The 69,460-nt window shown below is 48.7% G+C and overlaps 3 protein-coding genes and 1 long non-coding RNA gene across 7 annotated transcripts; 2 read left to right on the top strand and 2 right to left on the bottom strand.

The window, feature by feature from the left end:
- Window positions 1-14,224: 14,224 nt before the first annotated feature.
- On the top strand, window positions 14,225-49,606 carry RASSF4 (Ras association domain family member 4). Of its 2 annotated transcripts, none has more exons than XM_050804331.1 (11): window positions 14,225-14,380; window positions 25,011-25,096; window positions 26,607-26,682; window positions 37,391-37,533; window positions 38,892-38,983; window positions 39,675-39,832; window positions 44,163-44,264; window positions 44,551-44,602; window positions 45,825-45,946; window positions 46,786-46,883; window positions 48,154-49,606. In XM_050804331.1, the coding sequence occupies exons 2-11, from the start codon at window positions 25,035-25,037 to the stop codon at window positions 48,212-48,214; spliced, it is 966 nt and encodes a 321-aa protein (XP_050660288.1). In that variant the 5' UTR covers window positions 14,225-14,380; window positions 25,011-25,034; the 3' UTR covers window positions 48,215-49,606. The 2 variants fall into 2 exon arrangements, with proteins under 2 accessions (XP_050660288.1, XP_050660287.1); XM_050804330.1 differs by having other exon boundaries at window positions 25,001-25,096.
- DEPP1 (DEPP autophagy regulator 1) lies at window positions 32,281-36,203 on the bottom strand. Of its 2 annotated transcripts, none has more exons than XM_050804333.1 (2): window positions 35,959-36,203; window positions 32,281-32,975 (listed from the first exon to the last, which is right to left on the bottom strand). In XM_050804333.1, the coding sequence occupies exons 1-2, from the start codon at window positions 36,018-36,020 to the stop codon at window positions 32,312-32,314; spliced, it is 726 nt and encodes a 241-aa protein (XP_050660290.1). In that variant the 5' UTR covers window positions 36,021-36,203; the 3' UTR covers window positions 32,281-32,311. The 2 variants fall into 2 exon arrangements, with proteins under 2 accessions (XP_050660290.1, XP_050660289.1); XM_050804332.1 differs by lacking the exon at window positions 35,959-36,203 and adding an exon at window positions 33,531-33,820.
- A 2,928-nt stretch (window positions 49,607-52,534) lies between the features above and the next one.
- LOC126962817 (uncharacterized) lies at window positions 52,535-55,465 on the bottom strand. Its single transcript, XR_007728813.1, has 2 exons — window positions 55,371-55,465; window positions 52,535-55,257 (listed from the first exon to the last, which is right to left on the bottom strand). It is a non-coding gene; the product is annotated as an uncharacterized LOC126962817 (long non-coding RNA).
- Window positions 55,466-55,750: 285 nt separating this feature from the next.
- On the top strand, window positions 55,751-60,158 carry ZNF22 (zinc finger protein 22). 2 transcript variants are annotated; one of them, XM_050804341.1, is made up of 2 exons: window positions 55,751-55,829; window positions 58,140-60,158. In XM_050804341.1, the coding sequence occupies exon 2, from the start codon at window positions 58,229-58,231 to the stop codon at window positions 58,901-58,903; it is 675 nt and encodes a 224-aa protein (XP_050660298.1). In that variant the 5' UTR covers window positions 55,751-55,829; window positions 58,140-58,228; the 3' UTR covers window positions 58,904-60,158. The 2 variants fall into 2 exon arrangements, with proteins under 2 accessions (XP_050660298.1, XP_050660299.1); XM_050804342.1 differs by having other exon boundaries at window positions 55,809-55,881.
- Window positions 60,159-69,460: the final 9,302 nt, after the last annotated feature.

Below are 69,460 nucleotides of genomic sequence, written 5' to 3'. Positions count from 1 at the left end.
TCTTCAAGTTGCCCCACATTCTGCTCTGATTGCTTCTGAGTGGGTACAGCCTAGTATTTGCCCAGCCTTCCCAATTCCCATAATTGACTGTGATGCCAAGAGGGCTCTTGGGATCTTGGCTGTCTCTTTTCCCAGTTATTTGTTAAATTTCTGGTTGTCCTGCTCTTTTGTTTTTTGCTACCAGTTTCACGGAGTTATGAGCACTCTTCTAATTGCTCTCCCCAAGATATTCATTGTTTTCAATAACAGTATGATGCACAGAATTATCCACATCCTGTTCTGAACAAAATCCTTCCTCTCAGGCAGAGCTATAAGCTCTTCATTCTTACTGTCTGCTTTCTCCCCGGGTAGAATGTCTGCAGCACTGCACAGGAGCTGGGAGTGGGAATAACTACCTGCTTCCCTGGAGTGACATCTCTACTCTACAGGTAGGTACTAGAGGAAGTGACACCTCTGCTCTACAAGTAGGTAATAGGGAAGTGGCCCCTGGTATTCTCAGCTTGACCCTTTCATTATGGAATCTCTGCCCTAGGAGTGAGTTGGGGTGGAGTAATTGAGGCTCCAGTATTCTCAACCTGTTGCTCTTGCAATAGAGCTTCTGCTAAATGACTCGGTGCTCAGAAGAGAAAGTAAACCTTAAACCTCAGTCATCTTGGCCGTGCCTCCCTAGAATAAAGCTTCTGCAACACAGGGCCAAGCGGGATGAGAAACACCAGCCTCGGATCACGAGGTCAGGAGATCGAGACTATCCTGGCTAACATGGTGAAACCCCGTCTCTACTAAAAATACAAAAAAAAAAACTAGCCGGGCATGGTGGCGGGCGCCTGTAGTCTCAGCTACTTGGGAGGCTGAGGCGGGAGAATGGCGTGAACCTGGGAGGTGGAGCTTGCAGTGAGCCCAGATCACGCCACTGCACTCCAGCCTGGGAGACACAGCGAGACTCCGTCTCAAAAAAAAAAAAAAAAAAAAAAAAAGAGAAACACCAGCCTCTTTCCCCTCCCAGAGTGAAATTATAGCCTAGACTGAGAGCTAAAGGGATAGGAAGCCCCTGTGTTCTTGCCCACACCTGCCCAGAGTAGAGCCCTTAGAGCAGAGTTTCCATAAGGCACAGCTGAGAGAGGGTAGGGGAGTGGGTTACGGTTCAAATGCTATGGACTCTCCCTCACTGTTTTTACCAAAATTTAGTAGATTTTCTTAAATGAATGTTTCTCCATTTGCTGTGTGCCCTTAGGACATATTCCAGAGATTTAAATGAATTAATATTTATCATTTTCGCCAGTAAAATAGTTGTTTTGCTAGAAAATGGGGCATCTGAGCTACTGAGTCCTAAAGTACCACTTCTAATTTTTACTTTTTTACCATGACCATGAGGAAATGGAAGGCACTGATGAGAACTTTGACCATCAAGTACACAAGACCTAGGCTTGAGCCCTATATCTACCCTTCACCAGCTGTGTGGCCAGCTGGCGGAACTCCTCTGAGCCTTTGTTTCTCCATTTATAAAGAAGCAATAATAATAGTACTGACCTCCACAAATGGCTGAGAATTAAATATGATGACATAAGTGAAGTATTGGCAGGATCCTCCCAGCCCCGGAATGCTTCTTTCATGAGACATTGGCGCCTACAGCTGCTCTGGGGCCATTTGCTCCCTTCTTGCTGGGATGCAGCTCTCTCTGCAGGCTGGAAGTCACGCTCACCAAGCCCTATTTGCTGCTTTCAGCTCAGCCTAAAGCTCATACCTTGCTGATGGCATGTTTGCCTGAGAAACAAACTTCATCTCCTTTTCCTGGAATTCAACCCCATCTCACTCCTCGCCAATCTCTCAAAGAGAACTTACTCTTTGGTATGTCCAAATGGGAAAATTTCTTGCTCCATTCCGTGTGTGCCCAAGATTTCAAGCTTTCTCTGCAAGCTGGTCACCCATCCAGCTGTATTCTGTCCCTCAAAGCCCCAGGCTCAGCTGCTAGCCTGCTGGTGAACAGTCAGCTGTTTGACTACCTGAAAAGGGGAGCAAAAGGGTAGTATTCTCGGGAGATAAAGAGGAACTGTCTCTGTTGGCCAAAATGGGGATTTCCCATGGGACTTGCTTGACTGGCTGAATGTCTTGTCATTGTCCAGAGAACAAGGAAGAACTGAGTCACGATCTTTGCACAAAAGAGAAGAGGTATTTCGAGAAGCCAAGTTGCAGTTAAGTGGAATGTTACTCCCTGAGTTTCCCATTATGACAAGGGTGAGACAGCTGCCAAGAAAGAATAGCAGCATCCAGGAAGTCAAGAGTTCAGGAGTATGGTCCCACTTGACTCTACTGGGATTTGGAGCCTTGGGTCATTCCTCACATGCAACCCAAGGGATGAGGCCATCCCAAAAGGTCCTGCCAGCTCCAAGCCTCAGGGATGCCCAGCTGTGCACATTACCAGGGAGTATTTGCCCAAACTTAAGAGCAAGCCCAAGGAAAATCCAGCACTGAGTCTAAACAAATGCCGTGCAATTCTTTTTACAGTATGAGCTTCTGGAAAGCTTGCATAGTCTCAGGACAGGGATCTGGAGGAAGTGGGGAGCATCAGAACCAGAGAAGGTTGTACTGGGAATAACTGGGGCAAGAGCAAGAGCCCATCTAAGGAGATGTTTACCACTTCACTGATATGCAAGCCTCTGTGAGTTTCAAAATCAAATTTCCCTTTAAAGAGCAGATAAAGAGTAAAGCCAGTGGGCCATGCCTTTGATTATTCATTTGTCCCTAAATAGGTGCCTCTACCTGAGGCTGCACATGCTCCACCAGGGGTGAGGGTGCCACCAGCCCACTATAGCTTCAGTTTCCAGCTTCCAGGAAACTGGGAGGTATTTCAGGCCCTGAGTCTTGAGTTCCTCTTTCCACATTGAAACATGTTCCTTTCTTTTAAACCAGCAGCACCAGCATAAACTTAGGAATAGGTTGCTAAGGGCAAAAGTCAGTTTAACTCAGCAAACGTTTATTAAGCACCTACTGTGTGGACCAGGCATCACACAAGGTGCTGGGCTGAAGGGGTGAGTCTGGCATGCTGTGTGCTCTCTAGACAAGCCAAATGTGTGACTGACATGAGGCAGATATGGCACTACAGTCAAATCACAAACAGTGTGCTATGTGAGAGGAAGTCAGGCAGAGCGAAGTCTGGGAAGGTAGATTTGAGCTGAGTTTCAGAAGCAGAGCTAGAATCTTATCATGCACATCATTGTCTATCTTGGGACAAAGGAAGCATGGCCAAGTCCATCAGAGTCTGAAGCAGGTGGATTTATTTTCCATACATAACAAAGGTGGTGTTTGTGTAGTACAAAGAATATAAGACAAGCAGGCGTACCAACAATGATGATAACCAGAGAGCACTGAGACCTCAGTGGATTCAGTGCTTACTTGCTCCATCTCCTCCAATCCCCAGAGCCTGTGAGGCCAGGTCTCTTACAGCTCCATTCCATAGATGGGAAACCATAGTGCATGGTAATTTGCACACAGCTGGAAACAGGTAGAGCCTGTATTCATTCCAGGCTCAGAGCAGAGATTCTTAATGCCATCAGGAAACCAAAGTCTGAGGCTGGCCACAGACCTCACCTGCCCTATGGCCTGGGCCTCTCTCCTCTCATCATCTGAACAAAGGGGATTTTGACCAGGTGACCCGAAAGGTTCTGTTTCACTCAGTTCGGGCTGCCATAACAAATACCATACACTAGGTAGCTCAAACAACAGACATTTCTTCCTCACAGTTCTGGAGGGGGAGGCTAGAAGTCCAAGATCAGGGTGCCAGCATGGTCAGGTTCTAGGGAGTGCTGGCTTCCTGGGTCATGGACAGCTGCCCGTTTGTTATAGTCTCACTTGGGGGAAAGCAGACATCTCTTGTGTCTCTGCTTCCAGAAGCACTAATCCTATGCAGGAGGGTTCCATGCAAATGATCCGATCACCCTGCAAAGGCCCTACCTCCTGACACCAACACACTGGGGATTAGAGCTTCTACATATGAATTTAGGGGAACACAATTCAGTCCATAGCAGGTTCCCTCCAGGTAAGTCACCTGGGATGCTAAGTGTTCAGGGTGGGGTGTGGCAGTGCAGAGGAAGAGGAGGAAAAAGTGGCTGATTGATGCGGGGGATAAAGGAAGCACAAGAAAGGGGAGCACTAGCTCAGGTGGAGAAGGCAAACAGAGTCACTCTTCACTTTGGTTGTGACTGCTGCTGACTTCATTCTCGCCTTTGTGCAACTCTTACTCAGAGGCCATTTCCAATCTGAGCACTAAGCAACCCGCACCCAGACATACAGTGCCAGGAGGAGTGGGCTCTACCTGCCCTTGGCGTGGCCCACACTGTGCTGCTCACACTGCTGGAGGCCTAGTGCCCTTTGGGTTTTCCCTGAGTGGCTGATAGTTCCTGAGTGGAGCTAGGCCCCAGCAGAGCCTGGGAGCTGTGCCAAGCTCTCCCACCGGGCCCCAGCCCTGCCACCTCCAAGACCAGAAAAAGAATCCTAGCCTCAGCGGGGTCTCCCCAACAGCATGCAGGTAAGAAGTGGCCAAGAAAATGTCACCTTAATATTCAGGAACGCAGCATGGACATCCAGGCTGCTCCTCAGTTTCCTTCTAAGGGCCCAGGTCTCCTGTTATTCTTGCTTGCTATGCTCCAATGCCTGGGACTTACAGGGAAGGCTGGCAAACACAGTCTGCCAGCACTCAGCCTCCAAAAGCCTCTTGTGCCCTAAGCCCATTGCTTACTGCCACCTCCCCAAACCTCCAGCAGCCCGTGGGGGCTTTTCTGGCCTCAGGCCCAGCTGCTGCTCTCCCCTTCACCAGAGCATTTTCAGTTCCCATTTCTCTAGCCTGAGTGGCCCCCTGTGCTCCTGGCCATACTCCCTCTATCTCTCCCCATCTCTGGGTCCTCTCCCAGCTGCCCCAAACCTCACTCCTCATGCACAGTGGTCTCCAGAGGAGCTGCTCTCCAGGACTTTCATCTCTCCAGCCTGTTCCCTCTCTCCCTCTTGAGACCTAGCTCACACTTTGCAGGCCATGATCTTGCCGCTGGAATAGACCCCCTCAGCTGCTGGGACACTGCAGAGTTGTGGCAGGCATTGCAGGGCTTCTTCCACGGGACGCTATTGACCCCCTGCTTTCTGATGGAGCTTGAATTGTCCTGGCTCATGTACCTTCCTCCTCTTGGCCAGCCATGTCCTGCACTGGGTCAGTCACAGTGGTCTACACTCCCCAAGGTGCCTGCACCCTAGCCCTGGCCAATGGGAAGAAAGAGAAGGTGACGGGGAAGCTTCTGGGAAAGGTTTCCTTTCCCTCAGTACTAAAAGGTGGGGCACCGTGGCTCACACCTGTAAACCCAGCACTTTGGGAGGTCAAGTCAGGAGGATTGCTTGAGCCCAGGAGTTTGAAACCAGCCTGGACAACAAAGTGAGACCCCATTTCTACAAAAAATTAGCCAGGTGTGGTGGTGTGTACCTGTGATCCCAGCTACTTAGGAGGCTGAGGTGGGAGGATCACCTGATCCTGGGAGGTCAAGGCTGCAGTGAGTTGTGATCATGCCACTCACTCCAGTCTGGGCAACAGAGCGAGACCATGTCTCAAAAAATAAAAAAAAAAAAAGGAGCCTCATTGGAACACACTCTTCTTCTTCTTCCCCTGAATGTGGGCGTGTCTGAGGGAAAGCACAGAAATCATTTGCAAATATCAAGGAGAATTAAACCAATATGCTGAAGATGGCAATGAGCAAAGATGGAAAGAACTTGGGTCCTTCGAGATGACTTTGAGACATTGAATAAACTAAATCTAGAGCTACCCATTGCTGGGGATTTTTATTATGTGAGGTCATAAAATCCCCATTGTTTGGGTTTTTTATTCTTCACAACTAAAAGTATCCCAGTCCGTGGTGTCACTTATCCATCCCCTTCACTATGTTTGGCAGGGAGAAAAGATCCCTGCCAAAGGGAGATGTCATACAAACTCTTCTTCACCTGTGGCCCAAATGGGGCCCTCTGCTTATTTTTGTAAATAAAGTTTTATTGGAACACAGCCACACTCATTCACTTACATATTTCCTATGGTTATATGAGCAGTTGCAAGAGAGATAGTGCGACCTACAAATAAGAAAATATTCATTATCTGGCCCTTTACCGAAGATGTTTGCCAATCCCTAAGTTTGATTCATTAGACCAATGGAGTAGCAAAAATTTCTCAAACATTGCCACAGGTTGCACAGGTAGATGAAATCCCAGGAAAAAGAGGCACCATTACATGCTAAGGAGCCTCGGAATGCCCTGGCATCAGGCCATGCTCTGCCACAGAGTCTATCCTGATAAAACATGAGTATGAGCTGTGGGTCAAACTCTCCACGCTTACTGGTTGTGATGGTTAATTCTAGGTGTCCACTTGGTTAGCCTATTGTGTGTTTGATCAAACACCAGTCTCGATGTCACTGTGAAGGTATTTTTTTCAGAAGACATATACATATAAATCAGCAGACTTTGAGTAATGAAGACTTCCCTTCATAATGTGGGTGGGCTTCATCCAATCAACTAAAGGCGTTAAGAGCAAAGATTGAAGTGCCTGAAAAAGAGGCGACTGTGCCTCAAGACTGCAACATGGAAACCCTGATTCAGTTTCCACCTTGCTGGCCTGCAGATTTCAGACTCAACACTGCAACATCAACTAACCTAAATCTCCAGCCTGCTGGGATCAGCCCAGCAGATTCTGAATTTGGCAGCCCCACAATTACATGAGCCAAATATTCCTTATAATCTATCTATCTAGCTATATAGTGAGCTACCTAGCTAGCTACACCCATCTCTTTCTTGAACTCAATGGGAGATATATATAAACACATATACTGTTTCTCTGGAATAACCCTGATTAATCCACTAATCATTCTAATTCTGTCTCAGCTGTAAGGTCGACAGCTTATTCATTGTTTTGAGAGCATTAGTTTTCAAGGTGAAAAGCCAGAGATGATCTCCAAATGAGACAAAACTTAAGACAACTTGCAATTACATGGCTCTATCCATTCTTAAACACAAGTCCTTAGTTCACAGTTAGGAAGACTGGGAAGGCAGCTTGGGCATGGGCAGCCCCCATCAAATGGGAGGCTTAACAGAGGTGGCTTTGATGGCAGGCTGGGAGGTGAGGTCAACTCAACTGAATATAGGGTTAACAGGTCAAGTCTAGCTAGCTGTGGGCCAGCTTGGCCCTTCCCCTTTGGGGAATGTTTTACATTCCTTGGAAGCTGCATACTTGAAAGAGAGAGAGGACAGAGCTTCCCTCCAGGACATGGGAGCAGTCACACTGGCTGGCTGGTGGATTTTCCCAGAATGCCCTGAGGATGGTGTGTTTTAAAACGTGCAGTCCCGGAGCTGGACAGATCGCCCTTGTTTGTGCATCTGTGCTGTGCCCTCTCAAGGTTCCTTTCCTTTTCCATCTGGGAGGTCTCCACTTCCTCTGGCTGTTTCACATCCTGGCTTGAGGGAAGGTCCTGATCACTTACTAGTTCACAGCCTTGCATCTCAGTCATATCTCACTATTCATAGGAATTCTGGAGCCCAAGCTGCAACACCAGGCTCTTTGTGGAGGAAAATCCATTTTTAAGACATTCTCCTTTGAGAAGCGCTGTCCTTCTGTAAACCCTCCTACACTGAACTGTTTTGTGCCTACTTCCCTTTCACAGTGCTGCTGTTTGTTAAATGATCAAAATATTGAACAACATAAAGTCGCTTTCTGATGTTGTTAAAATTAGAGTTATATTGAAAATTCAGTTTGTTCAGGAGTCTTGCCATAATATTTTTGTCTTTTTTTAAGATGATTTTAAAATCACCGTAATTATTTTTGTCTTTTTTTAAGATGTTATCAACTCACAGCAGTTACAACGTCCATTAATAACAATCAGCTTGCCAGCAGCCCCACACTGTCTGGGCCCCACAGGAGAACAGCCCAAGGCAATATTGGAGGGTGGTGAAGTGTGGATGGGTGGGGAGGTGACAGTCCTGGGGAGGCAGGGGCAGCCTAGGAAGGTGGAGAGATGTCCTTCTCCAGCCTTCCAGCTTGTTCTGTTGGATAAATCTATATCTATATCTAGATAGATAGATAGACAGACAGATAGATAGATAATAGATAGATAGATATTTCCAGTAGCTTGAAGATAGGGAGGTGAGGATAAAGGGAAAAAGCTATTGGCTCATCAAAAAACCAGGCCTAGTTATGTTCTCTGCATGTGGGCTTTCAGACCATCCTTGTCCTCATAAATGGATTTGGAGTAGACATGTGTCAGACAGCTCACCCTTTTCTCAGAGACCAAGTAGAGAAAGTGATTGAGCCAAGCACTTATTTTTTCCCCAAAAGGAAGTTTCAGCAGCAGTTTTTAAAAGAAACCCTGTGCTCACACACTTATTAGTTCTGCAGGGTAGGATGCAAAGGGTTTTCTAAAGCATAATTGTAATGGAAAAATAATACATAAAATCTTGCATTGGTGTGTGTGTGTTTAACAAGAAGGCACTTATGCAGCATATATCATTAAACTTTATGTACACTTGGAGAATAAATTGTCATTTCTAGTCTGCCTCTGGTATGGGTTGAAGAGTAAAATATATTTACCTAAAGTTATTATTTATATGCTAACAAATGGAGTTAATCAAAACTATTTCATGTAGAAAGAAAAGATAAGTGGTATGCAGATTTTTTGAGAATTCACTGAAAATTGATGGTAAATACAAAATCTTCTGTATATTAAGATCATGCAACGGGATGACCTCATTGCTCAACGATTTCACCAAAGCAAACAGAGCAAGAAACGTTCTGTATGTGGTCTCTTCCTGCCAAGCACACACAATCATCAACTGTTTTCTAAAGAATACACATTTGGAATCACACAGACTTTTTGAAAAATTGATTGAAAAGGTCATTTGTGGTAGGGCATCGTGGCTTATGCCTGAATTCCCAGCACTTTGGGAGGCTGAGGCAGAAGGATCATTTGAGTCCAGGAGTTAGAGACCAGCTGGGCAACATAGAGAGACCCTATCTCTATAAAAAAAACTTAAAAATTAGCTGGGTGTAGTGACACATGGCTATAGTCCCAGCTACTCAGGAGGCTAAGGTGGGAGGATTGCTGGAGCATAGGAGGTCGAGGTTGCAGTGAGCTGTGACTGTCACTGCACTCCAGCCTAGGGGACAGAGCAAGCAAGACCTGCCAAAAAAGAAGAGAGAGAGAGAGAGAAAGGAAAGGAAAGGAAAGGAAAGGAAAGGAAAGGAAAGGAAAGGAAAGGAAAGGAAAGGAAAGGAAAGGAAAGGAAAGGAAAGGAAAGGAAAGGAAAGGAAAGGAAAAGAAAGGAAAGGAAAGGAAAGGAAAGGAAAGGAGAAAAGAAAGAAGGAAGGAAGGAGGGAAAGAGAGAGAGAGAAAGAGAATGAAAGAAAGAAAGAAAGAGAAAGAAAGAAGAAGGAAAGAAAGAGGAAGGAAGGAAAGAAGGAAGGAAGGAGGGAGGGAGGCAGGGAAGGAAGGAAGCAAGGAAAGAAAGAAAGAAAGAAAGAAAGAAAGAAAGAAAGAAAGAAAGAAAGAAAGAAAGGAAGAAAGGAAGAAAAAGAAAGAAAGAAGGAAAGAAAGAGGAAGGAAGGAAAGAAGGAAGGAAGGAGGGAGGGAGGCAGGGAAGGAAGGAAGGAAGGAAAGAAAGAAAGAAAGAAAGAAAGAAAGAAAGAAAGAAAGAAAGAAAGAAAGAAAGAAAGAAAGAAAGAAAGGAAAGAGAGAGAAAGGAAGGAAGGAAGAAAAGAAAGAAAGGTAGAAGTCATTTGTTTTTAATGTAATGTTGGATACAATGAAGGGGAAAAAATCACATAAAGTCATCCATAAAAGACCTTAAGGAATCAATCAGATCAATTAGAAATTAATTCAAAATCCCATTTACTGTCTTAAGAGAATGGTTTGAAAATGGTTCTCATTATTAATATCATTTACATCAAGATATATAAACCTATTTTTCAGGCCTCAAAAATCTAAATTACATCTCAACAACACATGATTGTACCCAGCCTTTTCACCCTGGGAGCACCAAAGGGAAGAAGGTAATTTTTCGGTCTTTTGGAAGCTGAGCCCTGGTGCCAAGATGCCTCAAGCCAAAACCACACAGAACAGCCTGCCTGACAGACGGGCCGGGTAGGCTTTATCAGGCTTTTAGGTTCTTATGAGCTTCCCTACTTGCAAATCAAACATAAATTTGTCCTTTGTGGCTCTTTCATAAAAACATTGGCTCGTGAGTGTTTCCATTTGTCTTTTTATGGATCTTACAAGCCAGTCCGAACTGTTTGCAGAATAACAGCATTTCCTAAGTCTTTCTGAGGTAGGAAGGCCAAAAAGAATGCAATTGCCCACGATGAACAGGACGCCCTGCTCACTTAATGGACTCCCAAAGGCCTCCTTTACTGGGGTGGCGCCCTGGAGCAAGAAGTCTTGCAGGAACTTCTGTGTGGCCTTGGCTCCCCTGAGACCCAGTGTGTTCCATTAGAGGTAGATGTTGTTTTCCTTCACTCCCGGGTGGTACAGACACCACCACTTGGGGCCACCAGGCACAAACCTGGACTCTACTGCTATCTGTACGTGTCATTTGGAGGGGGATCTCGGCCTCCCTGAGTCTGTTTTCTTACCTGAATCTGGCAAAAAGAAAAAAAAAATCAATCATATATCAAATATTGATTAAACACTGTAACAATTCAGACAGAATCAGTGTTTAAGGAAGCATAGTGTCCCTTCCTCTAGGAGCTCATGATAAAGAGCTGGAATATACAGCACGCCAGAGTGGTACGCGTGGGTCAGGGAGGGGCATTTTACAGAGGGCCCAGGGAAGGCCTTAAAAAGGAGGTGATTTGTGATTAAAGACCTGAAGGAGGGGAAGAAGGGGAAGGAGGGAGCGCTGCGGACATCTGGGGAAAGAGCCCTCCATGGGAAGGCATGACCCTGACAGGAACAGGCTGGGTGTGTGGGAGAAACAGTGTGATCAGAGCAGGAAGAAGGAGAGGCAGTAGGAGGAGATGAGGTCAGAGAGACAATTAGGGGACAAGATCATCTAGGAAAGGGGTTGGCACACCATATATAGCCCTGCCATCCATTTTTTAGAATAGTTTTATGAGAACCACAACCATGTCCTTTCGTTTACATATTGTCTATGGCTACTTTCAAACTACCCCAATAGTGGTGAGTAGTTGTGACACAGACCATTTAGCCCACAAAGCCTAAAATATTTACTATCCAGCACTGTACAGAAAAGGTTTACCAACCTCTGCCTTGAAGAAATAGGAGCTAATTTTTCTCCATGGTAGGGAGTCTGGAGTAGGCAGTGCAGGGATGGTGCAGAAGCTCCATGATGTTAAGAACGATCCAGACACCTTTGATCTTTATGCTCTGCCAGCCTCAGCATGTGGACATGTTGCATTATGATCTCAACGTGGCTGCCAATGCTCCAGATATTACACATCATGTACTCATTTGAGACAGGCAAGCAGGAGAGACATCTGTTCTTTCTACCAGGAAAGCAAAAGTTATCTGCACCATCCCTCAGATCTCTCCTCCCCCAGTACACTTTCCCCTGTCTCTGTGTCCAGAAGTAGGTCTCACGGTCACCTCTAGCTTCACTGAAAAAAGCTATGAAAAGGATTGTCAAGACTTAGACAGCTGTTTTTTTTTTTTAAACTGTAACCCACAGTAAGAATGCAAACAAAAAGTTCCACAAAACACAACTTATATTTACTGTTTGTGCTGTACACTGATATTTTCCCTTGCATTTGTTTAAGTACTAGTCACATCATCAACTAAGTTAATTTCATGACCCACTGTTGGGTTGTAAGTAGAGTATGAAAAATACAAGTGGGCATGAGCCATAACTAGGGGCTAGCATGTTGCTGCTACAGACAAGTTGGTTTTTCTCTCTCCTTTCCCTCCCTCTTTCTCTCCCTCCCTCCCTCCTTCTCTCTTTCCTCTCTTCCCCTTTCCCTCTTTCCTCCCACCCTCCTTCCTTCCTTCCTCCCTCTCTCCCTCCTCGCTCTTTCCCTCCCTCCCTCCCTCCCTCCCTCCCTTCTTTCCTTCCTTCCTTCCTTCCTTCCTTCCTTCCTTCCTTCCTTCCTTCCTTCCTTCTTGTCCTTTTCCTTCTTTCCTATCTCTCTTTCTTTTTTGCAAAGAAGGAAGTGGATATTGGCTGGCAACCGACACGATCGGCAGCCTCCACCATAAGTGAGCTGGAGAACTAACCCAGTTCTATTGAACCCTGAAAGAAAAGGTGAACCCTCCTTCTGAGGGAACTGAGGATGCTGACAATGGACACTTGTGTCCGATGTAAAATTCTAGCACTCGCAGCCATGAAAGAAAATAACAATGTGTCCTTTGCTGCAGCATGGATGCAGCTGGACACCATTATCCTAAGTGAACTAATGCAGAAATAGAAAATCAAACACCACATGTTCTCACTTACAAGCAAGAGCTAAATATCGGGTTCACCGAGACATAAAGAAAAAAACAATAGACACTGGGGACTCCAAAAGTGGAAGTGAGACAGCGCAGCAAGGGGTGAAAAACTTCCTACTGGGTACTACGCTCACTATCTGGGTGACAGGATCAATAGAAGCCCAAACCTCAGTACCACACAATATACAATTGTAACAAACCTGCACATGTATCTCCTAAATCTAAAATAAAAATGGAAATTTAAAGAAATGCAAGGAGTAACACCAACTGCCCAGGAGTGCTGAGGGAATTGCATGGGATCCCCAATGTAAAGCACTAGCATAGTGTCTGAGCCGCAATAGGGGCACAGGACACATGGGCTTGCTGTCCCAAACCCAGTCCTCACTCAGAGCCACTCATGGCCCTGTGAACAGCATTAACTAGGTCAGAGAGAATGATTCACACTCGAGTTCCGGAGAGCCCAGGGAAACTGTTATATCACCCTGTGCTATGTTTACTTCTCCTATCAGGAGTGATTAAATTCTTAGGATCTCATGCTCAGAGGTTGACAGCTATATTGAATTTTACCCACTGTTTTAAAAAACCTTTGGAAGCACCCAATTATTTGTCTCAGCTTTGATGAGGGCTGTGGAACAGCAAATGTGTCATGACAAGTCATCAACCACAGGGACCCTCAGAGCTGTCAAAGCATGGGCCATTCTCCAAAAATTCAAGTAAACGCAGAAATGGGAGGGCCCCTGAACCGGGTATCTTCAGTCCTGTCACTTTTTGCAGGTGGAGGTTGCAACATAAGTCATACAGCAGCCACGTAAGCATTAGCAAAGGCCCTCTAAGTCGGGGTTCAGGGACCCATGAGACTCAAATTCCAGGCTGATTTTGGTGCATGTGGCCACCTGCGTTTTCTAGAAGATACATATCAGATTCTAAAATGGCCATGAAACCCTAAAAATATTAGGAAACGCATGTTGAATGAAACTGAAATGATTTATGTTAGGGGTGGGAGAGAACAGGTCCAGGGGTCAGAGCTGGGAATGGTGAGATAAAGCAGAAATTACAAATGTTTTCCATCAACCCCATGCCCTGCCTTGCCACCCCCACGCCCCAGAAACACTGAACTGTTTCCAGTTCCCCAAATGGCCTGTGGTTTTCTGTCCTCTTTGCCTCTGTGCTGGCAAACCTTCGTCCAGGAGGCAGTGACTGGGAGAGAAAGACTAACTTCTTCTTATTCACCAGATCGGATTTCTTAAACGATAAGAAGTTCTAAGTGGCCATGCCAAGCAAACAGCCAGACTGTACAAAGGTGCCCCTAGAGCAATAAATAGCAAATGCTCGGGGCTTTACTGATAAGCCTCCCCAGACTCCAAGCCCCACCAGGCATGCAGACAAGTGACTGCAGTGATTGCAGCGCCTGCGCAGCGGCCTTTGTTGGAAGTCCAGGAGTCCGCGTTAACCCGCAAAGTCCCTGGCCGCCGCCCGCACACCGAACCCCTCGGGGCTGAGTCGGACTGCTTTCTCCGCGCGTCCCGGGGCGCCCTCGGGAACTCTGGAACGCGCCGCGCGCTGAGCAATGGCCTGGGGACACCCGGCAGGTCACAGGCCCCTAACCTTCCCCGCAGCCCCTCCGGCACCGCCCGGCTCCCAGACCCTACCGGTGTTCCCGGGGCGGGGCGAGGCGGGGCGTACGGGGCGGTGCCATTGGCCGGTGAGGAGTGAGGGGCGTGTCCGGGGCGGGACGGAGAAGCCGGGGCGGCACCATTGGCCGTGCAGGGCAAGAGGCGGGGAGTGGGGCGGGGCGAGGGTCGAGGGGCGGGGCGCTGGGCGGGCCTAGTCCCCAGGAGCTGAAGCCGGGGGTCGGCAGGCGCTGCGGGGGCAGCTCCGGTGCAAGCGAGGGCACGACACATGCAGTGGCTTCTGGACTGCGCGATGACTGAACGGTGAGTGACGAACGAACAGGAGAGTGCTTGGGCGTCCATGGACCATCCCCTCCGACCCAGGACTGCCACCAGGCAGGGACGCTGAAGCCTGGGCACTTGTGCCCTTCGGCCGCAGCACACAGGGTCCCTCCCCCTGCCAGCCTGGCGCATTGCGGGCCTCGGGCTCATTACTGAGAGTGGGCACTGCGCCTGGCACCTCTGTTAAGCACTTTAGGGGCTACAACCTGAGCACGACAGGTGAGCGCGGCCACTGTCTACACCTTTTTTGTTCACCTTGTCCTTAGCCAGTTTCCTAGAAGTACTGATCCTAGAGTTGGGGAGGGAGCCTAGAGGCCTCTGGCACAACTCCGATTTCACTGATGGAAATCGAATGCCTAGATAATAGCAGCAGGGGTCTGTCTCACAATCGCTGTCTGTAGAGGGCTTGCCTTGCTCTGGGCCAAGTGCTTTAACACAGTATGCCTGTTACTCCTCACAGCAAGTGAGAGTCCTACTTTCGTTATCCTGTTGTCAGATGAGAAAACTGAGGCTTAAAGAGTTACAAAATTGTCCACCTTTACCGGATGAGTTGGTGATGTAGTCATGATTTGAACCCCGGGCTTGCTGTGCCGCTGGGTCTCTTATTCTTCACCCCTAGTCTCCCGAGCTCATCCTGCCTGCTGCCCTGCTCTTCTGGGCTCCTGACTCCAGACCCGTCCTGCACTTCCCACTTCCAAAAGATGCCTCAGTGTTTTCATTAACCTGGCACAGCGGAGGGAGGGAGGCCTCCTCTCACACCAGAGTCAGTGCCCAGGCCAGGGCCAGCACTTTCTTAAAACACAGTAAGGAGAGCTTCAGGAGCCCCATTTCACAGAGGAATTAAATAAGGTCGCACAGCAAATAAGGGCTGGGCTTCTGGAATTGGAACCCAAGCAGGTTAGTCTACAAAGCTATGCTGTGCACTCACGGAAGAGCCCCTCGCTGGCTTTGCTGTAGTTTAACTGCCTACAGTACTAAGGTGTCAATCAGGATTTGTTGCCAAAATCCATTTTTTTAAAAAAAAAGTTAGAAATGAATTGGTGAAGTAACAGGTAAATGTAGACCTTGCTGCCTTCTGTTCCTCTGTGTGGTTCCTTAGCTACTGCTGCCAGGACAGCAGGTTAGGGGAGAAGACAGGAGGGAGAGGGTCAGAGGAGAAAGAGGAAAGGAGAGAAGAGAAGAGATGAAACTCATTAAACTTAGGTTTAAAAAAATGGTCCCAGAAATTGTCATGGGCTGTTTCAGCACTTTGTCAGTGTATGTGAAGGCTGTTGTCGTTAGTTCTAGCCATAATTCTTTCTATGTGTAGCGCTGGTGATTTGACAATAAAAATGTTGATGCCACAGATTAAAGTGTCTATCTGAAACTCAGGAGATGGGGCTGTATTTCCACCATGAAGCTCCAGTGGGTGGCCTGGAGGTCGAGAACAGAATCAATGTCCAGGGTCCCCCTGGGTCAGGACCAAGTGGACCATGACAGATAACAAAGAACATGAACGAAACTTGGGTGTGTGTCAGAGTTCAGATTCTGGAAGTGCAAGGCCTCAAAGGGGAGACCCTAACTAGGAGGACTGCCAGAAAGCCTCTGCCCTGGGCCCCTGGGGTCTGGGGCCTGGTTTCAGTGGTCAGCTCAGACTCTCTCCTCACTCATGGCCACTCCTACAGGGAGGCCTCACATTCCCATGTCTGGGGCCCCATGGTCTCTCCAGAGTCCCTGACTCCCAGTGTCAGTACGAATAGTAATGGGAGCCTCTTTTCATTACGGGTGAGCCCCACACAAGGCCCATCTTACATGTCTCCTCATTCGTCTTCACAGAAGTCATCGAGAATTTTAGTTATTTAATTGATGAGGTGCCCAAGATTCAGAGAGGGAACTGGACTTGCCTAAGGTCACAAAGCCAGGCAGTCACAGAGCAGAGCTTTGAACCCAGAGCCTTGCAAAGGCCAGGTGGTTATTCTCTCTCAGAGGACCTTTGGGGAAACTGTTTTAAAATAAAGAAAATCAAATAGAAAGTGGCTGCACTTCCTAAAGCTTCTACAGTTTTTTTATTTTTGTTAAAGAGAAACTTGTTCCCAGGGTCTCCTTTTCTGGCTGTCCCACCTTCCTCCCTAGGAGATACTGTGGAGGAAGAGGCCCAGAACCCGCTCCCTTTGCCCTGCCTGGCCTTGGGAAGCAGGGGTGGGATGTCATTGAGCCCCATAGCTGCAGAGCTGGGAAGAGCCCTGAAGACTATATCAGCTGCCACAACAGCTCTGGCTAAACTGAGGCCCAAGAGATGGCCCAACACGCTAGGATCACAGGCCAAGTTAATGCCACAGCAAAATTCACATGCAAGGCTCTACGATGCCCCTTTGCCTCCTCTTTCTTGCTGTGACAGGTTTCAGCAGAGACTCTAAACCTGGGATCTGGGGATCTGGGAGCACGTGGACAAGAACTGTCTCATCCCCCTGCAGTAGTATGCAAATTGTGTGTGTGTGTGCACGTGCATGCAGATTGCAGCAACATGCACATACATGCATTTTCTGGGGAGAGTGCACTAAGCTTTCAAGAGACTCCAAAGGACTCTATGACCCGAAAGATTCTGAGACCCTTGTGTCTCACAGGGCCCTTGTGTCTCCAGCAGTGGCATGTGGCACATAGGCCTGGGGTAGTGGACAGCATAGGTGAGGGCAGCTGTAGAGAACCTCCAGAGCAGCCCTGTAGCAGCAGGCACCCAGAGGGGTCTGCCCCTCTGCATTGCACTCCCAGCCCCAGGCAATTGGGATATTGGCCAGTGCCCATTTTGGGCACCTGTTTGGCCCGAAAACCATAGCTAAGAATATCTTTGTTCCTGTGGATCTTCTCTCTCTCTCTCTCTCTTTTTTTTTTTTTTTTTCCCCCACTCTTGTTGCCCAGGTTGGAGTGCAATGGCACGATCTCGGCTCACTGCAACCTCTGCCTCCCAGGTTCAAGCGATTCTCCTGCCTCAGGCTCCATAGTAGCTGGGATTACAGGCATGTGCCACTATGCCGGGCTAATTTTTTGTATTTTTAGTAGAGACGAGGTTTCTCCATGTTGGTCAGGCTGGTCTCGAACTCCCAACCTCAGGTGATCCACCCGCCTCGGCCTCCCAGAGTGCTGGGATTACAGGCATGAGTCACTGCACCCGGCCAGATCTTCTCTTCCATAGGGAGGAGGTGAGTCTGGTTGGTGGGGAAGTTGAGGAGTGGTTCAGGGGGTTCCAGGGCCAGGGATTGTATGTGTAAGGTGTAAGGGGGAGCAGGAGGACTGGAAATGGTTTCCTTGTCCCAAATTGCTTTGCCTTGAAACAAGGGCGGAAGCCAGAAGTCTTGCCCACTGGGAAGGCTGGTCTGTGATCTACATGGGTGCTCAGGGCCAGGCTCTCAGAGGAAGGGGAACTGTATCAGGGAGGCCTGGATGCTGGACTGGACTCAGAGAGACCTGTCAGTGAGAGCCCAGGACCACAGCGGGGAGTAAAGATGAGCCAGGCCTGTGTGGTCAGCCCAGGGCAAGTCGGGAGCGGAGGTGGAGGGGAGCTCTGTGCCCGCCTCTTCTGGGCTCCCCTGGTCTCCACTGTCTCTACCCGGACAGTGCAGAATCTTCCGGGACAGGGAGGAGTGAATTGAGCCAGAGGGATGGTGGTGGGAGTGGAGAGGAGGGGTCTGGTGATTGGAACTAGGCAGCAGGGGGAATAGCAGTGTGGAAGGAGGTGGGAGCAGCAGCTGCTGAGGCGCTGCCTGCCATCTACAACCAGACAGCCGGCTCTCGCCACAGAAATGCTTGGCTGAGGGTACCCCCTCAGAGGCACCTGGTGCTGGCAGACACTGCAGCTTCTTCCTCGGCCAGGCTCCTGTCATTTGCTGGCTAACAGGTGCTGGGAGGGGCCTTTTAAAGGTTCATTGTCCTCTGTGCCCTGTTGCCGTTGTGGCTGGCATTTGAATGTGGTAGCCATGGACTGCAGCCCGGAACTTAGTCCCCCTGGAATGCCGGCAGCGTGGCCTGCACCTGCTCTGTGGCCTGCACTTGCTGTCCTCCTCCAGCAGGAGCAGCTCAGGCCCCCAGCTGTGCCCCACACCCTTTTCCTCCTTTCTTTTGCTTTCCAGGTCAGTTTCTATATAACCTATTTGATTTCAATCATGCTGAAATAAGAAAATAAAAATCACAATTCCAGGAAATGTTAAAACAGAGGTAACCAAGCTCTCAGCCTTCACAGACATGCTTAGAACATTTTAATTTGGATGCCCGTACGTTTTCCCTTTTGCCAAGCAAGGACACCACATCTATGCTGGCCATGTTTTATGTAAGAAGGGTCATTGTCAGACGGAAAAGCAGGCAGCACAGTCTTAAAATAAAAGGCTTTCAAGTGGACTCAATTTCGTGTCACGAAAGCCTCACTTCACTCAGCATCTTCTGTTCCTTTTGCCACTGACCTGTAGGAATTGGGCCCCGGGAGTGACTGGAAGAATCACAGTCATCTTCTTCTGTAATTACTGTCCTCACAAACACAAAAAAAGGAAAGACGGCCCATGCCTAGCAGCTCTAAAGCCCTCAGCGGCCTTTGTCCCTCAGTAGCGACAGCAGGCTGTCTGTCTGCACGGCTGGCAGAACAGCTGCTGAAGTGGAAAGAGAGAACAACTCACTGCTTGTTCACTGGGACAGGTAGCCATGGCTGGCATGCCGCCCAGGGGGCCTCCTCTGGGTTACAGAGGGCCCTGGCTGCAGTTGATCACTCTGGTTGGGGACAGAGTGTCCTCCAGCCTGGGAAACAGGCGTGGAGGCCTGAGCTCTGTCCTGGGACCTGGGGGAGGGGAGCAGGCCCAGACAAAGAAGGCTGAACTTTCCCAGCAGAATGGCACGGCTGGGGGGAGGGGAGGGCCTGCTGGCCGACTTGGCCTGTCCAACTGCATCTGTCACTCTGTGGTTTTGAGCCTGAGCCTGGGTGGCAGGCCAGCCCCAGCCCGTCCTCTCCTGACTCCTGCTGCCACCCATGCAGCCTCGCTTTAATCCATTTGTGTATTAGGCTTCTACCTAGGATCTAGTTTCAAGATAAGGTTGTGTTGTTTATAAAAGACTGGAAAATACGCTGGCAGAGATTCTCAAAGGCCCCAACTAGTGCACTTGGAGATTCAATGCAAAAGGCTGCTCCAGGAAAATGCTCCAAATAGAGACATGGCTCCCTTTCCTCTCCTGTTGGGTGTGTGTGTTCCCCCTTGTAGCTCCCTCCTGCCACAGCTGTCTTTTAGACACCCCTTATGTACTCATGCAGCTTCCTATAAGACTCGCCCAGTGATGTCAAAATGAATGAAATTCATCAAAATGAATGCAAGTCTGGTTAAGGGGATAGGGCGCAAGCTCAGTGTTGCGTTCTGCAGTGGAATTCTGTGAGTGATCCTGGAGCTCAGGGAAAACAGGTCTTCTTGCGGTGTTGGGTGTGAGAACCAGAGAGACCAAGTGACTTTTGTGGGAGCCATAGGCTCTTGGCCCCTGAAAGTTTCACTAAAAATCAGACATGAAGTGGATTGATTAACAGGAGAAAAGGCATACACATTTACTTAAGGTGCATGCATGGGAGCCTTCAGAATGATGGTCCAGTTTCCCAGTGAGTTATATACCATATACAGAGACTTATATACCATTTTGAGGTTACAGAAAGAATAGGGGCTTAGATTCTGGTGAAACAGGCTATGGGAGGAGGAGAGGCTTGACTAGTGAAAGTGACCTTGTTATGTAGATGAAGCCTCCCTCAGAGAGACTTTTAAAGGTATGGATTCTCAATCTCTCCTGGATGTGGGGAAAGACCTGGAAAGGGGAGGGGGCCTGGTTGCATTAATGGAGATTCTCTACAGATGCAAATTTTCCCACTGAAGACACTCTGCCAGCCACTTTTTTCAGGATGGGCAAGTGGCAGCCATTTAAGAACATGTCAAAGAAATGTATGCTGGGAATAAAATATTTTCATCTCCTTCCCTTGCTTAGGGCCATGAAGCTAATGAGTGCTGGAGGACACAGAAATGTGTGCCTCTCTCAGAGGAGAGACTGTCTTTGTGTGGAGCCGAGGTTCCTACCCTGTAAGACTCAGGACCCAGCCCAGCAAGCTGGAAGAGCCTCCCTTTGCTGCAGTGGGCCCTGAGCCACCTCCCTCAGCCTTGTTTGCTGACCCCCCTGCCCTCCTCTGAGATGCCATGCCCCATTCTCTGCCCCAGCTGTTCACCCCACAAGCCCATCTTCTCCTTTACCCCTTCACTTTGCCATCTGCAGTCTAGGACTCTTCTTTACTTTCCTCCTGGTTTGTCTCCTCTGAGCAGCCGCCCCCAGCTGATGCCATTCAATCATGGCTGGAGACACTCAACCATAGTTGTGTCCTGTAAATAAGCAGGCATGCAGGGGAAAAGCACTCATGAAGGCCAGCGAGGGAGAACCATGCTTTTCAAGTAGTATTACCCAGAGTCCTAGGAGATGAGGCTCTCTGCCACCATCTCACTGTTAACCACGGCAATCCCCTTTAATCTGTTTTGCATATATTTTCTATTTGAGCAAAGAGTTCCACAGTTAAGAAAATTTCAAACCCATTGGAGGTCAATATTCTTGTTGTACAGATGGGAAAATTAAGGCCCAGAGAGGAGAAGGCATGCAGCTAAGCACCCCAGAGCTCTTTAGGAAGCATCTTCTATGAATAAATAACCACTGCCTGACTTACGGGAAATTCCACTTCTAAGTATTCCTACTACGTATGGCAAAATGAACTTCTTCCCCACACACTATAGGAGACTGGAAGTAAATGTAAATCATGCCATGTCGTGAATCAGAAGTCACAAACTGGAGCCTCACTGTCTAGTGGACTAGGAGGGGTCCCCAAACACTGGTGGGACTTTGACCCCAGCTGATGTCCAGGCTCTTGACTCCTTGAATTCCTTCTCATACAAGTCAGAAAATAGTGAAAGTACACACTCAAGAAGGGAGAGTGTGCAAGGGAGTTGGGAGCTGCTGCCTTGATGGGTTTCTTTAACCAAGGGGTGGAATATCCAAGAAGATTCCTGGAAAAATGTGGAACTTTCTTGAAACTGTGGTGCCACCCATTTTTACGTCACATATTGGTGTTCTGGAACTGTCACGGTGCTGTGGGTGTGTGACTTAGCATCCCAGAGAGTTGCCTGGTTAATGAGTGAGGAGAAACCTAGGTCGAATCCAGCACCATGTTGGGTTCAGTTGGTCTTAGCCAGTTTGGGCACGCTCTGATTTTTTAGAGTCTTATGACGCCTAGCTTCTTATAACTCCTATTTCAACAGTTTCCTTTTGATGGTCATGTGAAACGGCTGCCTGGAATTTTCTATTCTCCTGCAACCATCTGTATTCTTCCTGTGTCACCACTAGGTGTGTCTGTCTTACAAAGGTGTTTGGTTTATTTACAAATATATTTAAATATAAAATATTACATTAAATATATGTTGTTTTAATTGGATTATGTATTTCATGAGACTTGGTCTGGGTTATGCTGCAGTAACAAATCCCTGATACACCAGTGGCTTGTCACGGCAGAGGTTTATTTCTCTTTCTCAGTCTATATCCAGTGTGGGTTGGCAGATGGTTCTGGTCCACAGTGACTCAGAGACCCAGGCTGACCATCGAGTAGCTGCACAGTTGAAACACGTGGCTTTCTGGGCCATCATGGCGGAGACAGGAGAACTGCAGGGTTGTGCACTGGCTCATAAAGCTGCTGGCCTGGAAGGGACCCACACACTTGTTCGCAGCTCAGTGGTCAGAATGAGGCCCATGGCCCCAGCCAGCTGCAGAGGGCCAGGGTGGTGAGCGACCACATGGGCATTCCAGGGACAGTGCATGCCTCTGCCAGCCAGCCACCTTTCAGTAGTGAAATATAGCCCGGAAAAATCCAGATTCCTGGCTTCTTATGAAACGCCAAAAGAGTTGCCACGTCGCAGAAGGAACGTGCCCCCCATTCCCCATGGACCCCGTGAAGAGTATCCCTCAGCGGAGTCACCTCCGTGGTCATTGGAGATTTTTATATTATTTATTCCTGCTGTATGTGCACAGCGCTGGAAGAATAGACTTGGATGGAGTCTAGAAGCTTCTTGTATTTATTCAGCAATTTAACAACCATGTATGGACTTCCTGCGATGTGCCAGGCTTATACTTGGGGCTGGAAACTAGTGGTAAAGCACCCCGCCCCCGTGCTCCTGTTCTCTTGGGAGGGAAGTCTAAACAAGAGCTGGGTTCTGCAGGGCCCAGTGGGGAAATGGGAAGAGGTGATGGGGCAGAGAGGGGCTGCCCCGACATGGACTGGGGCTTTTCTGGCAAGGCTTTCCAGGAGGAGCTAACATCAGAGGAAGGAGTAGTTCTGGGTTCTGAACAGAGAACAGCACTACAAAAGCCCCAAGGGAAGAAAAAGCATAGAGCCCCTTAGGGGAGCCGTGAACTGTTCAGTGAGCCCGGGGCTTAGAGCAGGAAGTTGGGGTGGAAGCTGGATACAGAGGAAGGCAAGAGAAAAAAACACCGCCTGTTATGTGGGGGTAAATCCAGCCCTTCCTGTAATGAGTTTGCTGAAAGCAAGATTTCGTTATGCTGAAGACCCACAGAAGCAGTGTGGGCTGAGAAACCCAGTCCCATGGCTCACCCCGGGCTGCACTAGGCTTCTGCCTTGCAAACATATGAGGAACTACCCAGAGAGGGGGGCAGATCACTTTTTCCACAGGCAAGCGGAGGTGCTGAGGAACTGAAACTTTATTTTGAAATGCCTGTTGCCTGGCCAAGAAAAATGCAGCGAGAAGTCGCGGCTCCAGGCCTTGCTGCTGGGGGCCTGACATCCTTCCAGGCCCTGAGGTGCCTCACTCTGGAGCACGGCAGAGGGGAGGAGGTATGGATAGGATGATCCTGAGGTGATCAGGAAGCCCACTCCCTCAAATCCTTCCCCTTCTCCAGGCCAACTGTATTTCCCTGCCTCTGGCATCACAGGCTCACGCAGGGCTGATGTTAGCACAGAGGGCAGGCTCATCACATTTGTGGGTGTCAAGCAAGGAGGGAGAGAGCAAATTGGACCTGTCCAAGTGAGTGCCCGAGGGGATGGGCATTCTGCAGGGACGGGCTCTGAGGACATTAATAAATACGACAGCAGGTGGAACTGAGCTTGAGCTCCCCGCTCCCCGTGGCATTAGAACACGCTCAGGTCAGGAAGACATGATGGCTTTGTGTGAACAGATGTGGGGGAGTTGTGAATGAGTGGAACTGTGCTGTGGGAAGGATGTGGTGTGGCCCCAGGCTGTGCCCCCTCCCAATGTGTCCTAACACCCGCAGCCCTGTGCTGCAACTTGGGAGATGGAAGGTGGAGGCAAGGACAGCACTGCAGTGTGTGTGTGTGTGTGTGTGCATGAGATTGTGTGTGTTTGTGTGTATGTGCGTGTGTTGTGTTTGTGCGTGTGTGTGAGCATGTGTGTATGTGTTGAGTGTGACTGTGTGTTTGTGTGCACGTGAGAGTGTGTGAGTGTATGTGTGTGTGCATGTGATTGTGTACGTGTGTTTTTGTGTGTGTGTGTATGGGAGTGTATGTGTGAGAGAGTGTGTGTGTGTGTGTGTGAAGCTTTACCTCCCTGCCCAGCATGTAGGAGGCCTTGATAAGAGTCCTTGGCCACATTGACATGGGGGAGTGAGAGGAACAGGAAGTCGTGCAGATGCCAACAGGATCGAGAAAGCTCTGGTGGATTTACCGTCCGTGAAAGAAACCTGGGGAGGGCAGGAGCAGCTCCTCAAACCGGTCAAGGCTGTGTGTGGAAAGAGGGAACAGTATGTGTGTGGAACAGTGTGTGTGAACAGTGTGTGTGTGGATCCACTAGTGATCCTGTGGGCTTGAGATTACTTTGTTGCACAGACGAGAAAAGGAAGGTTTGGGGGTTTAAGTCACTGCCTGTGTTCGATATAGAGAAGGTGCTAAGAGACCAGAATCAGGGGTCCGAATGCTGGAACAGTGGCTTTGCTGCTTACTTGCTGGTAATCTTGGGCAAAGTGCTTAAACTCCTGTCCCTGTCTTCTCATCTGTAAAATGGGAATATGGTGATACTCACCTCACAGTATTGTTGTAGGGACTGGATGAGATAACTCAGAGAAGATGCCAACCGTCTACAGCACATAGGGAACACAGGCCGACTAACCCACTGCCAGGAGAGCCAGTGATGGGCCACTGCCTGGCTCAGTGGGAAGGCAGGAGAGGCCCAGGGTAGCTCTGGAGGATTGCTGGAGCAACCAAGGCAGAAGCCATCAGTCAGGCTGTCCCAGCCAAGGGAAGGGAGCATGTGGTCTAAAATGCTTAGGAGACAGATCTGGATTCCTGGGGATTATGGAGAGTCTTCCGAGGTGGGCGGCTGAAAGGACCAGTGTCACTGGCTCAGCATGACTTTGCCCAACCAAGGGCAGCTTGGCTGACATGTGGCCATGTGGGTCTGGGCCAGACCCTTTCAGCTGCAGCCACCTTGTGCCCAGGCAGTGTGATGCCAAGGCCGACGGTGTCTGTGCCAGGGCTGCAGGTGTTGGGTGCTGCGCTGGCCAGCATTCCTCTGGCTCACCTGTTCGTCCACCCTTCCTTGTCTTCCCAACAAGTAACTTCTAGGTCTGCAGACAAGAGGAAGAGAAGATGAAGGAAGACTGTCTGCCGAGTTCTCACGTGCCCATCAGTGACAGCAAGTCCATTCAGAAGTAAGCCTTGGTGTGCAGGTTGGGTGGGGGAGTCTTCACATTTGCCATTCCCCTCATCCTGGGCAGCCTTTAGGTGGAGGGGTTCTGAGCACTTGTTCAGATATCTGATGGGGTGCCCTGGGAGACAGTGATGGGGTGCTTCTTTTTGAGCCTGTCCAATAGGGGATCCCCAGGCCACACATGTCCATGGCTGGGAGGCATGGGCAATAGAAAAGAGGCTCCAGATGGCAGGCCCTTTATACTAAATAAGTGTGTACGAGGCCTCATTATAACTTTTACATTGATTGCATGTTGACAAATAGTAATTTAGATATATTGGGTTCAATAAAATGTGTTATTAATGCTAATTTCACCTGTTTCATTTTCCCTTCTGTATTAGGCCATTCTTGTGTTGCTATAAAGAAATACCTGAAGCTGGGTAATTTATAAAGAAAAGAGGTTTAGTTGGCTCACGGTTCTGGAGGCTTCATAGGAAGTGTGGTGCTGGCATCTGCTCGGCTTCCAGGGAGGCCTCAGGGAGCCTCCAGCCATGGTGGAAGGCGAATGGGGAGCAGGCACTTCACATGGCGAAAGCAGGAGCAAGAGAGAGGGAATGGAGGGTGGTGCCACACACTTTTAAATGACCAGATCTCGTGTGAACTCAGAGTGAGAGCTCACTCATCATCACGGGGATGGCCCAAGCCACTCATGAGGGATCTGCTCCCATGATCCAAACACCTCCCACCTGGCCCCGCCTCCAACTCTGGGAATTACAGTTCCACATGAGATTTGGGTGGGGACACAGATCCAAACCATATCACCTCCTAACATGTACTAGAAGATTGAAATTACCAGTGTGGCTCACATCCCACGTCTGTTGGCCCCACTGCCCCACAGAGCCCAGCTTGGGTTCAGGCAGCTGTCTAGGCCTCCCCTCCCTCCAACATTAGCCAAGGCTGTGGCTTTCCCTTCTGGAAGGGAGACAGCATTGAGGGAAAGCGACTTACTGCAGACTTCAGGGCCTTACTCAAAGGACCATCGCCTTCTGCTGCGCCTTCGGAAAGTCAGGGTGGGGAAGAGGCAGGCACCCCTCAAGGTGGCCCACAGCAGCAACAGCAGGCCTTGTAGGAAGTGATATGGGGAAAAGCAATAGGCTGTACAATGCCACAAGCAAGTCCAGGGCATTTACTGTGAGGAAGCGACGCAGGTGGAGGACAGGGAGGCTGCCAGGGCCTTACCTGTGATAGTGAAAATGTCGGCACCCTGGACATCCTGGACCAGACGCAGGCCTGTCCTGTGAGTCTCGCCTCCTCCTCAGCCCCACCCCCATGCCTCCCACCAGGGCCATGTGCAAAACCATCCGGGTGCATCGTGATGGCACAGTCTGGTCTCCTCTGGTTATGCCTGGCCTGTGAGAAGGGTGCTGTCACACTCCTGTTACAAATGAGGAAAAAGAGGCCAGGGAAGCCAAAGACCAGAAGCTGAGGCCCTGCCACAACCCAGGAGTACATGTATGTCTTTCCCTTTCTAGGTCGGAGCTCTTAGGCCTGCTGAAAACCTACAACTGCTACCATGAGGGCAAGAGCTTCCAGCTGAGACACCGCGAGGTGAGCCTGTTGCTCTTGTTCATAGAGGTCACCATGTACCCTGCGAGGCCCTGCCTGACACGTGTTGTTTCAGGGTAATGATGAAGACCGTTCCCTTCACGCTCAGCAGTGACCCAGTTTGGACAATAAATTATATGGTCACTCTCATCACTCACCTCTGACCCTGAGCCAGGGATCAGGTTATCAGCAGCCAGGTCATCTCCTTGCAGAGGGTCAGCACATCCCTTCCAGAGTTCCTAGTGGCAGAAATCACCTTGGGGGTCTTCCTCCTTCCCCATTCCCCTGAGACTTTTGTCCAGGTGAACTGCTGCTGAGAGCAGGTCCTTCCTCCACCCATCACACCACTCAGCGGACGAGAGGAGTTGGTCCCTCTCTGTTCCTGCCGCCCCGCCACGTATCTGCATGGTCTCACCTGTGGCCCCTGGTCCCCAGTGCTTTCATTTGTAAAATGGGGTGTGGGGCTACACAGGGGCTTACAGGCTCAGGGGCTCACAGCAGGCAGCACAGGTGTGGGGAGTGGGTCCCCACTCAAGGAGTCAGCCGCCCATCAGATCAAACCATCCCTGCTATGCAGGACCGTAGGCCTAGTGCAGCCAGACCCTTTCTGATTTTTCAAAAGAGGATAGATTATCTGGAATTTCATGAGGAATTTCCCAAATCTTGAAACATCATGTGGGCTAAATACATGCCTGATGCCAAACACAGCCCTCAGGCACTGGCTGGACTCTGCAGGGCCTAGGCTTGGGGGACCACCCACTGAGCAGGGCAAGTGGAGCCGTAGTCTTGTGGTCATTCACATCCTCCGATGTTTCACGCAGGAATCTTGGTTGGGCTTTGTGGCCCTATCTTGGTCTAATTGAACATATTTGTACTGCCTAATGGCAAGTCTATCGTGGTAAGGCTGTTTTTGGTGGGGGCGTTCCGCAGTTGAGATTGGGTTGGCTCCTGGACTTTCTCCCATCCATCAGCATCTGACCAGGGCCGATGGATTCCAAGTGCCCCTCTGTTGTTGAACACAGGAATGGGCAGGGCAGCCCCAGGAAACCCAAGACCTCCTCACTAGTCCTGGCTCACTAGTCCTAGTCCCCCCTCTTCAGTAATTTAGACACCCTTCTACAGCTCCCAGGCCAGAGCTAGCCCAGGCATCCAGGCAGCTCTGGACAGCCGGGGGTTGCCAGTCAGTGGCAGGTCAGAGGGCCAGCCAGAATCTGCTGCCAGACGGCCTCAGCCAGCCCCTGAGGTGTCCCCTTGGCCAGCCAGGCCAGACGTCACACCCTTCGGGAGCTTCTGGCTCCTGGTCCAGGCTATGCTGGGCTGCCTGTGACCACCAAGCATGGTACAAATCTCACACTCCACCTCCTTGACCTGCCCAGGCCACAGGGCCCGAGAGCTTGCTCCCCTCCCTCTCCTGCCATCTCACCTCCTCACGCTTGCTTCTGTGACACCTGTCTCACCCTGCCTGCCCCCATCCTGCCCTCCCTAGGCCAGGCACCCTGTGGGTCCCTGTGCAGAGTTGGTGGGTGACTTAAGCAGCAGGTGTAGGCCTGGAGAGAGCTGGGGTGAGTTCTCAGTCCTGAGCTCCAGTGTGCTGGGCAGAGGGAGGCATTGGGGAGAGGGTGTTGGGGCCACAGGGATTTCCACCTGTGCTGTTAACACATGCCACTTCATATCTGGTGGAGGCCTGGGGTGCGGTCGCTGCTGTTGAACTGGTTAGATATGCAAATTCCTACCACACCCCTCCCCCGGCCTGCTGAACCGAAAACACTTAGTCCTCCTGTCCATGTTTTAACGAGACCTCCAGGGCATTCCGGTGGAAGGTCAAGTTTGAAAACCACTAGTAAGAGCTTAGTTTTGGCACTCGGGATTCCCCAAGATAATCCCCTCTGTAGGAACGGTTGTCGGGGGCAGGGGCGGTGGGGCAGGAAGCCCCAAGAGCCTCCACCCTGCGTTTGTGGTTTGTGTATGCTGCGGGACAGCCCAGAGAAGTAGGGGACTCTAAGGCTAGGAAGAGGTGTTCTTGACAGCCCTTAATGATAGAAAGTCAACCCACCAAGGGGATCTTCCTGTCCCTAACTCTGAAGAAAGTGTGAGGTTTGACCTGGTCTCCATGGAGCCAGAAAGTACCTTTCACGAAACTTCTGTAGCCTTAACAGCCCAGGGGGTAACGGCCTGAAGAAGTGTGCATTTTTGCTGGGTCACAATCACCACATAAGACGAGGCTTCAGGCTGTGACGCTGATAGGCCTCCAGATCTCACTGCAGCCCTGTGACGCACCCGGCACGACGACCTCCTGGACCTCTGGGCACTTGCTACAGGGGCAGGGCCATCCCAGGCCAGTCTCTCCTCAGGCACCACAGGCCCCAAGGGCTGGGCAGACAAGAGGAACGGACACTTCCCCGGGGAACCTCCAATGCACCAGGCGCTTTGCCTCTCCTTTATTTAGTGTAAGGTGATACAGGAATGATTATTTTCCAGGCAAAGAGATCGAGGCTCCCAGAGTTTAAGTCTCTAGACAAGGCCACACTGCAGTAAATGAAAGGTGATGGCCATGGCCCCAAGATCACAGCCACTCAAAACGGCAATACCATTTCCAGCATTAGGCTTTGGAGGTCTCCACCCAGTATCAGTGAACAGGTCTCAGGGACACAGGGAGCTGTTTGTTGCCCTTGAGCCCCAAGCCAAGGGGCTCTCAGGATGGCGAAGGGCTCACCACCCGGGGTGCGCTCCCAGAGCCGCCTGAAAGAGACCCCCCCGCCCCGTGTTCTCACTGCCCCTTCCCGCTGCAGCACCGGCAGCCTGAGCAGTACGGTTTGGGGTGCCTTCTCCTCCACTGTCTCATCCCACTTCTCCGAAGGTGGGCAGGGCCACGCCCTCGGGCCAGCGTCTCCTTGTGAGCTTTCTCCTCGCTTCCGAGGGGCCAGAGGAGGGACGCCTTCTCTGGAGGCTGAGGCGCCGACTTCCTCTATCATGAACCTCACCTTTGGGATAATTTTGCTTGTATTACAACAAAAAGCCTGAACAACGGGGAACAGCCTGTGCCTTTTGAACATGGCAAAGGGCTTTAACCAGGCTGGCTGGTATCTCAAAAGAAAAAAGGACTGCCGGGAAATGTCCTTGTGTAAACCCACCGCTCTCGGCTCTCGGGAAGCAAGTGAGCCCCAGGCGGCGGAACCCTCTCCGGGGACTGCGTGCCGGCCCCGCCCGCCTGGGGCGCGGCGCCGAGGCTCGGGGGCGCCCCCTGGTGACCGCGGACGCGCTCCACACCCAGTCCCGCTCCTAGGCCCTGGGACCCCCTCAGCAATGCGAGAAACGGTCCGGGGGCTCTCTCTCTCTCTCCCAGGGGTGCGGAAAACCAACATCCCGCCTTGAGAGAGTTGCCCCGTCCCCTCTCCGAAGGCCTGGCAGACCACTGGCCCCCGAAGTGACTGACCAGCTCCAAGAACATCTGTTTTCTGGGAGCCGCAAAGCGCTTCCCAGCCTGCCCGCTCTGGGCAGGGCCTTGTGTCCCAATCACTCCCTTCTTCACCTCCCACCAACACCTTCCACCTCCCACCCCCACCCCCCTCTCCACCTCCCACCCCCACCCCCACTCTCCTCTCCACCCCCAGCCCCACTCTCCTCTCCACTCCCACCCCCACCCCCACCTTCCGCCCTCACTCCTTTCTCCACCTCCCATCCCTGCCCCCACTTCCCTCTCCATTCCCTCTCCACCCCCAGCCCCACTCCCCTCTCCACTCCCACCCCCACTCCCACCTCCCACCCCCGCCCCCACTTCCCTCTCCATTCCCTCTCTACCCCCAGCCCCCACTCCCCTCTCCACTCCCACCCCCACCTCCACTCCCCTCTCCACTCCCCTCTCTACTCCCCTTTCCACTCTCCCCACCCCCACTCCAGTGGCAAGTAGGAAGGAGAATGCAACTGCTCTACAAGGGCCCACCAGGAGGCTTAGCTTGAAGGGAAAGGAATTCCCCTGGGCCTCTCTGCAGGAGCTTGGGACATTGCCAGAAGCCCCCACCACAAACCTGTATTCGACGGGGAGGGAGCGCCTTCCAAAGGTGCCACTGACCTCTTTCACAAAGCTGGGTATTAGTGGGGAAGCCCGGGGATGGTGGGTCTCCTCAAACTGCCTGACCTCCCCAGATGCAGTGAGGCAGCTTCTGAGCATGGAGGAGTCTGCTGACCTCATCCTAGTTGCTGGACTCTCCCCTCTGACCCAATTTCATGATGCTTTGAAGAAGGGGCTGTAGTGAGGCTGGACCCAGCAAGCCTGTACCTCGGCCCCTCTGCTTTGGTCCGGGGCCCTCCGGATCTCTCCTGAGGGTGATGGTTGGCTAAAGGCTGCCCTGGCCAAAACCTGCCCCACACGTTTGCCCAAAGACAGGAACCTGCAGGTTTGAGACCACCACAGAGACACAGTGGGCTGTGACAGATACAAACATTTGTCTACAGTGCTCACAATTGCAGCTCCAAGTTCGTATGAGCAGGTTCCCAGCCCTTGCAGGGTGTGAAGGACACTGTTGATGTCCCCATTTTATAGATAAGGAAACTGGGTAATTGCTTGTCTGAACGTAACAGAAGACAAACATTTAACAAATCCAAAGCAATTAAAAATAGCCACAAAAAAAGAGAATGACCTAGGTTGACAACTCGCAGAGCAAGGAGGTGGCAGAGACCCGCCCAGGTGAGCTTGGTTGCTGCCCCCAGCTCAATCTTCCTCCTCTCCTCTCTCTGTCCCTTTGCCGCTGACCAGAGGCAGCCTGATTCCCATTCCCTGATGCTTCACCTTCTTGCTGCCAGATGCCTCTAGGAATTGGGGTCCTTCAGACTCCAGATGCCCTGGCCTGGGCCTTAGAACATCTGGACTTCCCCGGTGAAGGACAGCTGGACAGTGCCCTGCTTCTCACCCACAACTGGGACCCTGACCATGCCATGAGCCCCCTGGGTGGAGGTGAGATGGGGGTGGGGATGGTAGGACTGAGTGGTACAGATTCTGTCTTGGCCCTCGTCATGGGGGAACTCTCCCAGTGCCACGACAGGATGTATGAGTTGTAGCCAGCAGAGTGCCCCAGTGGTGCCAGGTGACAGTCCCCCTGGAATACATCAGTGCATTTGCTAAGACTCCATGTGTTCTCTTGGGCCTCACATAACATGGACTTTGAGAGTGGAGGCCAAGAGGCGGACTTGGGAGTGCCTGAGGCCTTGTTCTGAAACACCTGGGGGGCTGGCACCCCACTACCCTCATACCCTTACCACCAGTTTCCCCACCAGCGATGACGATAGCTACTCAGCGAATGGGCTCCTACATGCCTTTACGCGTCAGAATGGCCTGGGAGGCAGGTGCCGGTAATTAGTCCCATATTACCCACGAGAAACTGAGAACACAGATGTTAAGTAACTTGCTCAAGGTGATCAGCCAGCAAGGATCAGAGCAAACGGGATCGGTAACATCTCATGTGAGACAGGCTGTTATATTCAGAGGGGGTTGGTCTCACTGTGAACTGCCCCAGCAGGGGCCTCTGCAGAAAAGCATTTCTGTTCCAGAGACCTGCCAGGGACAGTGACCACCATGGGGGAAGACGGGAGATGTAGACCCACCGAGCTCTTTACAGAAGCCTTTATTGGGCAGGGGTCAGAGTTCATGGATCACCGGGAGGTGCGAGTAGAGAGTTCTGAGGACACTGCTGGGGCGGGGGCTGCGGGGGGAGGCCATGGCTTGGGCAGGCTGCCCCAAAGTCCAGCTTCTTAGGTCAGAGCTCTGCTGCCCATCCCGCAATGGTCTTGCTAGGGAGTGCCCAGGCATCCTGGCTTCACAGAGCCTCCCTCTGGGGGCCCCCCTGGCCTTGCTGCTGTCCATCTGTCTGTGCGGACCCCAGAGGCCAGCAGAGGGGCCAGTCCTCCTCGGCAGGTCCCTCTGGCTTGGCTGCTTTTCCTGGGACTCCCCAAAAAGCCAGTCCAGGGGGTCCACAGCATCAGCCGTGGGCAGTGTGGGCTGCTGGCCACTGAAACGTGCGGTGATGTCCCGCAGGGACACAGCAGGGCGGCCCTTCCGGCAGGCCTGGGCTGGCCTGTGGGGTGGCCTGGGTTGGCCCTGGGCCGTGGCCTTGTTCAGCACAGAGGTGGGTTGTGCCAGTCGAGATATGGATCTCACGTAGTCATCCAGGCTAGGAGAGGGTGGGGGCTCCTGCCCAGGACCCCCAAGCAGCATCTCCTCCGTGGTCTCCCGAATTGTGGGCAGATGGGCCACGGAGAGCAGAAGCCGGGACCTCATCACCCTGGCGAGAGGAGGCGGCAACCTGTTGGGAAACAGAGGCCAGGTGGTGAGGGCCTGCCATGTATCCCACTGCCCCTCAGTGTCCCCAGACTCCTCTGGGGCTGCCTGTAGGAATCTGGTGCCCTGAGAGCAGTTCGAAGTCTACAGAGCCCAGACCAGAGCTCGGACTCCTGGGCTCTTTCTTCCTGTTTAAGTTGAAAACCCAAAGGCTTAAGATTTTATCCTTATTGTTTCAGAATGTGCACAGTAAGAGAAACCAACCTAACAAACACTGGTCAGAGGAAAGCTGGGTTTAAAACCAGGATCGGCCACACACCTTGGGACCTTTGGCAAGGCCACCTCTCCAGGCCTCCACTTACCCATCCGTAAAACAGGGTTATAAATACTCCTGGCAGGGATGTTGTAGGAAACACATGAAATAACCCCTGAATCCCTTTGTAAATGCAAAGCCCTCTACAGACAGCCCTCTTCTTTAACCCATAGGGAGGCTGTGCAAGTTCAGGCTGGGAATTGCCCTCAAACATAAACAAAGTCCTTGTGTTTTGTCTCAAACCCAAGAGCAGCTGCTCCTTCTTACCTGGAGCTGAGAAGGTCTGGGGGTGGCAGGAGAATGGATGAGCAGGGACAGTCCAGACAAAAGGAAGCCCCTGGGAAGCTTGGAGGCCAAAGGGTGGAGGGTCCGGCAGGGGGTCCAGGGTGGGGTCGCTGGGAGGAGGACGGTGCACTGAGTCTCAGAGAAAACCGTGCCAGACTCTTCCCTGAGCTGTCTGAAGATCTTCGGCAGGCAGCTGCTTTTATACCTTCCCACCAGCTATCCATCACTGTCACGAGGACCAAAAATAGCCTGCTCAGGAAGGCTCTCTTAGGAAAACAGCTTGGAGGGCGGGGCCTGGCCCAGTTGCCCGCTTGGAGGTGTTTTTCTGCCAGTAGGAGGCTGGGGAATGTTTACGCTGCAGGGCAGGAAAGGGGTGGGTGCACTGCTGGTCACCTAGGGGCACCGGGAGAGGGAGGGGTTCCACTGGGCCCTCACAGGTAGCCCCAGGGCCACCCCTGCCCCAAAGCTTGTTTCCCACTCTGTATTACCCCAGCCCATCATGACTCCTGTGAAGTTGGGCCAGGTCTTCGGCAACTTTGATGAAAAATCAGCAGCACAGGACCCCAGCCTGGAGGCAGCTGAGGCTGGGTCCCTAGGCCTACTCTTAGGAGAGACACACCCTGCTCCCAAGGGACCAAGAGCAGTCGGCGGGGTCTGACCCTGGTCTTCTTACACCCCAGATGGGGTGCTTTCTGAGGATTTGTTTACTTGTTCACCAGATGTGAGGTGCTACTGTGTGCTGTGACTGCACACACAGGTGTGGCCCCCTGGAGCTCATATTCTAGTAATGGAGGAGATAGAGCCAGAGATGAGTGGGTGCTGTGATTCAGGCAACAGCAAGAGCTGCCTGAAGGAAAAGCACAGCAGCACAGGGGGACGCTGTGGTAGGCTGCCGCCACGGGAACAGTGGGCAGGGGGGTCTTCCCTCAGAGCAGATATTGGAGCAGAAACCTGAAAAAAATGGGAAAATGCACATTCCAGGTGGCGGGGGCAGCACGTGCAAAGTCCCTGTGGTGAGGTGCTCCAGACGGACATGCTCAGGGCACAGCAAGGTGCCTGCAGACTGGCCCATGTAGGAGGGGGGTCAGTGAACCTTGGCGTGGATGCTGTGTTTCCCTCCAAGAGGGAGGCAAAGACACTGCAGGGTTTGAACAAGGGCACTGCAGTCTGGCTTCTGCTTCAAAGGATCGCTCCGGTTGCTGGGCCTGGGCTGGGGCCGGGGGGCTGCCAAGGAGCACCTGGGCAGCATTAGAAAGCCACCGCCTCTGTCCAGGAGTGACCATGCCAGCAAAGGAGGCTGCCAAGGACGAGGGAGGCAGTCCCTGGGAAGCTCCTGCACTCCCCCGACAGGCCACAGATCCTCTGCCCCAGCCACAGTCCCACCTGGAACACGCCTGCCTGTGCTGCAGGTGGGGGAGAAAGAGGAGTCCCCCAGAGGTAGCCCAAGCCTGAGCTGTCAGTACTGGGCAGACCCCAGACTCCCTAGGCAAGCAAGAGGAACTGGCAGTCCCAAGTTCTTGAATTCTAGGTGGGAACTCCATATGCACAAAGGCATCGGAGCAGGGAGTGCCTGAGACAGTGAACAGGATTTCAGTGGCACATGGCACTTCTCACCTTGCCCAAACTCTCATATCTTTTGTAGACCCTTTGTCTAGTTCGCTGGCTCTTCTTTGAATTTATTAGCAATGAGCAGATTAGTCAAGAGACTAAAAGGAGGGAGACGGAGAATTTGCTGCTGGCTGATAGGACTTTCCCTCCATTCAGATGCGGCCAAGCTGGGGGAGGGTGAACCGTGGTGGGTGGCAATGTTGGGGGCACACACGTCACCTGTGCAGGGGTGGCTGGCCTGAGTCATGGCTAGCCAGCCTGCCCCAGTACAACCAAGCCCCCGACCTTGTCCAGGCAGGTCCTGCTCAGTTTTCCTCCCTGTCCTCCCTCACTGGTCTTCCAGAGTGCAGTGCACAAGCACCCTCTCCAGGAAGCTGCATTGCATCTCCTTCTGCGTCCTGAGCCCCTCATGGCTGGGGCTGTGTCTCCTCCATCTCCCTCTGCCTGGAGTCCAGGGTGGGGCTGGAGGGCAGTGGGTCTCCATGAGTGAGCCATCCCCACAAGCTGTCTTCACTGAGAGGCACCCGAGACCAAGAGGCAAGAACAGAACCCGCCGTAGACCTTTGAACTCCATAGATCCGTGCTGGCCTCTCCTTCATAGGGAGCTCAGTGACACATCTGTGCTTGTAGAGCACCAGCGAGTATCAAAAACAGCTCTGGTTTCTGCTTGTTTGTTTTCCTTTTTAGCGGATAATGCAAGGTCATATCTGGAAGCTGTGTGTGTTTTTGATAACCTTTGGATACACTGTTTTCTCTGTGGATGGCAGGATGTCTGAACCCAGAAACCCCATTGCTAACTTACCATGAAATCCACATTGTGCAGGGTCTTCCTGAGTGCCGCCAGGGATACGAAGAAGTTTCCATGGCATCCCTGTTCTCACGGGGCTTTTAGTGCCAACGAGGAGAGAGAAATGGGATTTGTGAATCTAAAATATGGGTCAGAAATACTGCATGATTCCTTTATATAAGGAATCTAAAATAGGCTCATAGAGGCAGAGAGTAAAAATGGTGGTTGCAGGGCCTGGGGCAGGGAAGGAGGAAGTGGGGAGTTGCTGTGCAACTGATATAACATTTCAGCTATGCAAGATGAGTAAGTCCTGGACATGGGCTGGGCAACATTGTGCCTACAGTGAACAATACAGTATTGTGCACTTAACAGTTTGTTTAGAGGGCAGTTCTTATGTTAAATGTCCTTACCACAATAAAACATAAATAAATAAGAAAATTAAATGTTGATTGAGATGGCAATGGGAGAATGATATTCCAAGTTAGTTGTGGAAAGACTAGTGTCAGAGCACATTAGGAGTGCGTAGCTTCAAGACCGCAGCTCTGGGTAGAGGGCAGCCGAGGTTGCTGGCAAGGATTCTGGCAAATGACTCAGCTTGGCCAGGCTTAAACGCACAGAGTGACTGGGATTGGCACAGAGGCCTGGCGTGGTCTCGCAGAGACAGAGGCCTGGAATAGGTCAGAGGCACTGAATCAAGGGCCCAAGGGGTGCCAACCAGCACTAGCAAGGTGCCTGCAGAGGACTCTGTTGATTAGGGCCCCAGGTTGGCAGCAGGAGAGGAACCATGTCACCTGCAGACCTAGGGACACTGAGGCAGGTTGGGGACATGGGATGAAGGCTGTTGGAGAAATTCTGGCATGGGATATAAGGTTAGCGATGTCTAAGCAGTGGTGAGAAAAGCAAGCCTCTCTGTCAGCCCTGGCAAGTCGACACTGCTGCTTTCGGGAGGCACCAGGAGAAGGGTGAGGCTGAGACACAGCTAGGACAGAGAGTGCCCACTTCTGCTCTGGTGGGCGTGGGACCCTGCAGGGCCTGGTGGCACAGGAACTGGTGGCACAGGACCCCCCTCCCAGGTGCAGTGTGGGCAGAGAGGTCCCCTGCTTGGCACGAGCAGACAGACTGTGCGTTCCTGGAACCGCTTCCTCACTGCAGTGTGGACGTGTCTGCCGGCCAGCAGCTGGGTTCCTGTGGGACACCTGACTCAGCCCACTGCGTTCCGGGCTGTGTCCCTGGCCAGGCATGAGCTGAGCACATCTCAGGCTTCCTCCCACAGGGCCTGGTCACACGCCTCAGGACACGTAGTGGCTGATGGTCCTTCCCGAGGGGATGGGGCCACTCAGGAGGAGGGATGTGCAAGGCCTAAGTGTCCAAAGCATCCCATCCCTAGGGGGCACAGGGAAGGTGGGCAGCTGCTTTGGGGGAAGGGCTGATGTGTGGACCCCCACAGGAAGAAGGGACTCTGATCATCGAGGGGCTCCTCAACATTGCCTGGGGGCTGAGGCGGCCCATCCGGCTGCAGATGCAGGATGACCGGGAGCAGGTGCACCTCCCCTCCACCTCATGGACGCCTGGACGGCCCAACTGCCCTCCGTGAGTACCCGGTGGCTTCTGTGACACCTGCTCAGCCCAAGCTCCCTGTTTGGGGTGTGGGTTGGGGATATCCCGAGCCTCAGGGTGGGAGCCCTGTTCCCTTATGGGACACTGGCATGGGAGGGTGACCCAGCCTCATCGCCATGCCCCGTGACTGCCTCAGTCCACAGCCTCACCCAGAGTGGCCTCTCCCTCCCTCCTGGAGAATGTTCCAGGCTCCCATGACCTCCATTTCTGTTTCTCAAACTTCCTCCAAGCCACCTTGCTGGCAAGAAGGGACGACTACAGCCAGCAGGGCTCCCAGCACCTGTGCAAGCTGAACATGTCTTGCCGTCTCTTGTTCTATCTTAAAAATGCACACAAATTTAGCCTCTTACTACTCTGTTTTCATTTTAATGTCAAAATTTTTAAAATAAATTTGTCAGAATTTCACATTAGATTTGTTTAATATCAGAAAAATGTTTCCGTCAGGAGGAAATGGTCTCCTGCCTGCCTTACTGTTTAATGCACATTTATCTCCTCCTCAGCCCACTCCCAAAAGACGCAGTTAGTAGCTGGGCCTTGCCTGCTTCTCCAGTAATAACTCCTGTAGAGAGCACACATTCAGAGCTTTGCCCCCTTCAGATTTCACATAAAACCCATGCTGTGACAGCACTCACCACCCTGACAGCCCTGGCACATCCCTAGGTGTCCCGTCACTCAGCGAATTCTGAGCCACACAGAATTAGATCATAAAGTCAGACTCCTTAGGAAGGCTGCAAGTGTGACTCACATGTGCCCCTCCTTGAGGTACAAGCAGTCACAGACAGCAGTCGCGGCTGGTGCCCATGTGTTCTCCAGGATCCCGTCTGTCTTCTCCTCCCCAGGTCCCCCGGGCTGCAGGGCTCTGTCCCATCATACTCACTCCTTCTCCAGCCCAGCACTGGCTGCCCTGGCCTGGGGTTCATCCTGCTAAGAGGCCTGGAGGTTGGGCCCTTCTAGGTGGCCCCTGCCTGACACCCCACTAGGCCTTTGGGAAGCCCAGTGAGCCCGTTTGGCACACAGCTGCTGGCCTGGCTAAGCCTGGTGCCTAGGAATGTGCAGGCCCTGACTGCGTTCATGCATCCATGTGTCTGCGTGATGCAGTCCAGCACAAGCCCTCAGGCCAGGCTCACTTCCGTCCAGCAGATGCTGGTGGAGGCCTCTGCTTTTCTTTTATTGTTTCAGACTGACTCTCTCGGTTTGAAATCCAGGCCTCACCTCAGCCTGCCGTGCTTCCCGCCTGTGTCCTGCCCCAGGGGCTGCTGGTCTCTTCTCCTTGGCCTGAGCTCCCTTTCTCTGCCAGCAGCCATCTCAGCACCGCAGTTGTCTCTTTTCAGAAAGGAGCCATCGCCCCAGGACGGGAACATCACAGCCCAGGGGCCAAGCACTCAGCCAGTGCACAAGGCTGAGAGTTCTACAGACAGCTCGGGTAAGCGGAGCCCACGAGCTGCCCAGATCCCTGCCTCATCCAGGGTAGGAGCAGAGGGGCTTGGCTCACAACCACAGTCTCCAAAGGACAGCTTTGTGCCCCAGCAAAAGAGGGGCTTCACCTGCTGGACCCCTACCCAGGTGCCTGCCTCTGAGGCGCTCTGCCCTCATTCTCGCTCCTCTTTATGGAAAAGTGAGCAGAGGTTTGGGAGGTGACAGTGTAGGGGTGGCCTGAGTCCCCTGCCCTATGTGTGCTATGGGAAAGGAGCATCCACAGAGGGCACTGCTCCCTCCTGGCCCCTCGCCTCCCTCTGGGACCTCGTCCTCATCCTCTGTACCTGCTGATACATCCTCTTTGTGCCCCTTCCCTTAGCATTCAGTGAAGGGCCTATTTCAGAGCAGGGGCTCAGAAGACAGGGCTGGGGCCACCAAAGACCTCCGTGGGCACCCTAAGATAGAGACCAAGAGGGGTATGGCCATATGACATTGTGACCCAGGATACCCTGTCTGGGTCTCACCTTCCTATCTGCAAGCTGGGAGTATCCAACCTCCAGTCCAGGAATGGCCCTCACGTCCCCATCTGCCCCAATGCACATGACCACAGAGCTCTAGGGAGCCAGACCTCCTGACAGCAGGCAGTTGCTCTGTCAGCATCACCCACCCTGACATTCTCTCATCCATTTCTCATGCAGGGCCCCTGGAGGAGGCAGAGGAGGCCCCCCAGCTGATGAGGACCAAGAGCGACGCCAGCTGCATAAGCCAGAGGAGGCTCAAATGCCGTGCCCCCGGTGAGGCCCAGCGCATCCGGCGACACCGGTTCTCTATCAATGGCCACTTCTACAATCATAAGGTGATGCCCCAGCCTGGTCTGTCCCCTGGGTACATGGGGAGCCAGCCCTGAGCACAGGCACAGCAAGCACCATGACCTGTGTGGGGGCTGCTGGCATTCCTGTGCCCTCAGGAGGAAAAAGCTCCTGCCAGGTTGCATCCACATAACAGCCCCGTTTGTGACCTATGCATTTTCCAGCACATTCTCACTGTCAGTCCATCCTCATAAGTCACACAGATTTCTGGCAAGTAAGCGAAGATGCCCTGGGCAGACAGTAACGCTGAATGTATCTTCAACAAGGGCGCTTTCTAGGAGGCTTCCCCCCGAACGTGATTGGTTGATCCCTGGGAACACTGTGTATCGAGCCATCACTCACACTGAATAATTAAGCAGGGGTGTGCCCAGGGCACGTGTGTCTGTGCCCCAGAGAACCTGGACGACCCCAGATTCCCACCATGCAGCCTTTTGTCTAAGGATGCATTGTACTGACCTCAGGAAAAGCTTTCCTTCCCCAAATTACATCATTCTATAAACAAACTGAACTGTAACAGGATAAGTTGATTGTTACTATAAATAGAATGGTTGGCTGTCTGGGCAAGGCCCTGGATGGAGCGTCCTGTGACAAGCCACATACTACCCGCATCACTGGGAAATGCAAACTGAGATTTCCAGTTGAAGCAGCTGCCCTTCTTGATAGAGGATGACTTATGGCAGGGAGGGGGCCCAGGGGGAGGGTCTCAGGGTCCGATCTGAAGCAGCAGGTGTCCCAGGTTAGGCCATCCAGGGGCCATTCAAGCCACACTTGGGGTGCCCTGGACTTTGGAATGAAGCCGAATTCTGCTGGGCAAGCTGAAGGGACCCTGCTTTAATCTCAGGATCTCCCTTCCATCCCCTGCTAGGCTTGTGGTGAGTGAATGAATGACAATAGGGTTGCCTTTGCTAAGTCCAGAAAAATCCAGGACTATTCCAAAGTAGAGTTTCCCGAGAGAGTAAAGGGGACCCAGGGTTGAAGTTAGGCAAAGATTAACAACGGTGTAGATTAGCCCAAGGACACATAACATGACTTGAGTATTCTTTAAATCTTGTTCCAAAAGGGGTTTAGTGTGTAATGTGTTGAGTACCCATTGTTAGCATTCAAATAAAGATTGATATGCTAGTTTAAGGAATTACTCAAAAATTTTCCAAAATATATGCATAGTTTAGGTATTTTCCAGTTCTATGTTCCTTACCGAAAAAAAGCCAGGCAGGGGGGATTCTTTTGCTCCCCTGAATGGTGGGGTTTAGCATTGGTACGTTCGCTTCTCCTCGAAGGGTCTCATTCATCACTAAGAAGTGTGTCTGGCACAGTAAACCTTATTGTAGTGATTGCCAGTGTCATAGGAACACCATGTCCTAAGCACTCCGCGGCCTTTGAAATGAACAGTGAGGGTTTTCATCGCAGCCTCTCATTTCCGTCTGAACCGCACTATCAGGAAGAGCTGCTCAGCCAGACGACACGGGGTCTCGGCCCGTCACCCAGTGAGGGCAGCTTTTCCTCCTAGTGACAGATTAGCCTATGGAATGTGCATCCATTCTTCCAGAAAAAAGTACTGCTTTCAAGGACAGGGAATAATATCGTAAGCATTTGGGACACCAGCTCCCCCATCTTCTGGGTGAGTAAGGGGAGTCCCAAAGAAAATCACTGTACAAGAAGCCCTTTGTCACTACGCTCAACATCCATACAGAACTAATGTCCTTAGAAATCAGGACACAGATTCCTTGAGTCAGAGGCAACAATTGAAAAATAAATAATTCCTTGAGTCAGAGGCAACAATTGAAAAATAAATAATTCCTAGCATTGAATTTCTGAGATAGTTCCAGGTTTTGTTTCTTGGAACTGTGCACTATTACTTCACTCGGTCATTTTCCAAAACTGTTGTGATTCCCAGAAATGTTGGTTTTATTTCCAGACTGGGTAAAACTTTGTAGCTGCTTCTACTGCCTGACCTGTTGGATTCCAATGCATTTTGTTAGAGAGAAACCATTTGTGGTTAGAGATGAGAAAGTAGCCACCGGGCCTTTTTTCCTACTTGGAGTTGGTTGGTATCACCTTGAGAAAAGGCTTCATGCAGAAGAAACACAGTGTCTTGTTAACAAGAATTTTTGTGTTTTTGAAATAGCCTAACTCCTCTCTTCCACATTTCTTTCTTTTCTTTTCTTTCTTTCTTTCTTTTTTTTTTTTTTTTTTGAGATGGAGTGTTACTCTGTAGCCCAGGCTGGTGCAGTGGCATGATCTCGGCTCACTGCAACCTCCACCTCCCGGATTCAAGCGATTCTTCTGCCTCCTGAGTAGCTGGGACTACAGGTGTGCACCACCATGCCTGGCCAATTTTTGTATTTTTTGTAGAGACGGGGTTTCACCATATTGGCCAGGCTGGTCTCGACCTCCTGACCTCATGATCCTCCCACCTTGGCCTCCCAAAGTGCTGGGATTACAGGCATGAACCACTGCACCTGGCCCTCTCTTCCATATTTCTTTGGACAAGAAGGCCTAATCCCAGTCCTGGCTTTCTGTGTAACTGAGTCACTCTGCACCTCAACTAGAATCAAGCCGGGGGAAGCAGATCAAGGTTGAGTCTCACTCTGGCACAGCATGCTTCATTTTATTGTGCTTCTTGTTACTGTACCTCGCAGATTGTTACAGATGGAAGGTGTAAACATCTGCATTTTTTTTTTTTACTACACCCGCGTTTTCTGCAAATGGAAGGTGTGCGGCAACCCTGTGTTGAACAAGTCTGTCGGTGCCGTTTTCCAACAGCGTGTGTTCACTTTGTGTCTCTGTGTCAGATTTTTTAGCAATAAAGTAGTTTTAATTAAGGCATGCATATTTTTGAGATGTAATACTATCTCACCCTTAAGAAACTACAGTATAGTATAAACATATCTTGTATATGCCCTGGGAAACCAAAACATTTGTGTGACTCACTTTATTGAGATGTTCGCTTCATTGTGATAGTCTGGACCTGAACTCACAATGGCTCCCAGATGTGCCTGTACTTATCAGAGCAGGGACCAGTGGGGGATACTGAATAGGTCCTTGAGCTCTCTGAGCCTCAGCTACCTCCTTGGGAAAACAGAGCTAGGATCTCAGAGGAGGAATATGTGAATCTAAACTTGAGTTTGAAAAGCAAGGGGAGGTTCACCTGCAGAGAAGTCACATTCGCTGGGAGGCACCAGCACCAAGGGGGTAACATGTAGGTTTTCAGGAATCATGGAATCCTTTGAGTCAGGGCTCTGTCTTTTCTAGATGAGTGACTCTGAACAAGCTGGGTAGCCTCCTAAAGCCTATGATTCCTTTCTAAGAAAAGGGAACTGGTTATAGGTGCCTCAAAGGGTTGTTATGAATGTTAAATCAATGATTGTATGTAAAATCTTGGGTTCAGTACACAGCTAGTGTTTATTGAGGACCGACCTATTTCCTTATGTGTCAGGCAGAGTCCTGGTTGATTTCATATATGGTGTCTCTTAGGCAAAGGCAAGATACCTGCAAAATATAATGTGCCCCCGCCGCCCCCCAGCCAGATTGTGAAGAAGCTCTATGACTGGAGCACAGGGTGCTTGTTAGGCAACCATAGTGTCATACGCACATGGCAATGAGAAGAACTACAGATGATATTGCACAGGCCCCAGGAAGCCTTCAGATACTTTTAGATCCATGCTTTCAAACAATGCTTCTCACATTAAACTGCACAGATTGCTTGGCCTTGTGTTCTACAAACGCGAACTCCGATTCAGGTGGTGTGGAGCAGGGTAGGAAAGGGAGCCGAGACTGTATGGATGCAGCTGGGCTAGACCTCACTTGGAGGTGCATGGGTTTTAGAAGTCTGTGCCTGTAGGCAGGCGGTGCAGAGTACAGATTAGAGGGACTGAGACCAGAAGGAAACAAATTGGAAAGCTGATGGGGTGTGACCAGTGCCTCTGCTAGGCACCGCTGGGAGAATGAAGAGGAGGGTACAGACTGGGGAACTTTCAACCTTAGAATCAACAGACACCTGGTGACTTGATCAATAGAGTGAAGGAGAGACTGGTTCCCCCACCCTTGTGAATGACTTCCATGGTCCTGGTTCCTCGGGTCCAGAGAGCTGGCCCTTCTGGGTGTGTAGACATCTTCCTTAGGCCTCTGGAAGGCGTGCACTACTACAGCTTCCCGGAGTGTCCCCCAGGTCTGGGAACAGCTTGTGTGTGCATCAGCGTGAATGGACAGGCACAAGTGTTCCCAGCGTCACCTGCTGCCTGGGTCTGTTCACCATCGTGATGTCAGCCCCTTGTCCCTTCGGGGCCTGCCCTGATCTTCTCTCCCTTCCTGGTACAGACCTCTGTGTTTACTCCGGCCTATGGGTCCGTGACCAATGTGAGGGTCAACAGCACCATGACAACCCTGCAGGTGCTCACCCTGCTGCTGAACAAATTTAGGGTAAGCCTGGCCAGGAGCGGCCTTGCCCCAGGATGCCAGTGATTTGCTGTTCTGTTGGGGGTGGGGTTCTGGGGAAAGTTGCCTGTGGCTCCTGGGCAGAAAGTTTAGCAAGGGTCCCTCTGCTGAGCTTTTGACTCTCAGATTTCAAGCAAGAGGGGTTTGGGAGAGGGCAGGTTCTTGTGGCTTGTGTGTGTGTTACTGGGGGTGTAGTTACTGTCAGGGGATCCTCTCAGTTCTCTCCCATCTCAAAGCACTGTGATCTGACTTCCTGTGACTGCCCGTGCAGGTGGAAGACGGCCCCAGTGAGTTCGCACTCTACATCGTTCATGAGTCTGGGGGTAAGTACCTGCCCCACTTCTGGATCATAAAAGCAAAAGGTCTCTGCCTGTTCAGCAAGCCTCCTCCCCACCAACCACCGACTGTATTCCCTCCCAGACGGGCTCTGGGCTGGCTTGCCTAGTGGGCTGGGGCACACTGTGCCTCCCAGTATGAATATTTCTCCCCCATCCAAAGCCGGGCACACTATGGAAGCCTTAAGAAAAAGAAAACATACTTTTGGCTTCAAATTTAAAGCACATTAAAATGTTCTTGGATTTTCTAGGTCGCTCAGTACATTAAGTTTAATTCTTTCAGGATTTTGAAAGAGAATCCCACCAAGCTGTAGGAAGCCTCCCTCTCCGCCTCTTCCAGTAAATGGATGGGTCCCTAGCTCATTGGGGCTGAGTCAGGAAGGGTGGGGTGTGTGTCACAGTGCATCAGGCCCTGGCTCTCCCATCTCAGCTTTTCTTTCTCCCACCCCCTCAGATCTTGTTTCTCTTCAAGCTGCACCTTTGCGGAATGACACTGTAGGGGAGGAAAAATATCTTTTCCTTCTACCCATTTAGGTTCATTGGCTGAGGCCCTGTATTTAGATTAACAAAAGCCAGATTAAGGAGAAGAACAGACAGAAGTTTGTTAACACTTGCATCATGCATGCCCTTTGGAATATCCAGGGATGAGTGGTTAGAATTTGGGCTTAAATAGCATATTCACAAAAGAGCAGTAAGTTGTTAGGGAAGTGACAGGACAGAGCAGAAGCGCCTGAGTTTCTGGGGAGGCGAAGGGCCGGAAGGCCACTGCACGAGGAGCTGTCGTCCCACGGAAAGGCTTCACCGGGACATGCTGTGCAGGTTCCTCTGGTGCCCTCTCCAGACTTAGGAGGGGCTCAGGTTGTCTCTGGTGATTAACTCCATCCTTCCCTGGAGAGGGGCAGGGGCACACCTTGACAAATTTATGTCCTGCTTTTCGGCAAATAGGGGAGGGCAAAGAGCCTCACTTGCATCTTCTTCTTCTCAATTGCCAGCTGCTCCACTTAATCCTTATGCCAAAGTGGCAGATTTGGGGGCCCTGTTCTGCCTTCCTTCAGCATGAGCAGGGATCTCTCAGGGCAGTGCTATTAGAGAGGTCTGTGTTCTTAGGGTTCCCTTCGCCCCTAGACGTGCATTTTCTATCAGTTCTTAATCTGGAACAGAGAGAGGTGACTAATCTGCCGTGATTTTTGTAAACCATCTTCTTTTTCAGAGCGGACAAAATTAAAAGACTGCGAGTACCCACTGATTTCCAGAATCCTGCATGGGCCGTGTGAGAAGATCGCCAGGATGTTCCTGATGGAAGCTGACTTGGGCGTGGAAGTCCCCCATGACGTGAGTGGGGGCTGAGGCTAGGGAGGCCTGCTCTAGGGTGAGGGGCTCTTGGGTGACGAGGCCTACTGAGGACTCCTGGCCAGAGCCCTCTCAGGTGATGTCTCCAGGAGCTCCATACCCTCCTGAAGGGCTCCCAGCCCAGCACAGGGAGGCACCAGCCCTCCCTCTCCCATCAGTGACCGCCAGCGCCAACAGCTTAGGGAAAAGAAGAATTTGGGTCCTATAAAACCATGGCCCTGTCCTTTTCCTTTCAGGGAAGTAAAGTCTTTTCCTTCATTGGAATGTATTTTGTTGTCATTATGTGAGAGACCTATGCAAAGGGTTTTTAACTAGGCCCTACCTTGCACCTGTGGAAGACAGGGAGCTATTTAAGTCTTACCAATAGCCTGAGTTCTGACCAGACAGTGAGTGCATTTCCAAACTCCTCTGCTTAGAAGACGCTTACAGGGTTTGAACCTCAGGTAGGAGGCCCAGTGACCCCATATCCCTCAGGCTGCTGCAGTTGCATTCCACTGTTAGAAACAATGGTGCTCCCACCTCCCTACCCCCCAGCCCAGAGGGCACCCGATGTGACAAGGCTGCTGTACTGAATGCTCTTCCTAATATTCAGTTTAATATTTCCTCCCAGGGATAACAGTTGCCTTTGAGATAATAATAGGCTCCTGTCCTGGCATCTGTACCCAACCCAGCAGTGTGGGGGTGGGGTGGGAAAAGCGTCAGCTCCTTCCATGGATACAAGATGTTGGCTGGATGGGCCACTGTGGAAGCCTTGAGGAAAAAAAAAAACATACTTTTGGCTTCGAATTTAAAGCACATTAAAATGTTCTTGGATTTTCTAGGTCGCTCAGTACATTAAGTTTGAAATGCCGGTGCTGGACAGTTTTGTTGAAAAATTAAAAGAAGAGGAAGAAAGAGAAATAATCAAACTGACCATGAAGTAAGCAGCACTGAAACAGCCAGTCATGAGTCCTGAACATCAGGGCAGGTCTGCAAGGCACAGCACCAGTGCCAGCTGGGAGGTCTGTCTCCTCCATGGGCACCGGTGCCCTGGCATGGGAAGGCCTGCTAACCCTGGCTCTCTGGCATCGCCCTCTGGCCCCCTGCTTGGTATTGCCACCACGCTGGGGTGACAGCTTGCCAAAATGGTGGGACGCAGCCCTGATCACCCATCCAGCCTTGGCATCCTCACCAGCATAGGCATGAGCTGCAGAACACCTGGCAGGAGACTCAGGCAGGAACCCAGGTGGGCGCTGGGTCAAGCTTCTGAGGTCTGCTAGTGATGCAGCTCCAAGGAGCAGGCATGCTGAGGCAGACTTGGCCTGGTCGGGGCCTTTCGTCCTAGTGGGAATTCTGAGCCTTCTCCAAAGTGGCAGATGTTGGAACTCCCAGCCTCAGCTGATGTTTTCAGGTGCAGAGGGCCAGTTCAATGAGAAGGTGAGCAGGTGTCACCTGCCAGCTCCTGGGGACACCACGCCAGGGTCCGGCTGCATGAGGTTAGCCAGGCTGTAGTCCCACTGACGTCTCCCCCTCAGCAAAGTGAACTGTGGCGCAGGACTTGTGGAGGGCACCCCACCCAGGGCTGGCAGGGAGGCAGCTAGGAAGGAAAGGGCAGGAGCTCACTGAGAGGGCCTGGGGTGGGTGGGAAAAGGATGGATATTAGCTTCTGGTTGAATGGCCCACGGAAAGCCACATCCTCCACAGGCTCCTGTCTGTGCAGCCAGACCCCACACAGACAGAGGAGACCAAAGTCAGAGGGAATCTTCCACTCTGCAGTCGGTCCTGACCCTGTAGGATTTGAGAGCTGAAAGGGATCTGGGGGTCAACTAGTGGGTCCACTTAACGTACAGAGTGGACACTGAGGCCCAGCACAAGGAAGGTTGCCGCACAGCTTACGGCATAATCTGGGCTGAAACATGGGCTTCCTGATCTCTGCCCTACTGCCCTGTCCACTCCACTGTGCTGTTGTCTGTATTAGAGTCTTTGCAATAGAAATGACAACACTCCGCTTTGATGCTCTGTGCAGTCCGCAGCGCGGTTTCACTGCTCCTCATGAGACGCAGGCCACAGCCTTCCCTCTCTCTGGCAGAGAAGAGATGAGGCTGCTGCAGGGATCTCCTGAGCTGGCCATCTGCAGGTCCCTCGCTCTGCTGCCCACCTCCCTGCCCTGTCCAGCCTCAGTGAGTCCTCTTGGCGATGTCTCCCTCCAGGTTCCAAGCCCTGCGTCTGACGATGCTGCAGCGCCTGGAGCAGCTGGTGGAGGCCAAGTAACTGGCCAACACCTGCCTCTTCCAAAGTCCCCAGCAGTGGCAGGTGCACACTGAGCCCTGGTGGCTGGCCCCGGCTGGTCACATTGACTGATGGCCACTGCCTGAGGAATGGAGCGCCTGTGCGTCTACCTGTCTGAAGCCTGGCACCATGATTCCCACAGCCAGCTCTTGGCTCCAAGATGAGCACCCACAGGAAGCCGACTGAGGCCTGTGGGGCTAGGAACTTGCTGGGTCAGATCTGTGTGGCCAGCCCTGTCCACACCATGCCTTTCCTGCACTGGAGAGCAGTGCTTGCCCAGCCCCTGCGGCTTTAGCTTCACCCGCTTGCTCAGTGCCTGTCCCGGAGACCCTGTGGATCCACAAGCCCCTGTCCTCTTCCTTCATGTGAGATTCTTGTCTGCCCTCATATCATGCTGCCCCGCAGGAACACTGTTGGGAAAAGCAGGGCCTGCCAGCAGGTATGAGATCTAGCCTGCTTTCAGCCGTCACCTCACCACAGCGTCCCCGGCTTCTAAGCCTTCAATGTCACCCTGTGAGTCTGGCACAGCTCAGCCCCAGCACAGAGGTAAGACCAGGAATAAGGCCACAAGTATCTCACTTTCTCTGCAGAAATCAGTCTTTACTTCATCAGAGAGACCTAAAGGGATTCTTAGAAGGAGCTTGCTGCAAGAAACACGGCCATTCAGTCACATTGACGAGGGTCCACATGGCATTGAGAGGTTGCTGCCCTGTGTGGATGAGAGTCCACGGCTGCCCAGCAGCAGCTCCGGAAGGCAGTGTTCAGCCCCACCACCACTGTCCAGTGGGTGCCTGTGTACCTCTTGCCTTTTCTGGGCTTGTGTTTCTCTCTTCTAGTGGGTGGGGATGACTTTCAATACTTCCCCGGAAGGAAGAATGATAAGGAGAAATGTCTGTTTTGAGGAAAGGGCTTTGAATTCCCTAGGGCCAGATACTGAACAATTTGTGTTTGTGACTGATGGAGAATTTCAGGAATGAATGAGACAGCCTTTGCGAAACTATGCAACAGTTTACATCAGTCATGTGAAGTATTTGTCTAAAACAGAGCAAACTGAAGACCAAATTAGTCTCCTGTTGAGGTCCATGGATGGCAGATTTAAAGGGAAGAACCACAAAGGCTTGCAAAGATAGGAGAAGCTCCATCTCTAAAGCATGTAGAAGCTCCTTACGGGTGCCCATCAAGAGCAGAGCTTGGAAGCCACCATGCTGTGCGGAACTGTTTATCAGGGCAAATGTCACAGCAGGATTTCCCCAACCCAGCTCCATCATCACAGATACAGCTGCAGGGGAGGCCTGTTCACTGTTTTGGCGACTCTGCTCCTTTGGCAGCATAGATCCTTAGGTGCTCAATAAAGGCGTGCTGTATTGAACTGAAGAAGTGAGAACCAAGCTTTCTTTTTTTTTTTTTCTTTCTCTGCGTCTCCCCTGACTCCCTTCTCTAACTTCTGAAACTCTTATCCTAAACGATGTGTGGCAGAAGAGCCACAACTTGCTGCTCTAGGAGCTGACATGACTCCTTCATTTCTGTGCATGCCCTGAGGACTAGGGTGGTGCCTGAGGAGAAGCTGCCATGGAACATGCAGGCGTCACTGGTGGGAGCCTACAGTGACCTGGATGATGAGCAATAGAGTCACCCTGAGCCACAGAATCTTAGCATCAGGAGGGCCCCAAGAATCTTCCAGGCCAGGGGCTCAGGTGGGATGGAAGCAGGGCCTAGGAGAGGGTACAAAACAAATCAAACAGGAGCTCCCAGGTAACTGCACTCCCAAGCTATTATTTACAACCTCAGGTGTAGGACAGCTCCTGTCCCATTGTTCAGCTGTAACTGAGTGACTGCCTTGTGCCAGGCCTGTGCTCAGCCCTGGAAGCACAAAGATGGAGCCAGTCTGTCCTGTGTCTAGGGGTCTCCTCATCAGGAGAAGGCGGCCAGACACTGGGAGGGTCAGGAGATAGCTGAGCAGTGAGCCGGCAAAGCTTCTGGGAGTGAGGTGAGGCCGAGGCAGAGTTGGCTAAGAAGTGCATGTGGTGTCACAGGTCAAGATGCACCTGCCAGCCAGGAGCAGGCCAGGTCCTGGCACACAGGAAGCCAGTGGAGCAGGAGACCCTCTCTAAGCACCAGCCTGTTTGGTTGGTTGGTTTGCTTTTGCAAGTTATTACAATATTACTTAAGACCTTTTTGGATAAGTGTCACTTTTAAGGTAGGTGTTATCCATCTAATTTCTGAACATTACGGGTCAGAAAAATCACTAGCAAGTGGCTCAGAAAAAGGGAAAAGGTACACTTCTGCAATCAGCTGAGGAGTTCACACCTTTTTTTTTTTTTTTAATCAACATGATATTTGCTGTTCAGAGGCAATCTGAAAAGCTGCAAATTCAGCTCACCTCAACCCCATAATTTCAAAGGTTAGAGGCTGGTCTCTGTGGTTTCCTACTGGTTCCTGTGGGGAGCTCCCGCTTTCTTTCTCCATAGGGCTTAGGGTATTTCTCATATGCCCTGTTGGCTACCTAGTGTCTCAGGTAATAAACATATTCGAAGATAAAGCAAAGATCCCTATGGGAGAGTGTTGTCTCCTAAAATAGGACTGTCTTGCCAGCACAGGCCTCAAGAACCAGAGAGAATAATAAACAGCACAGGATGAAATCAGCATGATTGCAAAAGGACTGGACTCAGGAAAAACAAGTTTGTTTGCCCAGAACAAATTACCAGAAAGGATCAAAAACATCTTGTTTTTCCTCGGTGATAACCACATGCTACCTGCTTGGAATGTTTACCAGAAAATGGAATAAGACCTTCCCACTGGCAAAATAGAGCCAGGGTTCACCCAGGATACATCTGGCCCCTTAGTCCCATGGAAACAAGGCCCAAAGCATATCCAGGCTGACCAGACGATTTGTGGAGAAACCAGCAGTGCAAAATGTGTCCCTGGTGTGTAGGACGCAGGTGCCTTGCAGCTGCGGAGGGGCAGCAGGATATCCTTGCCAGGTGCAGTGGTGGGCAGCAGCCCCCTGCCCTCAGTTCCTCAGTGGTGATCAGACAGGAAGCTTGGTCGATCGGAGCCAAGCAACTGAGTATAAAAACAGCCAGATGCATGGGCTATATTTAGGCCCTGAGAGCTGCGATTGTTTGGGGTCAGGCTAGCTGCTCACATGCCCTGCCCGAGACTCATGTTGTGCAGGGTGGGGCCCTGTGCCCTCCTGGTCAACTTTTAACAGAGATGTTTTCTCAGACCTAGGAATGGGAATTCCCAGGATTTTCTTTCCCAGAGACTCCAAAGGAAACAGAAAGCCAAGTCTCAGGCTTGGTGGAAAGAACCATTGTTCAGGATCCCTGGGCTGAGAGTTCTTCGGACCACTCTAATTACTGCACATGAGCCACACCTGTAACTGCCTTTCTGGCACTTGAGCTGGGGATCCATGTTGCCAAACACAGACCCAAGGCAGCAGTGGTCCCTGCTGAGACAGCGTGTGTGTGTGTGTGTAAGCCAGTGGGGTGCAGGAGACAAAGACACAGGAAAATGAAACTGTCTTGCCAGGACTTTGCTCACCCCAGAAGACTCTTCTTCCTAGAATGAACCCTTCAAATACCACTGGGCTCAGGGGCACACTGGCCCCTGCTGGGTAGTTTCCCAGAGACACCCCGGCCACTAAGGGATCTGGCCTCTCTTGGGCCAGAATCCCAGAAATATGTGCAGAACGATTCCCAGACTGTGTCCACTCCCTGGCTCCCACGCCCTTGTTCCCTTTCTCCCTTGTGTTTTGTAAATATCATGTGTGACCATTTTCAATAATTTGCATAAAAATTGCCTAGAATTCCATTTGGGAGATACACTGTTACAGAAAGGTTAATAGGCTCTGGAGCCAGACTTTCTGATTGCAAATTCTGTCTTTGCCACTTATAAATGTGCATGACCTTGGGCGAGTTTCTTGCCTCAATTTTCTCATCTGTGAAATGGGGATTCTGTGTGGAAGAAAACAAACTCAAAGTGCTTTCTAGTATTCTTTCACTCAGCAGCAATAATCACAAAAGACTTCTGTGATCAAATGGGGTGGGGAGTTCTCCCCACACACCAACCAAACAATCATTTCTGCAGGGACACCAGCTGGGTGTCCTCTAATTCAGTTTTGACACTATCTACTTGAAGATAGCATCATTTCTCATAGGTTGAGGGCTCAGTCCCATAAGGTGATCTCCACCCGTCCCATTAGTTACAAGCCTTGGCTTCTGGAACTTGTGAACTACGTACTTTAAATTTGGATTCCTATGACCCCCTCCTTGGGTTAATTTGCAAGAGTGTTCACAGAACTCAGCGAAACACATTTCCTGGTTTATTACAAATGATATTCCAAAGGATACAGAAAAAGAAATGCATAGAGTGAGGTATGAAGAAAAGGGTGCAGAGCTTCCATGCCCCTTCCCCTTTGCAGCCCCCCAACCCCAGGTGTCACCCTCCAGTAACATCCATGTGTTCAAGTATCCAGAAGCTCTCTGAACCCAGTCCTTTTGGGGGCTTTTATGGAGACTTCGTAACATAGGCATGATTGATTAATTCATCAGCCATTGGCAATCCACTTCACCTTCAGTTGCCCTCCTCCCCAGATGTTGATAGGGTGGAGCTGAAATTGCCATCCTTTTATTCCTGCCGTGGTCTTTGCAGTGACCAGCCCCATCCTGAAGCTACCCAGGGGCTGCCAGGCAACAGTCAACTCATTAGCATATAAAACGACATCACTTTGGAGATTCTAAGGATTTTAGAAGTTGTATGTCAGGAAATGGGTAGAAGACCAACTATTTATTTCACAATATCACAGGATAATAACAATTCCTATCTCTTAAGGTTGGTGGAGGTACATTAGTCAACTTTAATGCAATAACAACACCAAGAATCTCAGTGTTACAAGAGCATTTGTTTCTCTAACGTTACGTGGAATTGTTGTAGCTACATGTGAGCTTCTGTGGCTCTGCTCCATGTGTCTTATCATCCTGGGTCCTAGACTAAAGGGACAGCCCCTACTTGGGACATGCTATTCTCAAGGCAGAGGGAAAGAGCAGAGTCCTGGCAGAAACACAATGACTCGAAGCTTCTTCTGGGATGTGGTGTACCCCTTGCATCCAGTCACATGCAGTCGGCCAATTCAAATCAGTGGTCAAGTCAACATCAGTGGGATGGGCATGTGGTTCACAAGGAGGCATCGGAGTCACACCACAAAGTGCAGGGACCAAAACCAGAGAAGGTGGAGCAAACTCTCAGGAACAATCATGCCTCAGGGATCTCACGTGAGATCCTCAAATGCTGCAAACAGTGTGCGGCACACAATAAGCACTCAGTAAGTGTTAACTATTATTATATTAATAGCTAAGCTGAAGGCATAAAACCCTACCTGCTTTCTCTCCTTGTCTTTTTCCCATTCTCCTTTACCCTCCTCTCCCTCATATCTTTCTCCGGCTCTCCTTCCTCTCCATCCTTACTGCCTAGGACTCTGTCCACACTTAGAGACACACACCCCTTTATTTCCTGACTTTTATTTCTCTCTTTTTAAAAAATCCATCCTTGTTTACCCGATGCTTTAGTCGACATACCTCTGGGCCTTCTATGGCTGGCCCAGTTGTTTTCAGGTATAGGAAAAAGGGATAATCCACCTTTATGTAGACATGAAAAGAGTTAGTTTTAATTAGTAACTACCTTACTAACAAAATGGTTTTTTAAAATTATCTTTTTATTTTAGTGTACATAGAGCAGACACTCCCAACAGGTCACGTTTGCTCCTGACACTTTTCCTAAACCATTTCTACATATCTGGCCATTGCTCTTTACCCCCAAACTCTCCAACCACCAGCATCAACCAACTTATAATAATTTAATAATAAAAGTAACAGCAATGACTGTCATTTCTTCTGTGTTATACATTGTGCTAAGTGCCTTACATTATCTCATTTAATCACTGCAATAGTCCAGATACTCTCTAGATTGTGAGTGGAGCTTCTTTGTCCAGACCTCATTCAGCTTTGTGCTTTGCCATATGCAGAGACAGCTCCCTACAGAGCAGAAAGCCTCAGCTTAAGAGAATGAACCTGTGACTTAGTTTAGCCTCCACCAACAACCCACTATATTACTTCAGGCAGGTCAGCCTCTCTTGCCTCAGTTTACTGATTTGCAAGACAGATATGATCATCTGTGCTTCATGATACTATGGTGAAGATGAGTAACCAGAAGACAAGATGTAAAAGCACTTTGTAAACAATAAGGCATCTTATAAATTCATTCATTCAACAAATATTTACTGAGTGCCTGTTCCCTGCTGAGCACTGTTATTAGCACTGCAGACACAATAAAGAACTAAAGAGACAGATCATGACAGGCATCGTGTGCCACTGCAAGGCCCCTGACTTTGCTGTAATAAGTTGGGAAGTCTTTGAAGGTTTTGAACAAATGAATGACACGATCTGACTTAGGTTTAAGAGGATTACTCTGGGGCTGTGAATAGACTGTAGGGCAACCAGTCAGGAAGCCAGTATAATAATCCAGAAGGTGGATGAAGGTGGCTTGGTGGTTATAGCAGTGGAACTGTTGAAAGTGGCTCGATAATGAATATATTTTAAAGATGAAGCCAACAGAATTTGCCGATAAATCACAGGTGAGTTTTGGATGAAAAAAAGAAGCGACAACAAGGACATCAAGGTTTTTGGCCTGAGCAACTGGAAAGATGATGGGATCTTCAACCATCCCTGGGAAGAAGACTGTTGCAAGAACAGGTTAGGTAGATATCAGGAATTCATTTTGGGGTATGTTAAGTTTGGGATGTCCATTACACATGCAAATGCAGCTATTGAGTAATCAGTTCGATATACAAGTCTAAAGTTCAATAACATTCACGTCCCACGGTCAGACTGGAGTTACCAATGCGGGAGTCTTCAGCATGCAGCAATAGCATTGGAAGCCAAGAGGTGGAGGAGTTACCCACGGAGTGGGGGAACTCGGAGGTCAGCTGGTCAGATGACTGAGCACGGCCAGGATGGCTGAGGAGGAGCCTGGAAGGAAGAAGAACCAAGAGAGATCATTACTAATGAGCAACAAAAGGGGTGTGTTGAAATCAGACTTTGGAACCATAAAGAACCACTCCAATTCTGGGTCGTCCGCTTACACACGGTGAACGGAGCAAATTTCTTCTCTGAGCCTTGGTTCCTTTCCTGTAAATGGAGTATAACCGCTCCCATCTTACAGGTGCTTTTCGGTGATAATTAAATAAGGTGACTTCGTGAAAAGTACCAGGCTCTCAAAAAGCTCAGTATTTGTAGAAAGTATGCAGTTTCTAGGTTGGAGAAGCCGGAGTTTGTTTTCAAAAGCCTCGACCACACACAAGGGCGGTTACAGCTCCTGAGGTCCTAGAGGGTCACAGGACGCCTTCCGAGTCGGGGCGGGGGGAGGAGAAAACAAAACCACAAGAAAAAACGAACAACGCTTTCGGGTGGGTCCGGGACCATAGAGGGTCGCTCCGCCTCATTCCTAGAGCGACCGCGGCGGCGCCAGAGCGCGGCGAGGCCCTCACTTCCGGCGGCGTGGGAGGCGCCCAGCGAGCCAGGGTCGTGGCTGATCCCGCGCGGTGAGTGGGCCTGTGGCGAGTGCGGCGCGTGGGGCCCGCGTCGGATACTCAGGTCCGCTCGGGAGCGCGCTGGCCGTAACGAGGGCGGCGCGGGCCGGGGCGATGGCGTGGCTGGCGTCTCCGGCCTCCGGGCTGTGCCTGGCCGCCGGGCGGGGGCGGGAGGGCCACGCGGGCTCAGGGTGGGGCCGCGGCCTGCGCGGCGGGCTGGCCGGGTCAATGAGGAGCGGCCGGCGGAGTGCAGGGGACAGGGGAGGCTTGGAGTGAGGGCCCCGGCGAGGCGCGGCCCGCAGCGGGTGGAACCAGTCGGGTGAGCAGCAGCCCCGGCCTCTTCCGTCGCTCGGAGCGTTCGAGGACTAGATAACGTGGAACAAATGCTTAGGCGGCACAGGGCTGCTCTGAGCGGTTTTCAGATTCAGACTCATGGCAACTTCTAACATCCTGATGGTGTTGCCACTTTATCATTACCCTCCTCATTTTACGAGGAAACTAAGGCACATTCCAGTTAGCTGGGTGTGCAGGAACAGCAGCTTCTGTCACTCAGGTTTAACTTGGTGCTTGCCCCTGCTGCGGAGCTGTGCAAAGCACGGGTCGCCGCGCTGGACTGAGCGATGGAAGATGTGGCTGCCACTAAGAATACAGGCTCTGGAGTCAAACTGCTAGGATCTGGGAACCCGGCCAGTGCCTTCTAGCATTGTGCCCTCGTTTCCTTAACTTCAAACGGAAATAACTGTATAAAGGTGCCGGGAGAATTAAAAAGCTAGTACAGAATCAAGTTACACAGTGTCTGGCACATACTACCTATTAGTATGATTGCCTCATCCGTAGGTGGATTTGACAGTCTGAGTTTCTGACTACATCTGACTCCCATTGTATTAAATGCATGTGCTTTTAAAAATATGTATAATGACCATTATAGTTATTAAAAAAAAAAAACTCAACAACACCAACACCATGTACCAAACTAACACAGTGTCTCCTGTGTGGTAGATGTTCTGTAAATATTTGCTTAAGTTAAGGACTGAGTAGTGCTAACTGTAATCTTGTGTTATATGCAGCTTGCTCTTATGCTAACCATAATTACAGCTGATGTAATTATTAAATATCCAGATAAAGTCCTGGGCCTAAAGTCTCAATTATACAATAAGATGAAAGGAAAGCAAGAAAAATGATGTTTTTGTTTTCATTTATTTGCTTTATATGCTTGTATTCAAAGAAACCCAGAGTAATTGTTTCTGTTTTAAATTCCACATTCTGGCAAAAGATAATGAAAAATAGTTCCAATAATTGTATTGCTTTTGAAGTTCTAGATTTTCCCACATTGCCACCTATGTGGGGTTTGTAGGGATTTTTGTTGGTTTGTTTTGGCTGTTATTTTAAATAGCCACAAGTCAGCCTTATAAATAAATAAAATTATTTCAGATTTTGAATTTTGCAGCATTTGGGTATTCTAAAAATTCCATCCTACTTTTAACATGTAAACTCATTTTCTCCCCGCTCTCCTTTTCTTGTGTCCTACCTACCATGCTTTTTTCTACTCAGTTTCATTCAACTATCTGGTAAAAGTTCTTTTGCAGTTTTCCTCTCTCCGAAAACAATACTTTTGTTTTGGGTTTTCAACAGATTGCTTTCTTGGATCATTAGGATCTATAAAAACCAATAATAAAGCGTGTCTTCATAGACTAAGTAAACCTAACCACTCCCTATAGAGAAGTTTCAATTTTCAAAGCACTTTATGCTACAGAATTAGAGCTAAGCTGTCATCTAGAGCTATGGAAATCGAATGCTAAATACAGATAAATAGGAATATATCATAAAGTAGTATAATGTGTCATTTCTTATTCATTTGGATACTTTAGGCAGTTACTAGTGAGTAGAAGTTTAACACGGAACTAAATATTAAAACATAGTGATATTCTATTACACAAATTTTGATTGTCTTTTGGAGTCATTCCATTCCCATTAAGATTTACCATATCTCCACTTTTTAGTCCTTCAAAATTATGTACTCATTTGGTAATGCCTAGAAAATTTATATTTCACCTCATCACTTTGTTTTTATCCTGTCCCAATAGAAACTCCAGTGCTAAACTCAGTCAAAATTTGGTGATATTTGTTAAGCTTAAACTCTGGAATTGTTAGAATTACTTTGCAAGTATTTCCCCCCATATTATCTTTGTTTGCATTTGTACTTTTTAAATTTAAACATGAATGCAATTTTGGTGGTTTGAAGAGATATTAAAATTGAATAATTAACAGATACCTATATTTTTTTTCTGATCATCTATACTTTTTTTTCCCTTCTACACACAGAAAATTCTGAGCTGTGCACCGCTAGGAAATGAAACAGTAGTTCAGAAGAAGCCTGTAAACTCTCTTACAAATACATTTGGTTATTCACCATGAGGTTAGCAAAGCCTAAAGCGGGTATTTCTCGGAGCTCAAGCCAAGGAAAGGCCTATGAGAACAAGCGCAAAACAGGCCGGCCACGGCAGAAGTGGGGCATGACTATTCGATTTGACTCAAGCTTGAGTAGACTCAGAAGAAGCTTGGATGACAAACCCTATAAATGTACTGAATGTGAAAAGAGTTTCAGTCAGAGTTCAACTCTTTTTCAACACCAGAAGATCCATACTGGAAAGAAATCCCATAAATGTGCTGATTGTGGGAAAAGTTTCTTTCAGAGTTCTAATCTCATTCAGCATCGACGGATCCATACTGGGGAAAAGCCCTACAAATGTGATGAGTGTGGAGAAAGCTTTAAACAGAGCTCAAATCTCATTCAGCACCAGAGAATTCATACTGGAGAAAAACCCTATCAGTGTGATGAGTGTGGCCGGTGTTTCAGCCAGAGCTCCCACCTTATTCAACATCAGAGAACCCACACCGGGGAGAAACCCTACCAGTGCAGTGAATGTGGCAAATGTTTCAGTCAGAGCTCTCATCTGAGGCAGCACATGAAGGTGCATAAAGAAGAGAAGCCTCGTAAAACGCGGGGCAAAAATATCAGGGTGAAGACTCACTTACCCTCTTGGAAAGCTGGTACAGGAAGGAAGTCTGTGGCTGGTCTCCGTTAAGTATAGGGCTTTTTGACAGCTTTTTGTGCCCCCTTGAGAAAAAAAAAAAGTAAAAAATGAATCTTTTTTAGAAATAGAGATGCTTTATAGTAGATCACTTAAATACTGGATCTTTTGCTAGTGTGAAAACATTGGGAATTTAATGACATTGAGCTGAAAGAAATTACATGAGTCCAGCTACCCTCATTTCTTTTTTATGTGACATGGAGCACAAAGAACTGAAAATACGTTTTGAGGGAGCATGACATTGTTGACCTAATTTGAAATTACTTCCGTTTTCAAACACCATCATGATTTGCAGATACATTTTGAGAAAAACCATCATGTTTTGAGGATACATTTGTGAAAGTGCAGGCATGCCAACGATTACTCAGTTTTAGGACTGTGGAAGAAAAAATTAAAAGGGAGAAGAAATTAATTCCACTACTTTTGAAGTTCTGCAACAGACGAGATTTTGTTTGTAAAGTTTTGTAGTATATTAACCATTGGTTTATGACTCTAGATTCAACATATTAAAATGTATTCAAGCTCACAGATTTTTAATCAGTAAGGCCCATCTATATTAGTTCTTTTATTTCTTCTCCTTGTTGACAGCTGTTAATTAAAGGAGTAAGGATTTCCCTGTTTGTTTGTTTTTTAACCAAATTCTTAGAGATGCTATAGAATCTAAATGAGAACTGAATTGAACCTTAAGTCTCCTATTCCTACTAATAGAGTTCTTTGTGATGGTAACTGCTGTGTCATTTGTTTTCCACAAGTTGGGATGGATTCATGTCGATCCATTCCCATGTCCTTGACCTCTTCTGGCATTCTTTTGTGCTATGACAAACTGAGCCAGCCTTTTAGATCTACATGAATAAATGAACTATTTTACCAAGAAGAATCTCAGCTTGCTTTCTGCTAATTAAAAACCTACAATTTACACACCTCCCTGCCTTCAAAACTGTGAGCTTTAGATAGCCCTGCTTAAATGTTTGTCAACAACAAGAGTCATGTAATGTGTCAGTGCATTGTAGCTCCTTTGAAATTTAACTCTTTCTATGTTACATGAATTGTTTTAAGGAGTCCGGCAAACATGTTTATTCACTTCCATGAGAATGGTGCCAAGTGTCAGACTCTGTTGAGCCCTCAGCTCAGGTTTTAATTTCTATTGAATGCTAACATTCTTCTGATTTTTTGGTATCTTTTATATCGGTTTCTGCTGTATTAATGACAATTATTCATGAAAATAAAAAATGAAATATTTTGTATACTACTACCTTCTGTTTATTTTTCTCCTGGGGAATTGCTTTAATTATTTAGACACTAGATCTAAAATCACAGCTTTTGGATGGATCACTTGCTTTGCCTGTTTTTGATTTCCTCACACTTGAACTTTGCCTTCCTCCTGGCCTTGCATTTGAGCATAGGGCCATAGAAGTTGGCCTTGTTATGGCCTTGTTGACAAGTGTCATTCCGCAGAATATTCACAAGGTGTTTTGTAAGCATGAGATGATCACAGTTTTTTACGAAAGAAGTGATCTTTGGCCGCCCTGTTTCATCCAAGTCACTCCTTGGCAGGACTGGCTATGGGGCCTTTTTGAGGATTTATCAATGTTCTTCACATTAGTGTTGTGTCTGGAATAGCTTCAGGCCAGGGCCAACACTTCTTTCCTAAATTTCAGGAATTTGCCCATTCTGACAGCAAACAGGGCTGTGCACAGTAGTGATATTAAAAATAATTAAGCAGTATGACCTTCAGGACAGCAGAAGAATTGTCACAGACTAAGGTCCCTTGTGTGCTTTGAGCATGGAGATGCATTACTCTGTTCCTCCACTGTGTTGGGGAACATGTGGAGAGGAGCACAGATAAGGGGTATTTTTGGTTAATAGAGCTCTGGACCAGTGGGAGATAGATGGAGCCAGTCTTGATCTAGAGATGTCCCAGGGTTTTGAGTGTAGTGACTATATGGGATTTGGGATTATCTTCCTTGGGTAGAAGGTATATTGTGTGTGGAAGGAGGAAAGAGGGATATTTGGTGAGATCCAAATGTTGGCCCCATGTTTCCTGGAACCCTTACAGTGCTGTGAGAAACAACACTAGGTCAGGCCATTTGAGTTAGTGATGTTTTTAAAAGCTGTTGTGTGATTCTCTGTGCTCATATTTCCCAGGCCAAAGTGGAGCTGACATTTAGGTAGTTCCTGAGCCTCTTGCCAACCTGCTTTGGGTATCACATGAGTGAGAAATAAACTGTTGAGATAGGCCACAGATTTCAGTGTAGATTTGGTACCCGTCCTGATTGATGCACCCATCCTGCTGTTTTTGTGCATCTCTGGACCCAATCATCTGTCTTAAAAGTTCTATCCTTTCAGTGGCCTGATGAGAAAAAACAGCTTTTTGAGGTTCATAGTTGAGAAACACTGCCTCGCCTCCCCTACATTCTCTTTCTGTTTCTAGCCGATACCCTGTAATACTTCCTTTTTTTTTTTTTTTTTTTGCCTGGGGACCCTTCTCTTTGTTCCTTACTGAGACTTAAAGGCAGCATTAAAACTTGTTTGTGTGTTTTATTGTATCCCATGACTGTGGCCTGAGGTGAAAGTCCCCACACATAGAGTTGCCGGAATGTCCTGTGATGTCAGCCCTGGAAGTTGAAAATTTGTCCTGAGACTAATATGCTGTCCTCAAACATGGGAGAAAGGGGTGACTGTCCCTCCACCATGCACAGTCTGAGTGTGGCAGGACCCATGAGAGGATGCTGAGTGGGTGCCAGGAGGACTCACCTCCAAGAGCAAGAGCCTCCGGTCCCTGTTCCACATTGATTTCAAACAGACCAACCAGCTTGGACAATTGAAATTCTTAATTGCAGTCATGATGAACTGAAGACCAGAGGACCTTCCTCCAATTTCCCGGTCCACATGAAGTGCTAGATTGTAACGTAACCCTAGATATGTTGAGGGAACTCCAAAATAGGATTTCTCACCACACTGGTAAAATAGGGGGACTGTCTATTTTAATCTCATTTAGCGATAAGTATGATGGCTGTTTCCTAAATTCAGAGTTCTGTAGTAAACTGATAACTAACAGATTCTTTTCTGTCATTTTTCAGATAAAGCATTGTGACATCTGGTAAAAGAATTACTTTTGTTTTTCTTGTTTTATTGTGCAGAAGAAGTGCAAAATAATCCAGACCAGTTTAAAATTGATAAATTTTACTGCTGAGTGATGGAAAGAGACAAAAATGACAGAAACATTATTCATAGCTGCATTCCTTACAGTAAAGCCAAGCAAAAATAGCTGTATTGCTTAGAATCATTGCATTTAAATATAGCAAGATCAAATCTTTCATAGTCTTTATGGATGATATTTTTTTTCCTTTGATCCACATGGTTGGTAATGTGTCAGAATAGATTCAACAATTTTGTCCTACTAAGTAATGGCATTTTATAATTCTAGTGTTATAATATCTGACAGTATTTTACTTAGAACTTTTACATCAATATACATCAACTGACTTAGTTGCAAGTTTCTTTTTGTATGTTATCTTTGTCATAAATGTCAATTACATCGTAGAGCATTTCAGGAACTGTGTCGAGTTCATAATACCAGGTTACAAATGTGTTACACTATATCCCAATTTGTCAAGAGACCTCTCAGGCACAGATTTTTGAATTCAGGAATTCAGGATGGGTATGCCAATTTAAATGAAGCTTCTGAGATGAATAACCTTAAATCCCAGAGAGACCCTGGTTATATCTTTATGTTCAGGGCAATCTAAATGGGTCCCCTAGGATACAAGAAGCCTGTCTATTCAGTGGGATTAAAAGGCTAAATATCGGAATTTAGGCAGGTAAGTCAAAGGGGACACTATGATGATTCGGGGGCAAACAGTCATGAAGAGAAGCTCAGGTTCAGTGAGAAAACTGAAGCCATTCTGTGTATTCCACATAGTTTAATATAGCTAGTTAGACTTTCTGTTATGTCCATGTTTCTTCTTTGCCTGGTAAGTTCACCAATTCGGTTTAACCCAGCACCTGCATTCCATTTTCTCTATTAGAGTAATTGGTCTGGTTTCTCTTTTTCTAGCTAGACTTTGGCTGAAAGGACAATAATAAGAGAAATAAAACTACAAGGAGCTACTATTTCTTATGTATCAGAATGACCAATAGTGTAAAACCTACTCCATTGGTGAGGCTGTGGAGAGCTAGCCAAACTCAGACATTGATGGTGGGATACAAAATGTTACAACCCATACTGAGGAGGGATTTGGCAGTATCTAGCAGAAGTATATATGCATCTACTCTCTGATCCAGAAATTATGTTTCCAGAGATTGTTTCCAAAGATACAGTACCAACAATATAAAACAATGTATACACTTGGCTGCACATTTTTATAGAAAAGACTCATTTCTCAGGCATCTGGCTCCAATGGAGTGTCATATATTTGTTCGATAATGGGCTTTTTATGATGCTCTCATGACCTTTGCTTGTGTTGTAGTTGTACCATACGTCATTTTCAGAGGTCAGCTTGCCTCGTTTTGTACAGGACCCAGAGTGTAGTTTAATAAGTGCTCTCGAGGAGATTAAGTGTCACTGCTGATGCAAACCAGCAAATTAAATTCCCAGGCTCAGCTGGAAATACTTCAGCCCAGTGAGGGCGCTGGGTAAGAGGAAATAGCCACATCAAGACTTCATTGTTAGAAAACAGACTTTTTCTATTTGACGTTACATAAAACTGTCACTAGATGGCAGCAAAGGAGAGATCATGGAAAACAGCCCGTCCTGTAGTTTCGCCACATTCAACTTGTACAGGTTGAGTGTCCTTTATCTGAAATGCTGGCGACCGGAAGTGTATCAGAATTCAGATTTTTTTTTTATCATTATTTGGGAATATTTGTATATACATGATGAGATATTTTGGGGATGGGACTCAAGTCTAAACACAAAGTTCATGTGTTTATTATACCCCTTGTATACATAGCCTGAAGGTAATATTTTTAATAATTCTGCACATGAAACAAAGTTTTCACTGTGACCTATCACATGAGGTCAGGTGAGGAATTTTCCACTTGTGGCGTCACATTGACATTCAAAAAGTTTCAAATACTAGATTTTCGTATTTAGGGATGCTCAATCTGTGTTTTCCTTTGAAAATACCATGCTCAAAATGTAGAGACTACTCTTTACAATCAACTAGGGTTCAGTTAAATGTCTTAAAATACAAGCATAATTTAAAAAGTTGAGCACATTTTAGTCAAATTACCTGAATGCCATTTCTATTTCCACTGTAACTTAGATGTTTAATAACTTACAAGACACAGGAGGATAGGCAAGTCCTTTTCTTATCCTGGTAGAAAAAGAAATTATCCAAAATGTTTGCTAAACAAATAATAGCTACTTTCTCAGTTTCTCTCTTTTGCTCTTTTCTACAGCCAGCTCCATGAAAGATTTGTCTACATTTATCTTCCCTGTTTCCTTACCTGGCAGTCTCCCCTTAGTCTATTTCCATCAAGCTTTCATCCATCACTCTGCTCAAAAGCACTCTCTCCAAGGAGTCTCCATGAAAATCTGTGTAGAACAGTGGCCCAGACTTTGAGACGATGGCTAGAATGCAAAGCCAGACCCTTTGGGAATGAAATGCAGCTGTAGAGACTGATGCTGGAGCTGCAGAGTTGGGAGAACAGTTTACTTTTCATAGATAAGAAGCTGTTTGAACTTCTTATCATGTGCAGACATTCTATTTACAGTTGAAATGTAAATTAAAAGTGAATTACATTCCAGTAGCAAAACAGAGATTGGGAACAGCCTAGGGAAACAGGAAAGTGGGTCCCAGAACAACACTTAGGTCCTTTCTCGCCTTTGCCTGGTAGATGAGAAGTCACCACTGAGAAGCCAGTTGTGAGCACTGAATTCATAAAGTGACCATCTCATCTAGAACTTACTCTAATCCTTCTCCTGGTGCTTTTCTTCCCCCTTCTTCCAAAAGCCTGAGCTGTACCACAGAGCCTACACATGTGAACCTCTTGGTGGTTAGCAGTTGAGTGCATCTGGGGTGGGATGTAGAATCTGAAAGGCAGTGTGATGTAAGAGAAAAATCTCTGAACTGGAGTCATTAGTCCTGAGTTCTAGATCCAGTTCTGCTATGGAAAATCTATGTGCCTTTAGCCAAGTCATTTTTTTCTCTCTGGTCTTAAGACCAGATGAAGCCAAAGTTGGCAAGTAAACTTGTTTCAGTTATGATCCTATGGCTTCAAGGTGCTAAAACCAACAGTCATTAACCAAAGCAAAATAAAGAGAAGTAAAGAAAGATGACTGAAGAAAGAGTTGAACCAACGGGACTTAGGAAGGGTAGCTAGGGCAGCCTCCGGTATCTCAAGGTTATGAATGGGTCTTCAGGGGACTACCATTAGAGTTCTCAGCTCTAGCTACAACCTGCCCATAGCTGTAATGACAGGGCTCCTTCCTGTCTTTAATGTGTGTGTTTTGTAGGGGAGGAGTAATGTTATTTCTAACGATAAGAAAGAAAGTAGAAAAGAAAGAAAGGAGGGAGGAAGAAGAGAAAAGAGAAAACAGAAAAGGGATGGAACTTATATTCTTGAAACTTATTAGCTCTGGAGGCAATCTCTAAATTTACAAATTAGTATTCTAACAATATTTTGAGCAATCTCAGCATTGCAATGAACATATAACTTTCACATACGACTACTTTGAAAAAATAATAATTAGTCAAATATGTAAGTCTTGGTAGTATGTTTTGTTATGTAAGTCTTGGTAGTGTGTTTTATATCCATTCTTGCAAAAACTAATAACTTTTTATATTATTGAGTCAGGTCTTCTAAGAACCTCAGTAAGTGAATCCTATCTACTTAGAAACAATAAAACACAAATTTATAGGCATACCTCAGAGATAGTGCAAATTTGGTTCCGGACTACAGCAAAAAAGTGTATATCACAATAAAGTGAGTCAGACAAATTGTTTTATTTCCCAGTGCATATAAAAGTTACATTTACACTATACTGTAGTCAAGTGTGCAAAGGCAAGATGTCTAAAAAACAATGTGTGTACTTTAATTAAAAATACTTTATGGCTTAAAAAAATGCTGAAGATGATCTGAGCCTTCACAGACTCAATCTTTTTGCTAAAGGAGGGCTTTGCCTTGATGTTGATGGCTACTGACTGATCAGGATAGTGGCTGCTTAAGGTTGTGGTGGCTGTGGCAAATGCTTAGTGAAGTTTGCCACATGAATTGACTCTTTCATGAAAGAGTTCTCTGTAGCATATGGTGCTGTTTGATAGCGTTTTACCCGCAGTATAACTGTTTTCAAAATTGGAGTCAGTCTTCTCAAACCTTGATGCTGCTTTACCAACTAAGTTTATGGCATATTCTAAATCCTTTGTGGTCATTTCCACAATGTTCACAGCATCTTCACTAGGAGTAGATTTCATCTCAAGAAACCACTTTCTTTGCTCATGTATAAAACACAACCCCTCACACATTCAAGTCTTATCATGTGATTGTAGCAATTTAGTCACATATTCAGGCTCCACTTCTCATTCTAGTTCTCTCGCTATTTTTACCACATCTGCAGTGCCATCCCCCACTGAAATCTTGAACTTCTCAAAGTCACCCATGAGGGTAGGAATCAACTTCTTCCAAAGTTGATATTTTGATCTTCTCTCATGAATAATAAATGTTTTTAATGCCATCTAGAATGACAAATACTTTCCAGAAGGTTTTCAATTTATATTGCCCTGATCTGTCAGAGGAATCAATATGGAAGCTACAGACAAAATATATTTCTTACATAATAAGACTAGCAAATAAAAATTAGTCCTTGATCCATGAGCTACAGAGTGGATGTTGTGTTAACAGCTGTGAAAACAACATTAATCTCCTTGTACGTCTCCATTAGAGCTTTTGGGTGACCAGGTGCATTGCCAATGAATAGTAATATTTTAAAAGGAATCTTTTTCTGAGCATTAGGTTTCAACAGTTGGCTTAAAATATTGAGTGAACCATACTTTAAACAGATGAACTGTCATCCAGATTTTGTTCAGTTTACAGAACAGAGTCAGTAAGATTAGTAATTCATAACTGCCTTTGAATTTTCAGAGTGGTAAATGGGCACTGGCTTTAACTTCAAGTCACCAGCTACATTAGATCCTAATAAGAGTGTCAGCCTGTCCTTTGATGCTTTGAAGCCAGGCATTGACTTCTCCTCTCTAGGTATGAAAGTCCTAGCTAGATAGTGTGGCCACCTTCATGAGTGATCTTAGCTAGATCTGGATAACTTGCTGCATCTTCTTCATCAGCACTTGCTGCTTCACCTTGCACTTTTATGTTATAGAGATGGCCTATTCTTTTAAACTTCATGAAGCAACCTCTGCTGGCTTCCAACTTTTCTTCTGCAGCTTCTTCACCTCTCTCAGCCTTCATGGAATCGAAGAGAGTTAGGCCCTTGCTCTGGATTAGGCTTTGGCTTAAGGAATGTTGTGGCTGTTTTGACCTTCTATTCAGACCACTAAAACTTTCTTCATATCAGTCATAAGGTTGTTTCTGTTTCCTGTCATTTATATGTTCACTGAATCCACGAATGATGATTTTTTTAAAAAACATTAATTTCCGGCCGGATGCAGTGGCTCGCGCCTGTAATCCCAGCACTTTGGGAGGCTGAGGCAGGCGGATCACCCAAAGTCAGGATTCGAGACCAGCCTGACCAATACGGTGAAACCCTGTCTCTACTGAAAACACGAAAATTATCCAGGTGTGGTGGCAGGCACTTGCAGGAGGCTGAGACAGGAGACTTGCTTGAACCCAGGAGGTGGAGGTTGCAGTGAGCCAAGATCGCGCCACTGCACTCCAGCCTGGGCAACAAAGTGAGACTCTGTCTCAAAAAAAAAAAAAAAGAAAAAGAAAAAAGAAAAAAATTAATTTCCTCAAGAATATTTTCTTTGCGTTTACAACTTGGCTCACTGCGTAGCTTTTGACATGCCTTCCTCACTAAGCTTAAACACTTCTAGCTTTTGATTTAGGATGAAAGAGATGCAACTCTTCCTTTCACTTGAACACTTAGAGGCCATTATAGGAATATTGACTGGCCTAATTTCAGTGTTGTTGTGTTTGAGATATTGTGAGAATTACCAAAACACAAATGAAGTGAGCACCTGCTGTTAGAAAAATGGTGCCAATAGACTTGCTGCCTACAGGATTGCCACAAACTTCCATTTGTAAGCAATGCAGTATCTGCAAAGTGCAATAAAGGGAAGCAGTAAAATGAGGTCTGCCTGCATTTAAATTGCTTTTTACTTCACACTTACTTGAGAAAAGTTCCTCACAGGCAATTTTCCCTTTAAAAAAATCTTAATTTAACTCAAGTACTGGTTTTAAACTTTATACTTCATTGCAGAATTATTAAGCCATATTTTCTAACTTAGCTTTTCAGATTGCATATATCTACTATGACCACATTATTTTGTTCTCTTTCTTGTGCTCCAATAAAAAGTGTATACTCTTACATAGATGTGTATCAACTTTTAATTAACATGTAATTAGGAGAAAAAGTTCTCATGTTAATATTCTGATATTTATTGAAATATATAAAAATTTCTTTTAATCCTACTATACACATCTTTTTAAATGTTACAACTACTGTTTTATTACATAATATTAACTCTCCTCTTTTAAGTATCTTATGAACTCATGACCTTTCACTGGCTTAAGCTCTTCTAATTAAACATAATTATGATTCTGGTCTTTGAGTCTCACTAGTGGGAGCCCATCGCCCTGACATCTTGACAGCATCCCATTTTCTGTTACTACTAAGTCCAGGCCCATAGTGATTTTTCCTGAGCCGTGGAATCAGTTGTCCTCCAAGAAGTACTGGTTCCTTTTCCTGGAAAATAATCTTGGAGATGCAATTCTGGTTACTGTGCATGGGCACAAGAGTCACAAAGTGGGAACAGTCATGCTTTTTGAGGTTGTGTGTTTGCACTGGCTTATCTTTTCTTTTTCATTTCAAAAAGTTATGTAGCCACGTCCCACTTGACTCCAGGTTTTGTCTATCTCCACAACTTCATACTACGCAGACACCAGGCTGCTGCTCAGCTCTGATGTGACTCTGGATGGGCGGCCAGCACTCTACTTTGTGTCTTTAATCAGCAAACACAGATAGGCTCCATGCCAGTAGTGCCAGTGGGGGACTCAATGGGCCACAGCTACAGCAAAAAGTGAGCCACGAAACCAAATCATGCCTAAGATGGGGATACATGCAGAATGGAGACATGCACTGGGCCCAGCACAGCACCAAGGATGAGAGACCCTCCTCTGGTTGGGTGGGCCAGGAAGGATTTGCCAGTTCAGCCTGAGATGGTTGGAGGAAGAAAAGCCATGCTAGTGTAGGAACACATACTCAAATGCACAATGCATGAAGGAGCATGGAATATTCAGGGGACTGTGCACAGCCCCGTGTGGCTGTTACTTAGAGTGTGTGTTGGGAGTGGAGGAGATAAGGGTGAGGAGGTAGAGAGGTCACCAATCATGGAGGGTGTGAATGACCAGCTAAGAAGTGTGACTGATGTT

The sequence above is a fragment of the Macaca thibetana genome, chromosome 9, assembly GCF_024542745.1.
Source record: "Macaca thibetana thibetana isolate TM-01 chromosome 9, ASM2454274v1, whole genome shotgun sequence".
Classification (NCBI taxonomy): Eukaryota; Metazoa; Chordata; class Mammalia; order Primates; family Cercopithecidae; genus Macaca; species Macaca thibetana.
The sequence above is the reverse complement of the archived record's forward strand: the minus strand, read 5'-3'. Positions and strand labels throughout refer to the sequence as shown.

Excerpts from the sequence above, each read along its gene's own strand:
- RASSF4 (XM_050804331.1), top strand. The coding sequence starts at position 25,035 with ATGAAGGAAGACTGTCTGCCGAGTTCTCACGTGCCCATCAGTGACAGC. Across the intron at positions 25,097-26,606 it reads GACAGCAAGTCCATTCAGAA|GTCGGAGCTCTTAGGCCTGC; the intron begins GTAAGCCTTGGT and ends TTCCCTTTCTAG. Across the intron at positions 44,603-45,824 it reads CATCGTTCATGAGTCTGGGG|AGCGGACAAAATTAAAAGAC; the intron begins GTAAGTACCTGC and ends CTTCTTTTTCAG.
- ZNF22 (XM_050804341.1), top strand. The coding sequence starts at position 58,229 with ATGAGGTTAGCAAAGCCTAAAGCGGGTATTTCTCGGAGCTCAAGCCAA.
- DEPP1 (XM_050804332.1), bottom strand. The coding sequence starts at position 33,772 with ATGGATAGCTGGTGGGAAGGTATAAAAGCAGCTGCCTGCCGAAGATCT. Across the intron at positions 32,976-33,530 it reads CCAGACCTTCTCAGCTCCAG|GTTGCCGCCTCCTCTCGCCA; the intron begins GTAAGAAGGAGC and ends GTTTCCCAACAG.